The sequence below is a fragment of the Ornithorhynchus anatinus genome, chromosome 14 (assembly GCF_004115215.2).
Source record: "Ornithorhynchus anatinus isolate Pmale09 chromosome 14, mOrnAna1.pri.v4, whole genome shotgun sequence".
Classification (NCBI taxonomy): Eukaryota; Metazoa; Chordata; class Mammalia; order Monotremata; family Ornithorhynchidae; genus Ornithorhynchus; species Ornithorhynchus anatinus.
The window spans coordinates 52,054,524-52,124,011 of record NC_041741.1 but is presented as its reverse complement, the minus strand read 5'-3'; the positions used below and the strand labels follow the sequence as shown (position 1 = coordinate 52,124,011).

The window sequence follows — 69,488 nt, the reverse complement described above, 5'->3', positions numbered from 1 at the left end:
CCAGGCCAGAAGAGGCCTGCCTGAGAGGTCGGTGGCGAGATAGACGAGATGGAGGTACAGTGAGAAGGTTAGCATTAAAGGAGTGAAGCGTGCTGCCTGGGTTGTAGTAGGAGATCAGCGAGGTAAGGTGGGAGTGGGCAAGGAGATTGAGTACTTTAAAGTCGATAGTAAGGAGTTTCTATTTGATGTGGAGGTGGACGGGCACCCACTAGAGGATCTTGAGGAGTGGGGAAACACAGACTGAACAGTTCTGTGCTCGGGGTCGGGGTAGGGGGAGGAGTCAGATAACTAGTTATCTCTGTGCTTAGTGCAGTGTATGGCACGTAGTAATCACTTAACAAATACCACAATTATTATTATTATTGTTGTTGTTATTTTAAATGGTATTTGTTAAGCCCTTACTATATGCCAGGCACTGTTATAAGTGCTGGGGTAGATACAAGATAATCAGATGGGACACCATCCCTGTCCTACATGGGACTCATAATCTTAATCCCCATTTTACAGATGAGGTAATTGAAGCACAGAGAAGCGAAGTGTCTTGCCCAAGGTCACACAATGGACAAGTGGTGGAGCCAAGATTAGGACCCAGGTCCTTCTGACTCCCAGGCCTGTGCTCTATCCAGTAGGCCATGCCACTTCTCTTTATTATTATTATTATTGTTCAATATCAACTCCCGGAGCTCAGTGGAGACAGACAATAACCACTCCCAGAGCACTAAGGCTGTGGGCTTATAGGAGGCTTGGCTTTTGGCGGCTGCAAAACCCAACTGCCCCAGAGCCTCTGGAGGTATTAGTTGGTGAGCCCTTGTTTACAAAGCGCAGGTAATCCGAGGATGGCAGAGGCATTTGGGGGGCTTGGTTTCAGCATGTTTTCGAACCTCCCACGAAAGAGCACGTTAGAAACATTGCCTGGCCCGAAGAGAGCGCAGGCCTGTTCCCATTTGGCAGCTGGAGCGCTCATCCTCATCATTCTACCCACTTCTTCCCATTCCTCAAAAACCTCAAGTGGTTGCCCATTCCTTTGCAACTCAAGCAGAAACTCCTGGACACTCTTTGCTTCTTCTTCGAAGTTAAACTTCCCCATGGCACAGCAGGCAGTGGATGGAGAATAGGCATTTGGACCCCCAAACTTTCCCATTGATCCTAAAGCCTTACTGGGTCCTGTCATGCCTACGCTGAATGGCCCTGTCCAGCTCCAGTGACCAGAACAGCTCTAAGTGGATTGTTGAAGTCTAGCTTTGACATTACTGTGCTCATGTAAGTTCAGCCTTGTTTCAAAACAGCTGTTATGAAGCAGTCTGATTCCTTAAAAAAAAAAACTCTGTTACCCAGAAGGTTTGAGTAATGGCCCCCCTCCCTTTTCCCAACAACGTTGGAGAGCAAAGCTCTTTTTGGTATTTGTTAAGCTCCTTCTATGTGCCAGGCACTGTACTAGGCAATGGGGTAGATACAAGATAATCAGTTTGGACACAGTCCATGTCCCACATGGGACTCACAGTCTTAATCCTCAGTTTACAGCTGAGGTAACTGAGGAACAAAAAGTGAAGTGATTCACCCAAGGTTACAGAACAGATGTGTGGCAAAACTGGGATTAGAACCCAGGTCCCTCTGAATCCCGGGCCTATGCTCTATCCACTAGGCCACGCTGCTTCTCTTAAGGCAGAACCCAACATTTTAGGCTGACAATGACAAAGAAATATATTTCTGACACCTAAAACCTTGGACTTTTTTGGCCTATTCATTTAAAAATGTTAGTCCCAGCATGACCTGCCTCCAGGTGCACAAAACCCCTAAGGAGATGTTAAAAAATATCACCCCACACTGTGATCCCATTAAGGAGACTCCCTCAGAAGTGCACAACTTTCAAATTAGCACACTTCCCATTCCATGGGCCAAGCACAGATACACTTTTACAGTCCTCTAGTCTGTAACTCATCCTAGACTATAAGCTCAATGCTCTAGGTTGTAAACTCATTGTGGGCAGGAAAAGTGTCTTATTTATTGTTATTTTGTACTCTCCCAAGAGCTTAGTACAGTGCTCTGCACACATTAAGTGCTCAATAAATACAATTGAATGAATGAATGAATGAATGAATTATCTTTCCACATCACCTTGGGAGATTCAGGGAAACGGGAAAATGGTCTCTACCGGGTTTAAAATGGGCTCTATGGGTTTTTTTTTTGTTGGTATTTGTGATTTGTCCCTTTATAGACTGTAAACTCACTGTGGGCAGGGAATTAGTCAGATTATTGTTATAATGTAATTTCCCAAGCACTTAGTTCAGTACTATGCCCACAGTAAGCGCTCAATAATAATGGTGGTATTTGTTAAGTGCTTACTATGTGCAAACCACTGTTCTAAGTGCTGGGGTAGACACAGGGGAATCAGGTTGTCCCACATGGGGCTCACAGTCTTAATCCCCATTTTACAGATGAGGTAAATGAGGCACAGAGAAGTTAAGTGACTTGCCCACAGTCACACAGCTGACAAGTGGCAGAGCCGGGATTCGAACTCGTGACCTCTGTCTGACTCCAAAGCCCGTGCTCTTTCCACTGACCCACGCTGCTTCTCTATAGATACAATCGACCGACTGACTGATTGTTAAGCACTTACTATGTGTCAAACTCTGTTCTAAATGCTGGGGTAGATACAAGCAATTAGGTTGGTGACTTGCCAAGAAACTAGAATCCCTTTGGTAGAAAGGAAGAGACTACTTCCTCCATCTGAAAGTTCTTCCTCCCACCCCCCACCCTTCTCAGGGCCCCCCAAAAGCTGAAAATTGCTTTGGAATGATCAGGCCCCATTTCAGGCTCCAGCGGAATTGGCTTCCAACAGCAATCAATCCATTCATCTTTCTATGCAAGTTAAACCATTTTCAAAATGTGTGCAGGCTATCAAAAAAAAAGTCCCATTAACATGCTGGAAGCATTGGATACAAAAATGCTGAATTCCTTGTGGGTCAGAGATGGCTGGGAGGGGAGGGGGGCGGTGATCAGGAAAGGGGGAGGGGGGAAGAAGGGGAGGAGAGAAAAGTGGAAAGGGGAGGAGAGAAGAGTGAGGAAGAGAGAGGAAGCAGAAGCTTCTAGTGGAAACAGCACAGGCCTGGATTCTTATCCCAGCTCTGCCCCTTTGCTGTGTGTGACCATGGACAGTCACTTAACTTCTCTGTGTCTCAGTTATCTCATCTGTAAATGAGGATTAAGACTGTGAACTCCATGTGGGACATGACTGTGTCCAACCAGATTAACAGTTAATCAACGGTATTTATTGAGCACTTACTATGTGCAGAGAACTGTAGCGAGTCCTTAGGAGAGTACACCGTTAACGGAATTAGCTGACCCATTCCCCGCCCATAATGAGTTTTTGTATCTACCTAGATTATTTTGTATTTGTCCCAGGGCTTAGTAAAGTGCCTGGCACATCAATCAATCAATCGCTGCTACTTATTGATCACTTACTGTGTGATGAGCACTGTAATTAGCACTTGGGAAAGTACAAAAACAGAGTTGGTAGACACTTTTCTGCCCACAAGGACATAGTAAGTGCTTAACAAATACCATTTTAAAGAAGGGGTGGGTCTAGGTTTAACACTCCGTTAGAGTCGTCCCCGCCCCCCAAACCAAACACACACACACAAGCTACCAGAAGAGAGGCAGTGAGCGGCCTACTAGCCATTAAGGTGCTGGTTTAACGCTATTCCCGTTTTTCCGCGGACCCGGCCTCGAGGCGAGCCGGATTTAGCCGCGGCGACCGCCACCTACCGGCCCTCGGGAACAGTGCAGGAGGCCGAAACGGGTCTCTCGACACGGCTCCCGGGCCCTTTCGGCCTTAATCATTATTATGGCATTTGTTAATAATGATGGTATTTGTTAAGCGCTTACTATGTGCCAGGCACTGTTCTAAGCGCTGGAGTAGATACAGGGTAATCAGGTTGTCCTATGTGGGGCTCACAGTCTTAATCCTCATTTTACATATGAGATAAATGAGGCACAGAGAAGTGAAGTGACTTGCCCAAAGTCACACAGCTGACACGTGGCGGAGCTGGGATTAGAACCCACGACCTCTGACTCCCAAGCCCGTGCTCTTTCCACTAAGCCACGCTGTTTCTCCAAAAGCGCTTAACTATGTGCCAGGCACTGTACTAAAACGCTGGGGTGGATACAAGTAAATCGGGTTGGACAAAGACCCCGTCCCACTTGGGGCTCATAGTCTCAATCCCCATTTTACAGATGAGGGAACTGAGGCACGGAGAAGTGAAATAACTTGCCCTAGGTCACATAGCAGATAAGTGGCAGAGTTGGGATTAGAACGCATGGCCTTCTGACTCCCAGGCCGGGGCTCTATCCATTACACCGTGTTGCTTAAATGGGCCCAGAGTGGGAAAGACCCGAGGAGCCAAAGTTTCCCCATAACACTGAGCTAAGCTGTTCTCCTTTAAATTGGGTGACCTCCCTCCCCTCCTCCCCACTGCCTCATTCACCTAGGACGTCCCCTTAGGAAGTCACCCCTAGGTAGGGGAGTGTTAGCCCAGCTACCTGGCAGGCTGAATCAGGCAGACATCACCCCACAGAACCATTTACCCCCGAGCCACACCCAACATGGGGGTATTTTCCGCCAGGTCTCCCATGTCCAGGGAGAAGGAGAGGGGTGGGGGGGGGGGGGACGACGGGTGGGAACAGAGACAGGCTCAGGAGATGGACAGAGCAGAGTGTGCCTTGTCACAGCTCTGCAGGATGTTCACTTTTTTTAATGGTATTTGTTTGGTGCTCATTACATGCCAGACACTGTACTAAATGTTGGGTTAGATCAAGCTAATCGGGTTGGACACAGTCTTCCATGACCTCATAGGGCTCACAGTCTTAATCCTCATTTTACAGATGAGGTAACTAACTGAGGCACAAAGAAGTTAAATGACTTGTCCATGGTCACACACAGTGGAGATGTAGAGGAGCTGGGATTAGAACCCAGAACCTCTGACTCCCAAGCCTGGGCTCCTTCCACTAAAACTTTCTCATGCTCAACTTTCCTGTTTTTAAATCGGGTTTTTCTTGGGGGCACATTGAGCACCAGGCACCTGCCTTGCTGCATGTTAGTGGTAATATGGGCAGCAGCAACACCAGAAATTGCATGTCTTCCAGGAAGCCTTCCCTGAATAACCTCTCACTGCCCCACCCCTCGCTACTGTACCACCCTTCCTCCCAAGGGCATCACCAAAGCACATGAGACCATATCCCTAAGCACTCAAGGTAGTCCCCGCAATCCCACCCTCAATCCCAAAGCCTTTATGAACATATCTTTACACTCTTCTCTTTCTCCTACCTTCCCCACTAGACTGTAAGTTCTTTGGGAACAGGAATCATGTCTACTCACTCTACTCTACTCTCTCAAGTACTTAGTATAGTGCTGTGCACATAGTAAGCATTCATTAAGTGCCACTGATTCATTAATTATTGAGCCTTGGTGCACTGCACTGTCCTAGGTGCTTGGGAAGTACAGAAAAATGAAGTGACACTTTCTCTGCCCACAAGTGGCTGACAAATTCTAACAGGGGACGAAAACTTAAAAATATTTACAATTTGAGAGGTCAGAATAAATAAGTCTGTATATGTACTGGAGTGCTCAGGCCAGTCATAAGTGCTGGAGGTAGGAGAATTAAGAGTGAGTGGTTAGAATGATTCTTAAAAGGCTGGGAACAATTTTGTAAAGATAAAACCCTAGGCAAAAGTCTTTATTATTTAGCTGCTTTTTAGAGATTTTATTATGCTTAATTGGTTGCAAATGAAATAATCCTGTTAGCCTTGCTAAAAGGGAGACTGGAGAAGCTAGGAAGCAACGTGGTCTAGTGGAAGGAGCATGGGCCTAGGAGTCAGAGGGCCTGGGTTCTAATCCACGCTCTGACACTTGTCTGATGTGTGACCTTGGGCAAGTCACTTAACTTTTCTATGTCTCAGTTACTTTATCTGTAAAGGGGAGATTAATACTATGAGTCCCAAGTGGGACTTGGGCTGTGTCCATCTTGATTAACTTATATCTACCCCAGTATTTCCCATCTCAAGATGACACCTGGAAAGTTTCCAGTACTCTACCAGTCTCGGCTACTGGAGGGAGAGTCATGCAGAGGCATATCCATTCCATTCCTAGCTTGGACAGTGAGACAATATTACAAGTCAAAACTCACCTGTGCTGGGCAGCAGAGGCATGGGAGAGATCCGGAGCTGGAGACTCAAGTTTACTGCTCAGAAGGCAACTCTAAACCACTTCTGTATTTTCACCAAGAAAGCTCTATGGATACACTATCAGAACCATTTCAGGTGGAGAGTAGAGTGTTTTCTGAGTGATGTGTCCATGGAGTCTCTATGGGTAGGAGACGACTCGACAGTGTAAGACAAGACCCCAGAACTGAGTACCATGCTTGGCAGACAGAACGTGCTCAACAAGTACCATAATAATAATAATACCATAAAATTATACAATATTAGTATAAACAACAGCATTATTATATGCTTATATTAGGTAAAGTGACCACCTAAACACCAAGCCTTCAGAAAAATTGGGGCAACCAGAGGAAGAGACAAGAGGGTCCTGCCGATAGCCATAATTTATTTATTTATATTAATGTCTGTCTCCCCCTCTAGAGGATTAATGTCTCCCCTCTCCTCACTTAACTTCTCTAGAATGTAAGTTCATTGTGGGCAGGGAATGTGTCTACTTATTGTTACATTGTACTCTCCCAAGCGCTTAGTACAGTGCTCTGCACACTTGTAGCACTCAGTAAATACAATTGAATGATTAAACATCTCAGCATCTGTGGCATCACCTTGGAAACCAAAAGGCAGCTGTGCTGGCCGATACGGATCTCAAAGAGGGTGGGCCTTCACCAGGGAAGGCTTCCTGGAGATGGTGGCATTTTAGAAAGGGCTTGGCGAGGTGGGGCGGCCCCTTCCCTGACTCACAGAGTAAAACAACAGCCCCCTTGAATTGAATTTCACTTTCCCCCCAATAAAACCCAGACTGCTCCCAAAACCAAAGAAGTTTGTTCAAACCAGTGAAAGTCAAAATCAGCAAAGTATACACAATTTTTTCCATTAAAAAAATTGAGGGCATTGAACGTCAAATGAGCTGGTCAACAACCAACAGCGCCATAATTAGAATATTCCCTGGCACGGGAACTGCCTTACCAGAAATTAACTGATGTCCAGTTTTTTGCAGCTGCTATTTTTACCAGACTCATAACAAAAGTGTCATCCATCAGCCTTGGCACCCAAAGTAGAGTAAATACAAATCCACACAAGAGGGGAGTACAAGCCGACCTGACAAACAGAAATGGCTCCATAAGCAAAGACGGAGAGAAGAAGAGAAGCAGTGGGGCCTAGAGGAAAAAGCATAGGTCTGGGATTCAGGGGTCATTTATCCTAATTCTGGCTCTGCCACTTGCCCGCTGTGTGACCTTGGGCAAGTCACAACTTCTCTGTGCCTCAGTTCCCTCATCTGTAAAATGGGGATGAAGACTGTGAGCCTCACGTGGGACAACCTCATTCCCCTATATCTACCCCAGGGCTTAGAACAGTGCTCTGCACGTAGTAAGCACTTAACAAATACCAACATTATCATTCTCTGGGCCTCAGCTTCTTCAACTGTAAAAGACAAGCCCAGATGGGACAGAAACTCTGTCCAACCTGATTATTTTGTACCTACCCTTAGGGCTTAGTAAAGTGTCTGGAATATATAAGGACTTACCAAATGCCACAATCATTATCAGTGAGTGGTATTTATTGAGTGCTTACTGGATGAAGAGTACTGTAATAAGCACTTGGGAGAGTACAATAGAAAGAGTAGATGCAATCCCTGCCCTCAAGGAGTCTACACTTACCATCCTTTTTTTTTGGTATTTTTTAAGCACTCACTCTGTGTCGAACACTATTCTAAGTACTAGGGAAGGTACACGTTAATTAGGTCAGACACAGTCCCCGGCCCACATGGGGCTCACAGTCTAAGTAGGAAGGAAAACAAGTAATTAATCCCCATTTTACAGTGGAGGAAAACTAAGGCACAGAAAATTGTCACTTGCCCAAGTTCACACAGCAAGCAATTGTCAGACCCGAGATTAGAACTCAGGTCCTCTGACTCCCGGGCCTGGGCTCTTTCATTCATTCATTCAATAGTATTTATTGAGCGCTTACTATGTGCAGAGCATTGTACTAAGCGCTTGGAACGTACAATTGGGCAACAGATAGAGACAATCCCTCCCCAGTGAAGGGCTTACAGTCTAACTAGGACACACTCCTTCTCCCTTTCACCAAGATCATTCCTTTCTACACTTCTTTCCCACTGCCTCTGGAGCTGTTTTCACTTCACCTTCCCAGTGTCCCACCTCTCCCGAAACCTCTGTGCTAAGAGAGTCGCCCAGTTTCCGTTGGCTCCTTCTCAAGCTGATCTGAATCACGCTGCTGTCTCCCCTGGCTGTCCACAATGTTTGAGGTCCCACTTTACTGGGTCAAGGCATTTCTTCGGTCCCCTTTTAAAGATTCCGGATTTCCCATCCCAGCCTGAGGGCTCAATAAATACCATCAATCGACCGGCTGATAGAGCTCCCTGTCCAGCAGGCTCTGGAGAACGTGCAGCTGGAGGACTGAGCTGAGCGCAAGGCCACCCGGCCACCCCCGGGCCCAGAACCTCTGCTTACCTTGTTCCCTCAATTTGGGGGTTTCAGGGTTTGTAAAGTGCTTATTAGGTGCTAAGCCCTGTATTGTCCTTGTGGGCAAGAAATGTGACCGTAATATTGTCATATTATACTCTCCCAAGTGCTTAGTCCAGCACTCTGAACATAGTAACCACTGGAGGGTAAGTGTGACCCCTAGCGGCCACTGGCGGGACGGCGAGAGGATGGAGGCAGGTTCGATGGCTTGTTTCGTGTCCCCCCCCAAGCGCCTCGAACGGAGCTCTGTACTAGGTAAGCGCTCAGTAAATACCACCGAAGGATTGACTGTTCAATCCTATAGCCACCTGGCTCTGGAGACAGCCAAACCGGTTTCCGCAGGCTCTCGGTCAGTCCACTCTGCTCCCACAGCACTTAAGTCTATCTCTGTAGTTTGATTTATCTGTCTTGATGTCTGTCTTCCCCACCTATAGACTGTGAGCTCGTTGTGGGCAGGGAATGTCACTGTTTATTGTTGAACTGTACTTTCCTAAGCGTTTAGTACAGTGCTCTGTACATAGTAAGCGCTTAATAAATATAATTGAAAGAATGCAGTTAATAATAATGGTGACATTTGTTAAGCGCGTATTATGTGCAAAGCACAGTTCTAAGCGCTGGGGAGGATATAAGGTGGTCAGGTTTTCCCTTGTGGGGCTCGCAGTCTTAATGCCCATTTTACAGATGAGGTAACCGAGGCAGAGAAGTTAAGCGACTTGCCCCAAGTCACACAGCTGACAAGCAGTGAAGGTCACATTTGAACCCATGACCTCTGACTCCCCAGCCTATGCTCTTTCAACTGAGCCACACTGCTTCTCTAACGTGGCTCTAGTAACTGCTTCAGCCAGTTACTGATCTGGCCCAGGCCCCTGCCTTCAGACCATGTGGCCCAGAACCCCTGCTTACCTTGTTCCCTCAATTTTGGGGTTTCAGTGTTTGTAAAATGCTTATTAGGTGTTAAGCCCTGTATTCTCCTTGTGGGCAAGAAATGTGACCGTTATATTGTTAGATTATACTCTCCCAAGTGCTTAGTACAGCACTCTGAACACAGTAAGTGCTCAATAAACACAATTGATTGATTATTAAGCACACGTGGAACAGATAATCCAATCTTATTATCCCATATCTTTCCTAGTGCTCAGCACGGTGATTGGATTTCCATAGAGGATGTCAATTCAAGATGGTTTATTATTAGTATTACTAGTAGCAGTATTATGTTTTATGTTATTTGTAAAGTGCTTACTAAGTTCCAGGCACTGTACTAAGCACTGAGGTAGATACAAGATAATCAGGTTGGACACAGTCCCGGCCCCTTATGGGGCTCACAATCTTAATCCCCATTTTACAGATGTGGTAACTGAGGCACAGAGAAGGGAAAAAACTTGCCCAAGGTCACATAGTAGGCAACTGGAAGAGGTGGGACATCATGATTATTATTATTATTATATGCTTAAATACCATAATCATTATTATTATTATTATTACACCATAGGACACAGGGCATGGAATATGTCTTTATTTGAAGAGCAGCAAACACCAAGGCAGGATGTGTCGTGCTCAGGAGTCTTACAGAACTGGAAATAGAAAAATAGAAATCAAATTTCACGGACGGCGGTCCAGGCAGGCAAGCAAGCAGACACACAGACAGAGCGGGCCACGTCCCCTGGGATTCCCCCAGCATACCTGCCCGACCCCAGGGCCTGGCAGTCTCGAGCCAAGCCACAAAGCTTTCACTCCACGGGTGCATCCACCTAGCTGAGACTTGGCCCTCGGTTCTGAGTTTTACCCCAGCCCCCGAGGCTTCCGCCACTGTGATCAGGGCTGGCAGACCATCTACCCCAGGGCCTCCCTCTGACAATTCCCCGACCCGCGGGTCACCTGGACTTGCACACCACTGATCTGCTTTGGCTATCCTTTCCCAACTCCCCTGTCCAACCTGGGACCCAGAACCCGGGACTGGGACAGGAGGCCTGTAGCTCTCCCCACTTCCAGATGTTGTGGGGTCGGGCTATCGTAAACACACCTGGATTTGGGCCTTTGGGTGGCTGGATGGCTAGTGTAGGTGGGTGGCTGCCATAGGGACAGAAATCAGATCGAGGAAAAACCCCAAGGCCTAACTTTGGTTCTCCCCTCCATTCAGGGCTGACTTTTAATTTCTGTCCAGGCCTTTGTTGACAGGGGAACATCAGACACACTCCCATCTGCTGTACTCAGCGAGGCCAGTGTAGATGGGGGAATACCGGGCACACTCCCATCTGCTGTACTCAGCTGGGCAGCATAGGCAGAGGAATGCCAGACACACTCCCATCCACTGCACTCTGCCGGGCACAGCTGCCAGATCAAACACTTCCACACACCTCTGCCAAGGGACCGTTCTAAACCTTATCGGGTGGGGGCCAGAGGGAGAGAAGCTGGAGATCCCTGCCTCCCCCATCATGACCTCGACACACCACCTTCCCCTAAGGGGGAAAGGGACGATCAGTCACCAAATCAATCAATTGCATCCGTGCTGGTAAAACTACAAAAATAAAATGCGACAGCTGCAGTTCCAAGTCCATTCTAACTCACCCCAGGGGGGGCCTCTCGGCGGCCCATCCCAAATGACCACACATTTGGTCTAACTGAAATGGACTTTGGTTTTTCAGGGAAAAGCTCTATAAAATACAATAAATAGTGGCAAGGGGCCAAGTGGGGGGGGGGGGCTGGCGGTAGGAGGGGGCTGAAAGGTAAGCGTTCCGGTTACGTCTACTTTACATATTTTGTACTGGATAAGACGTTTCATCCAACTGCCTCTACCTGCCCCATTTATGAGCACGACTCCCAGGCAGGGCAGCTGGCAGACGGGGTAGGGGATGGAGGGGAGAGAACCGGACATAACCGACCGCCTGACAGTTAGTAAGTTGTTGATTTTTCTATTGTTTTACACATAGCTACAGAGATTTGTCCAGCACGTACTAAATGACTGCACCAAGCACTCCTAGCGAGATTCTGGTAACGGGCGCATGCACAGGGTTTTATAAATAGAAGTCAAACGTAAGGTCGCCCTTCCCCATCTTCTGTCTGTAGACCAAGTCGAATTTCTCATTCATCGCCACGGTGAAGACATCCTTCCAAAGCCCAACTCTTCCTGCGACGGAAAAAGGGAAGAGCCCGGTTACCCCAGTGGCCTGGGAACAATTCCTAAACACCGGCAAGTTTGGGCCAGGGTCCCTCTTGGACTGTTATAACCCAATAATTGAAGCCCACATCTCGGGGGGCCTAAATGACGGGGAAAACCTTGCAGGTGTAGGCTCAGCCTGATTGTGGGCACAACCTGCCTCAGAGGCACTGGATCTGGATCTGTTCAGTGTTATGCTCCGGATTTGGCAATTGGTCAGAAAATCCTGCTGCCTTAAATCCCCCGCAACATGAGTTCCAGAAACCCAGGCTCCAGGGCGGGGAAGGAGGGGAGGAGGCCACCGGGACATCAGACTGGCCAGAGCCTGCCAGCCTACAGCCTGCCTAGACAACTTGGAGCAAAACCAGGGTTGCCAGGCAGTGCCCAGCAGGGAAGACCATGTCTCGACAGCGGGAAAGCAAGGTCTCCGGGCCCTTCCCAACCATGGCCCCGGAACAAGCTGCCTCCCAGAGTGCTGTGGCTCCGCCCAGGGTTCTTCGGTCACGGGCAGCAAGTCACCCACCTGTCCACCACCTGAACCCTACCCCCGGGCCAGCTAGGCTATGAAATGGCCCAACACAAGTCGCCGCCAATCACACCTCGCTCTCACACCCGCTCAGGGCTACCTCGAGGAACCAATCAGTGAGCTAAAAGAAAAACAAAGTGAAAGAACCAAAATAAAGCCAAATCGAAGGAGAACAATGGAAAAATCAAACCCAAACAAGAGAGCGGTGAGAAGGGAGCCATATGTGGCACATAGCACACACACCAATGGGGTTCTCCAGAATGGTCTGGAGGGGTGGGGGGGAGGGGGCACGTTCACAATCGTCAAACACCACCAAAGGAAAATGGAGCCAAGATGAAGTTAAAATAACAGATGTCCAAAGAAGCAGGCAGAGATCCCAGGGCCCCAGCTCCTCACTCAATACATACCCCTCCCCACCACTCTGCCCAGAATCCGGAGGGTCCCTTGGGAATGGCTCCAGTCCCTAATTCCGGCAGACCCCTATCCCCAACTCAGCCCCGGGGGCGGTGGGAGTTGGGGGGGAAATCCTGGGCCCAGCAGACGGCCCTGCGGAACAGACCAGGCACCTAGGCCTCTGGGACTCCTCCACTGACCAAACCCATGACAGTGATGGGTGGACCAGTTTGGGGCAGCCAGTATCCCTGTGTTTTTGACCACCTCTGGCCACCGCCAAGTGGTGGAAAAAAACTGGTGGCTGGGCTGCAGCTTGCCGGGGAGGTAGCAGGGATGGGAACGGGAGGGTCCCATTCCTCTGCTCTGAGCGCACTTAGCTCATGCAGCCCAAAAATGCAGACTTCTTCCCAGACAGTGCTACTGAGACTACAAGTCCCAGAAACCTCAGAGCACGGTCACTCCTTCCAGCACTCCCCTGGCCCAGGGAATGGCCATCCTCCCCTGGACATCTCCCCCAACAGTGAGGTCATCCAGGGGTCCGGCCAAAGGAGGGGGTACTGCTCATCCTTCTGCGCTGGTGAGACCTCCCCCAACACCAACCTCCAGATGCCAGGCTGAACAGGAAGTTTAGCTCCTGCCCGGCCCCTGCCCGGCCCAGCCCGGCCCTCGGGGGAACCCGGTGTCCGGTGGGCAGACGGGCGGGCGGGCACGTACCCCGGCCCACGGGCAGGGCCTCGGCGTTGCAACACTGGTCGACGAGCTGGTGGCAGTGCTCTGCAGTGGCCTCCAGCTGGGCCTTGTCATAGGGCACCCCCAGGAACCTCGCCAACTGCTCCACCACAGTTGCCAGGTCCTGGGAAGGAAGAGAGAGGCAGGGAGGACCCACGATGTAGCAGGGATCAATCAATCAATCAATCAATTAATCAATAGTATTGAATACCTACTGTGTGAAGAGCACTGTACTAAGTGCTTATAATAATAATAATAATTAATAATAATTCTGGTATTTGTTCAGCACTTACTATGTGCCAGGCACTGTACTAAGCACTGGTGTGGATACAAGCAAATAGGGTTGGACACAGCCCCTGTCCCACATGGGGCTCACCCACTTTACAGATGAGGTAATTGAGGCACAGAGAAGTGAAGTGACTTGCCCAAGGCCACACAGGAGACAAGTTGCAGAGCCGGAAGAGTACACTACAACATAGTTGGTAGACATATTCCCTGCCCACAACCAACTCACATTTTAGAGGGGGAGACAGACTTTAAAATAAATAAATAAATGGCAGATGCGGATAAAAGTGCTGTGGGGTTGAGGGAGGCTGAATAAAAGGAACAATTCAGGGTTATGCAGAAGGGAGTGGAAGAGCAGGAAATGAGGGCTTAGTCAGGGAAGGCCTCTTGGAGGAGATGTGCCTTCAATAAGGCTTTGAGGGTGAGTAGAATCATTGTCTGTCGGACATGAAATGGGAAGGCATTCCAGGCCAGCGATAGGATATGGGCGAGAGGTCAGCAGCGAGACAGACAAGATGGAGGTACTGTGAGTAGGTTGACATTAGAGGAGAGAAGAGTGCAAGCAGGGTTATAGCAGGGTAGCAGCGAGGTGAAGTGGGAGGGCAAGGTGATTGAATGCTTTCAAGACGATGGTCTTGCCCCTGATGCCTTACCCACCTTCTCCCTCTGGCCCAGAATTCCCCCCCTCTTTGTATTCTATAGTTCACCACTCTTCCCACCTTCAAAATCCTCCTAAAATCACATCTCCTCCAAGAGGCCTTCCCTGGCTAAGTCCTCATTTCCCCTACTCCCTCCCCTTTCTTTATCTCCTCTGCATTTGGGCCTAAACCCCTCTAGCATTTGACACTCACCCCACCCCAGCCCCACAGCACTTATGTACATAACCATTATTCATTTTAATGTCTGTCTCCCCTCTAGTCTGCAAGCTTCTTGTGGGCAGAGATGGTGTCTATTTACTCTGTTGTAATGTACTCTCTCAAGTGGTTAGTATGGTGCTCTGCACACAGTAAAACGCTCGATAAATACCATTGATTGATTGCGTGATTGACCATGACCTCCTGCTCCACCCCAAATCACCATTTTGTCCACACACTTGATCTCATCATCTTTCCTGGCTGAACAATCTCAACCTCACCAACTCTGAAATTCCACTCTTGGGACTCAGCCTGCTATTCTCCGTTCTCTCCTATATGCCCCCTCCCCACAAATCTCTCCTGTTCCCCCACCGAGACCTCTGATCTCCTGCTCTCCCACCCCCTTCAATTTTCTAGAAGCATCATGTCCCATCTGATCTCCACACCCAACCTACCATCTTCTGATATACAAATCCACGCTCAACCCCCTTCTCAACTGAACTCAATTCCCTCATTCCCCCGTCCTGCTGATCAGGAGGAGCAGTGTGGGCCAGAGGAAAGAGCACAGGCCTGGGAGTCAGAGGATCTGGGTTCTAAACTTAGCTCCTCCACATGCCTGCTATATGGCCTTGCAAAAGTAACTCAGTTACCTCATCTGTAAAAATGAGAAGAAAGTAACTTCTCTATGCCTCAGTTTCCTCATCTGTAAAAATGGGGAATCAACACCTGTTCTCCCTCCTTAGATGGTGAGCCCTGTGTGGGATAGGGATTGTGACTGGCCCTTATCATCCTGCATCTTCCCCATTGCTTAGAATAGTGCTTGACACTCAGTAAGCGCTTAACAAATACCACAATAATTATTACTATCTTGTACCATGAACCCTCAGCCCTGGATCAGCTCCACAGTATGCTTTCTTTTATCAATATAATTAAAACCATTAGGTGTGGTCTCCCTAAAATCTTCCCTGCTCCTTTACTGTCCCTTCTTCTTCCAGCTCACTCTTCAACTCCCCCATCCTTTGCAGCAGTATCTCAAAAGGTGACCCCTTGCTTCCTTTCAAAGTCTAACCCCACCACCTGTGCTTCTGACCCCATCCCTTCTCACCTATTCAAAGCACTTGTTCCCTCCCTGATCACCATCCTTAACCATTCACTTTCCAACACCTTCTTCCCTACTGGTTTCAAAAATGCTCTTGCCTCCTCTATCCTAAAGAAACCCTCCCTTGACTGCATGGCTCCTTCCAGTTATTATCCCATCTCCCTCCTATCATTCCTCTCCAAACTCCTCAAGCGAGTTGTCTGCACTCACTGCTTCCGTTTCATCTCTTTGACCTCCTACAATCTGGGTTCCACCCCTTCCTCTCTAATTAAACAGCCCTCTTGAAGGTCACAAATGATCTTCTTGCCAAATCCAATAGCCACTACAACTCCATCTTAACCTTCCTCAACATCTCAGCTGCCATCAATCACTGTGGACCACCTCATTCTCCCGGAAACATCATCCATACTTGGCTTCACGGACACTGTCCTCTCTTTGTTCTCCTATCTCTCTAACCGCTGCTTCTCAGTCTCTTTGCATACTCCTCCTCTGTCTCCCACCCTCTAATTGTGGGGGAGCCTCGAGGGTCAGTTCTGGGTCCACTTCTATTCTCCATCTACATTCACTCCCTTGGAGAACTCATTCGTTCCCTCAACTTCAACTACCATCTCAACATGAATGATTCCTAAATCCACCTCACCAGCCCCGACCTCTCTCCCATTCTCTCCAATCTCACATTTCAGGGTATCTCTACTTGGATGTTCCACCGACAACTTGAACTTAACATGTCCATCACACTCCTTATCTTCCAACCTAAACCCTCCCTCCCCGTGACTTTCCCATTGCTTAGATAGCACCACCATCCTTTCTGTCTCACAGGTTTTGGTATTATCCTCAATTCATCTATCACATTCAACCTGCATATTCAATCCATCACCAAATCCTGTCAGTTCTTCCTTCACAACATCTCTAGAATCTGCCCATCCAAACTGCTACCAGGTTAATTCCCCTTTCCCTCTAGGCTCGTTGTGGGCAGGGAATGTGGCTGTTTATTGTTATTTAGTATTCTCCCAAGTGCTTAGTAAGTGCTCTGCACACAGTAAGCACTCAATAAATACAAATGAATTAAATTGAATCGACTAGTCCAAGCACTAATCATTTCCTGCCTTGATGACTGCATCAGCCTCCTCACTGACCTCTTCGCCTCTTGTCTCTCCCCACTTCACTCTCCTGCCCAGGTCATTTTTTGGAAAATCCACTCATTCCAAATGTCTCTACTATTCAAAAATTGCCCATCCACTTCCTCATCCTTACCATTGGCTTTAAGGCACTCAATCAGTTCTCTCCCTCCTACCTAACCTTGCTGATCTTATAGTACAACCCAACCCGCAAGCTCTGTTCTTCTAACGCCAACCTAATCTCTGTACTTCGATCTTGTCTGTCTCACCACCAGCCCCTTGCTCACATTCTTCCGCTGGCCTGGAACTCCCTCCCTCTACATATCTGACAGTCCACCACTGTCCCCATTGTCAAAACCCTCCTAAAAATCACATCTCCTCCAAGAGGCCTTCCCACACTAAGCCCTTTTATTCCCCTAGTAGCCCTCCCCTCTGTGTCTACCGTACACTTGGCTGGGTATCCCTTAAGTGCTTTGATACTCACCCCAGCCTCACAGTACTTCTGTAAATGGAGACCACCACCCCACTGCAGACTGACTCACCCTGTGCATGTCTTCATATTTGAGAAAAAGAATGTTGGAATCCACGTGGTGTTCCCAGAACTCTTGCACATGCTCAAACCACGAGCCATAGCCCACTGTGGAGAGAGTGCACATAAGGCCGGATTAACACAAAAGGTCATCCAACATGGAGAGAGTGAACACATGCCTGGACTGACACAAACCGTAGCCCAACATGGAGAGAGTAGACACACGGCCAGATTAACATGAACCGTATCCTAACGTAGAGAGTGCACACATGGCTGGATTAACACGTGCCATAGCCCACTAAAGGGAGAGCGCACACATGGCTGGGTTAGCCCAAGCGGTGGCGCACCACGGAGTGAGCAAATACGAGTCGAAGCCCGCCGCTCTGGGGGCGCATGGTCGAAGGATACAAGCGGAGAGACGGGACTGAAGGTAGACACACCAATCGTTTACTCATTTCAGGACCATCCATTAGTTTGGAACTAAATCAAGGGCAAGAAACAGTATCCCTTGCTTATGTTGTGCAGTGCTTGGCACATAGTTATTATCCCATTGTACTTTCCCCAAGTGCTTAGTGCTGAGATGCAGCTTAGCCTAGTAAAAAGATCACAGACCTGGGGGTCAGAAGGACCTGGATTCTCAACTCAGCTCTGGCATTTGTCTGCTATGCGACCTCGGGGAAATCGCTTAACTTCTCTGTGCCTCAGTTCCCTCATCTGCAAAATGGGGACTCAATACCTGTTCTCCTTCCTGCTTAGACTGTGAGCCCATCTTGTATCTACCTCAATGCTCAGTATAGTGCTTGACACATAGTAAGCACTTCATACCACAATCATTATTATTATTATTATTATTGTTATTATTACAGTGCAATGCAATTGGTGGATGCTCAGTAACTATCATGACTACTGCAACTGTTGGATTGTGTGCACACATATTTCAGAGTCTTTACAGACTCGGAGGGGTTGGGGTGATGTCTAATCTGCCTCCACCTGCTGTGGGGTTGATGCAGGAGCCCACTGCCTTGCAGGAGCTCAGATGTCCAGGTGGATCTCCCCAAGGCTGGCATTCACCTCCCCCCAACCCGGGTCTGGCCAAGCTGGCATTATGATGCTGAGCTGTGAGTGGCCAGCCACTTCCTGAGAGAGGGCCCAGACCCTGGCCAACAGTGAAGGCTGGGCTCTCCAGAGGACATCAGACTGTGCCAAAGGACTACCCAACCACCCAGACCAAGAGGCAACCAGCCCACCCATTTTCCCAACTGTCTGCTTCCCTGCCCATGTGTCTTTCTGTATCTTCCCATCTATCTGCTTACCCACCTACCTACCAGTGTCTGCACACCCACCTGTTGGTGTCTGCCCACCTTTCCTCCTATCTGCCTGCTTGCCTTTCTGCTGCTTCTGCTCATCTGTCTGTGTCTGTCGGCCCATCCAGCTCCCTTCACTTTGAGGCCCGCAGGTCACAAGGAAGAGAGCAGGCCCACAACACAGATACCAGCACCATCACCCCAGCCTCCAGGTGAACCACCTGGAAGAGAAGATGCCCCCTCTGACAGGCCATGGGCATCAGAAGGCAATGCCCCTGGGGTGTTCAGAAACACCTTGGCCCTCTGCATCCTGACCCCTCCTACGGTGTTTGCTAAGCACTTACTAGTGCTTGTCAAGTACTATTCTAGGCACTGGGATAGATACAAGCTAATCAGGTTGGACACAGTCCGAGTCCCCCTTGGGGCTCACAGTCAACCCCTATTTTACAGATGAGGTGACTGAGGTACGGAAAAGTGAAGCAACTTGCCCAAGATCACACAGCAGACAAGTGATGGAGCTGGAATTAGAACCCAGGTCCTTATGACTCCCATGCTCTGTCCATTAGGCCATGTTGCTATGGGTGCCCCCCTAATTCAGTTTGGGTGTTACCGGTGCCTTCTGCTCCCCATTTCCAGGCCCCTGAGGTATTTGTCCCAGAGCACGCTGGTGAGAGACTGGACACTGTGAGGCTGGGTCAGTCACCATGACCCCAACCCAGATGCCATTGGAAGGTACCACCAAGGCCCAGGCAGTAGGTGGAAGCATAGGGCCTGACTGCCTCACCCATCCCGCCCTTCCCTGTGTGTGCTTCCAGGCCTAGTCACTGTGGGAGGCCTGCAGAGGGATGATGGGGGAGAAGAGGCCAGAAGGGAGATGCTGCCTGGTCAGTCGGAAACCTCGATGGCTCCGGGCTCTCGGGCCAGTCGGGCTGCCCCAACATCCAGCCTGGGGAGGCTCTTCAAGCCCCACAAGTCATGGGCAGCACGCAGGCAGGCACAGAGGCCTGGCACAGGGGCTGGGCTCAGGGAAAGGGCACAGGATGTGGGTGCCACCCTGGGCCACTGTCCTTACATTTGTCATTCATGAACCTCCGGCAGAACTCCTGGAATGTCCCCCGGTAGCTCATGGTGCGCAGCGAGCGGTGGAACTGGTAGTAGGACACCACTAGGTCCTTGGGGTTCCGGGCCATGTAGATGACCTGCAGACACACACACACACACACATGCACGTGCCACATTAGGAACCTTGGGAGTGGGGCCAGGAGTCCGGGGCCAGGAGCCAGGATGGGGTTTAGACAGGATTTGGAGCCAGGTCAGAAGCCAGGATGGGGTGTGGCCAGGAGCCAGGATAGGATGAGGCCAGGGAGGGGCTAATTGTTGTGCACTGTCAAGTGCTTAGGACAGTGGTCTGCACATAGTAAGTGCTCAATAAATCCCACAGATTGATTTATTGACTGATTTAGGGGCGAGGTCAGGAGCCAGGACAGGGCATGGCCAGGATAGTGTGGGGGTGGGGGATCAAAGGGATACCTTGGAATTGCCATTGTGCAGGTCGGAGGGCAGGAAGCGGTAGGGCAGGTGGCTCTTGATGAGGCGAGGAGACGTGAGCTCCTAGCGCAGAGACACAAAAGAAGCTCGCAGTGAAAACACAGTCACAGGCCACCTGTCCATCAGCACAGTCAGCCATCTGTCCTTTCCATCTGTTAATCCAGTAATTTCATCAGGGTCTGTCTCCCCCAATAGAATGCGAGCTCCTTAAGGGCAGGGATCATGTCTACTAACTCTATAGTACTCTCCCAAGAGTCTAGTACCGTGACTAAGTGGAAAAAGCACAGGCTTGGGAGTCAGAGGTCGTGAGTTCTAATTCCGGCTCTGCCACTTGTCAGCTGCGTGACTTTGGGCAAGTCATTTAACATCTCTGTGCCTCAGTTACCTCATCTGTAAAATGGGTATTAAGACTGTGAACCCCAAGTGGTACAACCTGATTACCTTGTATCTACCCCAGCGCTTAGAACGGTGCTTGGCACGTAGTAAGGGCTTAAGAATACCAGCATTATTATTACTGTTACAATGCTCTGCACCTGGTGGGTGCTTAATAAATCCTGTTGACTGATTGAGTCATAGAAAACGTTGTGGTATTGGACAAACACTTTCTGCATGCCAAACACCATACTAAATGCTGTGGTAGACCATTAAAACCCAGGACTTGCGATCTGTGCTTTTTCCACTATACCGTACTTCTACTCATCCTGCAAGTCCTGAATTGGGAAGGGGCTTGGAAAGGGGTCCCCCAAAGCTACTGCTTTTCCCAACCCTGCACCACTGGGGGACCCCTTCGCCCACAGAGGGCAATGGAAAGGGGCAAGGCCGGCAAGGTCTGCATCTTTCTGCGGTTTGTCAGTCATTTCCCATTCAATCAGAAGCCCCTGGAGGGCAGACCCAGACAGTGCCACCTCCATTACCTCTCCCAAGTGCCCAGAAAAGGCCACCCATACGACTGGGGCTAGCGATGGTGGACTGCCCTACCTGACCGACCGACAGACCCCAGCAGCCCACAGTCACCAGGGCAAGTGGCCACAGACTGAACAACCTGAATGACCAACCAACCCCAGCTGCCCACAGTGACCAGGGCTAGGAGTGCTGGACCGACCAGTCGATTGAATGATCGAATGCCACACGGGGAAGATATCCAGGGCCGGAATGGTGTACCTTGATGATGTCAAGCCCCGGCTGGGGGTACTCCAGGACAGGCAGCTGCTCGTCGATGTTCAGCAGGCCGATCTCGTCCGGATCAGCACCCTGGCTTACCAGGTACACCACCTCCTGCAGCAAGCCGGTGCCTGTGACCAGGGGGAGACGCCTGCAGGGAACGGCCACCCACTCTGCAGCCCACCCCCAGGCCCGGCCCCAGCCCCAGACTGGCCCAGTGCCTAATCATCATTTCCCTTGCCTCTGCCGGAGCCTGTCCACCTCTGCTCCCAAGGCCTTCTACTTTTTAGAGCTATCCTCCAGGAAGCCCTCCCAGACTATCCTGCCTGGTTGAGCCAGCTAATGCTGTCGGATGCCCCTGTCCCCACCCTCCTGCCCCAAAACACGATGTGCCTACCCTTGAAAGGCAGAAGATTAGGCTTATGCTGTATGAGCTCTGAGACTTTTGTCATAGAGAAGCAGCATGGCTTAGTGGATAGAGCATGGGCCTGGGAGGCAGAAGAACCTGAGTTCTAATCCTAGCTCCTCCACTTGTCTGTTGTGTGATCTTGGGTAAGTCATTTAACTTCTCTGGGTTTCAGTTACCTCACCTGTAAAATGGGGATTAAGACTGGGAGCCCCATGTGGGAGAGGGACTGTGTCCAAACTGATTAACTTGTATCCACCCCAGTGCTAAGAATAGTGCTTGGCACATGGTAAGCACTTAACAAATATGATAATTATTGTTATTATTATCTTCCAAACTGTCAGCTGTGCAATGCCCAACACGTCTGCCCATCTACTAGCACCCGACTGGGAGGGAAGTTCCAGAAGCCGGGGACCAGGCTCATGATGATGATGATGGAATTTATTAAGCTTTTGCTATGTTCCGAGCACTGTTCTAAACACTGGGGTAGATACAGAATAATCAGGTTGTCCCACGTGGGACTCACAGTTTTAATCCCCATTAACAGATAAGGAAATTGAGGCACAGAGAATTTAAGTGGCTTGCCCAAGGTCACATAGCAGACAAGTGGCAAAGCTGGGATTAGAACATCCTCTGACTCCCAAGCCTGTGCGTTTTCCACTAAAACATGCTGCTTCTGGACATGGTCCCCATCTCATGTGGAGCTCTCAGTCTTAATCCCCATTACACAGATGAGGGAACTGAGGCACAGAGAAGTGAAGTGAGTTGCCCAAGGTCACAGAGCAGACAAGCAGAGGAGCCAGGACTTGAAACCAGAGCCTTCTGACTCCCAGGCCTGTGCTCTATCCACTATGTCATACTGCTTCTCTGTGTTCTGGTCTTCTCTGCCATGCCCCTCAAATACCTTAAAAGGCTCCTGATTTGGCACCAACTAGGTGCCAAGCCCTGTGCTGAGCACTGGGGGACATGGGATAGACAGATCAGACACAGTCGCTAGCCCACAGGGGGCCAACTAAGAGGGAGGGACAGCAGGGACCTTATGCCTATTTTACATGGGAGAAATGAGCAGCAATATGGTCTAGTGGAAAGAGGCTGGGCCTGGGAGTCAGAGGACCCAGATTCCAATTCCAGCTCTGCCACTTGACTGCTGTTTGACCTTGAGCAAGTCATTTAACTTTTTTTACTTAAATTTCCTCATCTGTAAAATGAGGACTCAATACCTGATCTCCCTCCTACTTACACTGTGAGACCCAGGGTGCCTTTTTCTGGGCCTGCCACACTGCTACCCCTGGATCATCCAGAGAGGAAGAAATGGGCCCGATCTCCCAAAGTACCTTTCTTTTTTTTTTTTAAAAAAAAAGGTATTTGTTGAGCACCTGCTATGTGCCTGCACTGTTCCAAGTGCTAGGGTAGATACAAGCTAATCAGGTTGGACACAGTCCGTGTCTACATGGGGCTCACAGTCTTAATCCCCATTTTACAGATGAGGGAACGGAGGCAAAGAGAAGTTAAATGACTTTTTCATAAGATCACACAGCAGACAAGTGACGGTGCCAGGATTAGAACCCAGGTCCTCTGGCTCCCAGGCCCATCAATCAATCAGTGGTAATTATTAAGCACTTACTGTGTGCACAGCACTGTACTAAGTACTTGGGAGAGTACAAAGTAATATTAGTAATAATATTTGTTAAGCACTTACTATGTGCTAAGCACTGGTCTAAGGACTGGGGTAGATACGAGTTAATCAGGTCTGACCATCCCTATCCCACATGGGGCTCACATTCTAAGTAGGAGGGCGAATAGGGATTGAATTCTCATTTTACAGATGAGGAAACTGAGGCACCGAGAAGTGAAGTGACAACTGCCTAGTGGAAGAGGAGGCAAAATCATCATCAATGGTATTTACTAAGTACTAAGCATTGCTGTACTAAGCACCTGGGAGAGTACAGTACAACAGAGCTAGTAGACACGTTCCCTGCCTACAGTGGAAAGCTCCTCATGGATAGCACCACCACCACCACCAATTAGGGTCTGCTGGGGGCCGGGCACTAGGGGTTGAGTGTTCAACCAAGCACTTGGGAGAATTCAGCAGCAAAAACCAAAGAATAACCACACCTTGAGTTTAGTCTGTGCTTTCATTTGCCAAAGAGCTGTCATGTGACATCTCATTCTTGTTCTCATAACAGCCTTGTGAAGGACGGAGAGGCAATGGTTATTATTCTCTTTTTATAGACAAGGAAACTGAGTCTCAGAGCAGGTAAGTGATTTGTTCAAGGGGGCCGGGACAGAGCTGAGACCTAAACCGCAGTCTCCTGACTATCAAGCCCATGCTCTTTCCCCTGGATATCCCGGGCCTTCTGGTGGCATCTCATCCAAAGGCGGGGGGCTAGACAAGATGACCTGTCCAGGATCCTCCCTGTTCTGCTGGTGATGACAGACTGACTCCCATCCTGCCCTGGAAGCCAGATTTCCCTCACCACCTGTCAGCCAATAGGGAAGACAAGAAGGAGTGCCACATGGCAGAAAGAGAAGACAGCAGGAAGGAAACAGTCCACAGTTGACCCACACTTCCCCCAGGAGCTGGGGGGCACAGATCCCACCTCCACTCCTGCTGGGGGCAAAATTCCCAGAAAGCTTGTCCAGAAGGAGAGAGTAACAGGCTCTCCCCAACCCTGAGACCACCTCTGCAGAACATCCCAACCTGGAGGCACAGCTGATCCCTGTTGTCCTGGCCGGGCAGTCATCCAATCGTATTTATTGAGCACTTACTGCACTGTACTAAGCGCTTTGGAGAGTATAATATAACAGTAAACGGACCCATTCCCTGCCCACAACGAGCTTTCAGACTGCAGAGGGACAGAACTTTTGGCTCTAGCACTGACATGTTTCTCCCAGGGTCTGAAGTCCGGCTCTCTCACTGCTCCCCCGGCAGCTCAGAGCTCTCTCTCTCTCGTGTGCACAGCATGGCGGAGTGGATATTCATGGGCCTGGAAGTCAGAAGGTAATGGGTTCTAATCCTGACTCTGCCACTTGTCCGCTCTGTGACCTTGGGCAAGTTGCTTCACTTCTCTGGGCCTCAACTGTAAAATGGGGACTGAGACCGTGAGCCCCTTATGGGACAGGACTGCGTCCAACCCGATTGGCTTGTATCCACCCCAATGTTTAGTATAGTGCCGGGCACACAGTAAGGACTTAAATACCACAATTAATAATATTATGATTATAAACAGTGGTTGGGAGGGGCAGGACAGTCATTATCTCAAAGAATACACTCATTTCATCATCATTTGAAGAAGGGGATCTAATAGGTCTTGGGGTGGGGGGGGGTTAGTTTGATTGGAAAATGCTCTCGCATGTCTCCCTGCCATTCTTGGAAAAATGCAGAAGACTGAAATGACCAATCCATCCATGGTATTTACTGAGCCCCTACTCTGAGCAAAGCACTATGCTGAGCCCTTGGGAGAGTACAAAAGAGTTGGTATCCCTACCCTCAGGGAGATTAGAGTCTGGTACAGAGACTGCGCGTCCTAACTGCACCTCCTAACTGCACCTTGCTCTCCATAACAATAATAAACACTTGATATTCACCTCACCCTCAGGAATTAAGTGCATATCCATAATTGATTTATTTATATTAATGTCTTTCTCCTGCTGTAACTTTAAGCTCCTTGTGGGCAGGGAATGTGTCTACTAACTCTGCTGTACTGTACTCTCCCAAGCACTTACTACAGTACCCAGCACACAGTAAGCACTCAATAAATACTACTGATTGGTTGACTGGGAAGCAGCTTGGCCTAATGGAAAGAGCACGGGCATGGGAGGACCTAGGATCTAATCTCTGCTCTGCCACCTGTCTCTTGTGTGACCTTGGGGAAGTCACTTCACTTCCCTTTGCCTCTTACCTCGTCTGTAAAATGGGGAGTGAGATTGTGAGTCCCATGCGAGATAGGGACTGTGTTCAACCTGATAAGTCTGTATCTAGCCCAGCGCTTAGTTCAGTGCCTGGCACATGGTAAGCACTTAACAAGTACCATTAAAAAAAAAAAAAGATTGCTAGATATGGCTGCCTGCTCTCAAAAGGCCCCAACTGCTTTCCATAACAAGGGCTTTGAGAGAGTGGGTCAGAGCCCAATGCCAACTGTGCCCTCCCAAGGGAACGAGGGGCAGTCTCCCTATATTGTCATATTGTCAGAGTCAGAGGCCCTGGGTTCTAATCCCACCTCCACCACTTGTCTGCTGTGTGACCTTGGGTAAATCACTGCACTTCACTGTGCCTCACTTAACTCATCTGTAAAAAGGGGATTAAGACTGTGAGCCCCATGTGGGGCAGAGACTGTAACCAACTGGATAACCTTGCATCTACCCCAGCGCTTAGAACAGTGCTAAGCGCTTAACAAATACCATTATTATTATTGTACTGTCCCAGGCGCTCAGAGCAGTGCTCTGCACACAGTAAGCGCTCAGTAAATACGACTGGCTGACTGTCCCCGAGCTCCCGAGTGCGATCTTGTCCCCTCTGAACACTGCCCAGGGCCTACAGGGTCCGCGGGTCACGCGGACAGGGAGCGGACAGGGAGTGGACAGGGAGAGGACAGGGGGAGGACAAGGAGAGGAGGCCATGGATGTGCATCCGCGCCTGCACCCGCACCAGCGCACGGCAAGGTGACTGCGGCACCGGCAGCGAGGCCCAGCCAGGACCAGCCAGGACCAGCCGGACCCAGCCAGGCCTAGCCAGACCCAGCCGGACCGGACCGCCCCATTCCGCACCCCCTCCCCGCCCAGTGGCAAGGGTCTTCTCCCCTCTCCCCCGCCCACCGAGCAGGGCCCCTCCCTGCGTTTCCCGCACCCCCGGACCTGTGCCACCGCCGCCCCCGGGAATGGAGGAGCAGGGATGGGGGGATGGAGGGGAGCCAGGGAAGGGGGGAGGGGGCCGGAGGGCCTGGGAAGGAGGGGGGCGCCGCTCACCTGACTTGGGGTAGGTGACGATCCACACGTCGCTGTCCCGCACGGGGAAATTGGCGATCTCTTCCATCTTCCCCCTGCAGAAGGGGGGCAGCCGGACCCCGTTGTATTCAAAGTATTTGCTCTCAAACTCCCCCGGGGTGCTGGGGGTCTCCGCCTCGCTCTCCGCCATCCTCGTTCTCGTCCCGCAGCCTTGGCCGGCCCGGGGCCTGGAGCGGGCTCTGGCGGACACGCAGGTGGGCGGAGGACCGGACGGATGGACGGACGGATGGACGGATGGACGGATGGATGGCTGGATGGCTGGCTGGCTGGCTGGCTGGATGGATGGATGGATGGATGGACGGACGGACGGATGAAGGATGGATGGATGGGTGGGTGGGTGGGTGGGTGGGTGGGGGACACCACCCAGCTCCCAGCAGGCCGGGGAGGGGGCTAGGGGGGTGGGGGGTGTCCCTGGTCCTCGGTGCCCCCACTTTCCCGCACCCACTCCCACGCGCGCACCCTGGCCCGCCCCCGCGCGCGCAGCACGACCCTGCAGCGAATGGGCGCGGGAGTCGGTGATGTAATGCGCTCTGCTCTGCTGTGCTCTGCTCCTCTCGGCTCGGCTCGGCTCGGCCCGGCCCCTCCCTTAGCCCAGACCCCGCACGCCGCCTGCGCAGCCGGGCCCGGCCCGGTTCGACCCCTCCTCAGCTGCAGCGGACCCGCCCGCTGCCCCCGCGTCCAGGCTGGACCACTGCTCGGCCGGGAAGACTGCAAACCCTGCCCTGAGATTCCTCCGGCAGCCCCACCCCGACGTCCCCCGGCCCTCCCCACCCCCCACATCCGACGACCCCTCCCCTCGGTGGAGAGCCCCCGACGGGTTCAACTCTGCGCCCCCCAGCCCGTGCGACCTTTGGGGCCCAGCCGGAGGGGCGCGGGGTCCGGCTGCGGCGCAGGGGTCGCCCTCCCTGAGGGAGACCCGTGCAATCCCCGCCCCCCTCCAGAGATGAACATGGTGGGGGGTGGGAGGGGTAGCATCAGGAGGCAGACCAGCCTGGCGGCAGGGAATGTATCTATTTTTATATTATTCTTAGTCAAGCGCTTAGGACAGCGCTCTGCGCACAGTAAGCGCTCAATAAATACGATTGAATTAATGAATAATGAGGGGCGGGGTGGGGGGGTGTCTCCCTTAGGGCAGAGGTCGGGGACCAAGAGGGGTTAACGAAAACAGCAAGGAGAGAAGCATGTCTCCCACTTCTCTTGGAATCGTGCCTGTCTGCACAGTTGAAATCCCACGGTCAGAACCGAAGGACAGCAACTGAATATACAGTTGGGGGCCGGGGAGGCTGTGGCTGGGAGGCTGTTGGGGGCAGGAGGGTGGAGGGAGCACGGTGGAGGCTGGGAGGGAGAGAAGCTGGGTGGGGGCTGTCCCAAGTACAAGCAGTAATGTCCTGCAGCTTCCACTGCCACTGACCTTTGCTGCATTTACCTTGTGTCCAGATTCCCAAACCAAAGACCTTTATCCATGGTCCGCTTGACTGAGCTCCCTGAGGACAGGGAAGGTGGGTCTTGCTGTTCCTGAACTGTGCCCAGCCCTGAGTACAGGATCTAGTTCTCAGTCTGAGCCTGGTCAGCACCACTGTACTGATTGATTGATGGGCTGATCCACCCTTAGTCGGAGCAGGGATTTGGTCCTCCGGGGTAGCAGGCTGGGAGGAAGGGGCCCACTCGTCCCATCCCTCAGCCGTGCTGATCCAGCACCTCCACCTGGGCACTGGGGGAGCCGCTCCAGGAGACCAACGGGCCAGTCTGCCCTCCAGGAACTTGCAGTCCAAAAGAGGAAGCTATGTGAACTGATGACTCTGTTGGGCTTAGAGCCATCAGTAATAACCCTGAGCCAATCCATAAACTGGTAAAAAAATGAATCTGAAGCAAGAGGTGGAGAGGTCCAGCAACCAGTTCTGAGAACAGTAGTTTTGTTTATTTTGTTGTCCAGCTGCTTAGGGCTTGACCAAGTCTGTGAGATGCTTCTGTCAACACAAACACAGGCACTGGCCTACAAATGGCCATAAAACTGAAGCAAGAAGTTTCCTTCAAGGGTGACACAGAAGGGAGTGGGAGAAGAAGAAATAAGGGTCTAGGTGAGGAAGGCCTCTTGGAGGAGATGTGCCTTCAGTAAGGCTTTGAAGGTGGGGAGAGTGATAGCCTGTCAATTATGAAGAGGAAAGACATTGCAGGCCAGAGGCAGGATGTGGGCGAGAGATTGGTGGCTAGATAGACTAGATGAAGGCAGTGAGTAGGTTGGCATCACTCATTCATCAATTCACCTACTGGAGAGAGCATGGGCCTGGGAGTCAGAGGACCTGGGTTCTAATTCCCACTTCAGCACGTCTGCTGTGTGATGTTGAGCAAGTCACTTAACTCCCCTGTAAAAGAGAGATTAAGACTGTGAGCCCAATGTGGAGCATGGACTGTCACCAACCTGATTAGTTTGTACCTTCTCCGGCCTTTAGAGCAGTGCTTGACAAATAGTAAGTGCTTAACAAATATCATTAAAAAACCCCTCACGCTCATTCATTCATTCAACCACTCATTCATTCATTCAGCCCCTCATTCATTCTTTCATTCATCTTCCCACTTTTTCTACTGAGCACCTACCATATGCAAAGTACTGTACCAAGTGCTGGGGAAGAATACAAATAAGGATAGATAAGACGTGGTCCCTGGCCCTCAGGAGAGAAGCAATTTAGCCAAGTGAAAAGAGCACGGGTCTGGGAATCTGAAAGACCTGGGTTCTAATCCCAGATGAGTCTTTTGTCTGCTGCATAACCTTAGGCAAGTCACTTAGCTTCTCTTTGCCTTATATACCTTGTCTGTAAAACGGGAATTAATATTGTGAGCCCATGTCGGAATGGACTGTGTCCAACCTGATTAGCTTGTATCTACCCCAGTGCTTAGTACATTGTACATAGCCTGGCACATAGTAAGCGCTTAACAAATATCATAAAAAAAGAGATTCCCAAACTAAAGCAAACACTTCTGAATGACTCGTTTCCACCCTCTCCCACCCACTCCCGAATGCTTTGCTCTGCTACAGCTAACCTACTCACTGTCCTAGATCTTGTCTTTCTCAATCAACCAACCCACATCCTCCTTCTGGCCTGGAACTCCCTCCCCATTCATAGCCAACAGACCACCTCTCTCCTCATCTTCAAAGTCCACCTAAAATCTTATTTCCAAGAGGCCTTCCCTGAAAAAACCCTGATTTCCCCTATTTGCCCTCCCTTCTGCATCATGGTTGCACTAGGGTCTATACCCACTTTGATATTCACCTCACCCTCAGTCAGCATTTATGTACATACCTTAGCTGTAACTTACTATAATGTCTGCCTCCCCTTTGTAGACTATAAGTTCCTTGTGGGCAAGAATCCAGTTTACCAACTCTATTGTCTTGTACTCTTCCAAGTGCTTAGTACAGTGCTCTGGACACAGTAACTGCTCAATAAGCACTCTCCCAAACTCTTAGTGCAGTGCTTCGCACATAGTAAGTGCTCATCTCAAGCCCTGATAATAAGAGTAACTGTGGTAACCTGGGAAGCAGCTACAAGGCTATGGAAAATTAATAATAATGATAATGATGGCATTTGTTAAGTGCTTACTATGTGCAAAGCACCGTTCTAAGTGCTGGGGGGGGGGGGTACAAGGTAATCAGGTTGTCCCACATGAGACTCACAGTCTTAATCCCCATTTTACAGATGAGGTAACTGAGGCACAGAGAAGTTAAGTGACTTACCCAAAGCCACACAGCTGACAAGTGGCGGAGCCGGGATTAGAACCCATGACCTCTGACTCTCAAGCCCATGTTCTTTAAGTGCCATGAGAAGGCTCGGGCTGCTGGCAGCCACATCCCAGCATGCAACAGAGGGCAATGCTCAGAGGCTCCTCACTTTTGGGGCCTAAACAGCTCCCGAGACAGCTCATCTAGCTTTTAGAGGTTTCCCCCCAAAGACAAATCTATCTGCTTCATTCACCCATTCTTCATCCATTCACCAGGTACTCACGGTTTATAGAGCACTCTGCCTGGCACTCATTACGTGCAGAGCTCTGTGCCAGGTGCTCACTGTAGGCAGAGCACTTTTATCAGCCACTTACTTTTGCCAGAGCACTGCGCCGGGTGCTTACTGTGGGCACGGCACTATGCCGGGTGCTCGCCATTGGCAGAGCACTGTGCCAGGCACTCACTGTAGGCAGAGCATTGTGCTGGAGTACTGAGGAAGTTAGAGACGTGGGCCCTGCCCTCAAGGAGCTTATTGTCTGTACTGGATTGGTTAATCGTGACGTGTCAGGGTTTGGGATGAAATGACTGCAATGAATCCATCCAGGGTCATGACTAGTTTCTCACAGAAGTAAGATCAAACCCTTGTTTATTTTGATTTGACTTAAAAGAACTCACTAACTTCTAGGGCAGATTTGTAGGAGCCAGTGTTTCATATAAACAAAGACACACATTCAGTCACTGAAAGAGAATGCCCGGAGACTCTCAGAGCTCCACACTAAAATAAAATCCTGGAGCCAGCCTAGAGGAGGCCCAGAGGAGAGCCAGAGTCAAAGTGCAACCAGTCCAGAAGAGATCCAGGGGAGAGTGAGAAGAGGCCCAGTGAAAGTCTGGAAGAGACCAGGAGCCAGTCCAAAGGATGCCCGGAGGAGGCCCTCGCTTCGAAGGTGAAGTTGACAGTGTGAGGCTGCACTGACTAGTGGGAGGGTCCTGGAGAGCAAACCTCTCGCCCCTGGTACCTGAGCCCCAGCCAGCTCCTCGCCCAGCCCAAGCAGCTTCCCAAAGTCCCCAGCTTGAGGCCCCAGAGGCTCCTAGGTACCAAGGCAGGCCATTCCATTGGCGGTCCTTTTGAAGAGAGCAGCGGGGTCATAGTCACAGGTTTTCATTTTGAGGCCGAGTGGCCACAGCACATGGGTGCTGGGTTGGTGGGCATTCTAACACCAGCCACTGGGATGCCCTGTCTCAGCCTTCAGGAGGTGCAAGGAAAGAGATGGAGGACATGAGGGAGAAGGGAGGGGGAGGGCTCGCAAGGGCAGACACGAAGTGCACAAGCTCTTTTGAAACAACGAAAATCCTCCACCAGCAGCAGCTACCATTTGTGCCCCAAAAGCTAAAGTCAGACCAGAAAACCAAACGTTTTTCTGGCTCTCTTTGCCTAGTGGAGGTTCCCCCCATTAACCAAAGGCAAAAGTTGGTGACGCTTGGGAGGGAGCAGGTCATTTACTCCCTGAGAGACACTTGACCTGTGACTGACTCAATCTGCCAGGTGGTAGTGCCAATCAGTGCCTGCCCTGTCCCCTGCTCAGCTAGGACTCTCATCAATCTAATCTTCTCTCCTTCAGTAATCCCAGAATCCCCCTTGGCCCCCCACCTACACTGACCGACATGCTGTGGGCCTCCCAGGGGATAGTAGTGAGAAGGCAGAAGAGATGGAGGAAGTAAGAGCGGCTAAACTGTAAGATCCTCGACGGCAAGGGTCATCATGTCTACTTACTCTACTGGCCTCTTGCAAGCGCTCAGCACAGGGCTTAATAAATTCCACTGATTGACTGACTGACTGAGTCAAAGCCTTTTTCAGCCCTTGCCCTGCAAATGCCTGGTGGGGCCAGGGAATCAACAGTGTTTGAGACTGATTCCTGCGGCTCTGTTCTCGCTGCTGCCCAGGATGGCGCCGTCCCCAGGTCCCCAACAGCATCTCCGGAAGCCTGGAGAGGCGGAGGGTGAAGGCCAGGAGGCTCTGGCACTGGATGGGGGAGGAATCTGAGCTGCTCCTGGGACCTGAAGAGAAGAGGTATTCCTGGTTCAGAGGGCCAAGGACCCATCCATGTACACATCCCAGGTCTTGCCGGTGTAGATGGTGGTTCACGTGGGCTCAGTTTCCCAGGGGTCTGCCCCCCACCCCCATGCTGTTGAAGCAGGTGAGAAAGGGCACAGACACTGCCCTACCTCACTTCTCCCCCCACCCCCATCCTGGGGCCTAAGGACTGACCCAGGGGCTCTGAGGAGCCGTGCTCTGAGGCGAGAGAAGATGAAGCAGCTGAACACCTTCAGTTCCCCCGCCATCCACACCATGTCATCAGGGAGATCCGGCAGCCACTGCACGAACCTGAGACCGGAGGGAGCAAAGAAAACCCGCTCAGGGAAAGGGCGGGGGAAGCAGAGCAGAACACAGACCATACGCTGCAGGGGGAGAGAAGAGCAGCACCTGCGGACCTGGATGGGAACACAGGACAAGGTCTGGGGGCAAACCTTAAAGGATTCAGGGCCACAACCTGGGGTGGAGAGAGGTGAAAGGCTGAGCCCAGCGTTTCTCACAGACCTCTCCCCCACTGCAAAGATCCCAAGCCTGAGAGTCAGAGGACCTGGGTTCTAGGCCCCTTGGCCACTTGCTGGCTGCGAGACCTTGAGCAACTCGCTTAAATTCTCTGTGCCTGTTTTCTCATCTGGAAAATGGAGTTTCAAAGTCTGTTGTCCCTCCCCCTGAGATTGTGAGGCCCAAGTGGGACAAGGACCGTGTCAAATAATAACAATGGTATTTGTTAAGCACTTATTACGAGCCAAGCACTGTGCTAAGCCCTGGGGTAGATACAAGATAATAGGATCTGACACGGTCTCTGTCCCAGAGAGAACTCACAATCTTAGTAGGAGGGAGAACAGGTATGGAATCTTCATTTTACAGAGGAGGAAACTGAGTCACAGAGAAGTTAAGTGACATGCAAACAAGTGGTGGAGCAGGATTAGAACCCAGGTCCTCCTGGCTTTGGGTTCTTTCCATTAGGCCATGCTGCTTCCAATATCATTACATTATTATTATTATTATTACTATTTTTATTATGTTTCTTAAGCACTTACTATGTACCAGACACTGTACTAAGTGCTGGGGTTGATACAACATATTTGAGTTGGACACAGTCTCTTTCCCAAATAGGGCTCTCAGTTTTAATCTCCCTTATATAGATGAGGAAACTGAGGCACAGAGACGCTAAGTGACTTGCCCAAGATCACACATCAGACAACAGGCAGAGGTAGGATTAGAACCCAGATTCTCTGACTCCCAATCCAGTGGTTTTTCCACTAGGCTTCGCTGTTTCTCAGCTCTCAATACGCTGCTTGACACATAGTAACAACTTAGCAAATACCACCCACTCCCTCGGAGAACTCATTTGCTCCCATGGCTTCAACTACCATCTCTAGTCTCCCTCCTTTTCTGCAGTCTCAAATTTCCTAGTCTTCAGGACATCTCTACCTGGATGTTCTGCCGACACCTGAAACTTAACATGTCCAAAAGAGAACTCCTCATGTTCCCATCCAAACCCTGCCCTCCTCCTGACTTTCTCATTACAATAGATAGCACTACCATCCTCCCTGCCGCACGAGCTTGTAACCTTGGCATTATCCTCCACTCATCTCTATCATTCAACCCACATATTCAATCGGTCACCAAATCTTTTACCGGTTTGACTTTCACAACAGTGCTAAAATCTGCCCTTTCCTCTCCACCCAAAATGCTATTGCTCTAGTGTTAATCCAAGGATTTATCCCACCTTGACTACAGCATCAGCCTCCTTGCTGACCTCCCTGCTTCCTGTCTCTCCCCGCTCCGGTCAATACTTCACAGAAATGGTCAGTCCATGTTTCCCCACTTCTCGAGAACCTCTAGTGGTTGCCCATCCACTTCTGCATCAAACAGAAGCTCCTTACTTTAAAACACATAACCAGCTTGCACCGTCCCACCATACCTTTCTGATTTCCTACTAAAACCCAGCCTGCACACTTCACTCCTCCAATGCCAGTCTGCTCACTGTACCTCAGTCTTGTCCATCTCGCTGCCTACCTCTCACTCGTGTCCTGCCTCTGGCCTGGAACTTCCTCCCTCTACATATCTGACAAACTATCACTCTCCCCTCCTTCAAAACCTTATTAAAAACACATCTCCTGAATCAATCGATGGCATTATTTGAGTGCTTACTATGTGCAGAGCACTGTACTAAGTCCTTGGGAGAGTACAACAGAAATAGCAGACATCGTTCCCTACCCTTAACGATCTCAAGGAGCCTTTCCCTATTAAGTCCTCATTTCATCTTCTCTCACTCCCTTCTGCATCATCCTTGCACTTGGACTTTCTCCTTTTATTCATTCCACCCTTAGGTCCACAGCACCTAAGTCTTGTCTTGTTTTGCGCCGAGTCGTCTCCGACCCATAGCGACGCCATGGACACCTCTCTCCCAGAACACCCCACCTCCAGCTACAATCATTCTTGTAATATATCCATAAAGTTTTCTTGGTAAAAATACAGAAGTGGTTTACCACTGCCTCCTTCTGCGCAGTAAACTTGAGTCTCCGCCCTGGACCCTCTCCCATGTCACTGATGTCCAGCACAGGAGAGTTTTGTACCTATCTGTAATTTATTATATTAACTTCTGTACCGCCCTCTAAACTGTAAACTCATTCTGAGCAGAGAACAGGTCTACTGAGTCTGTTACATTGTACTCTCCCAAACGCTTAGTTCAGTGCTCTATCCACAGTAAACACTCGGGAAATATGATTATCAATCAATAACATTTATTGAGCGCTTACTACTTGCAAAGCACTATACTAAGCACTTGGGAGAGTACAATTCAACAAAATTAATAGACATGTTCCCTGCCCACAATGAGCTTACAGCCTAGAGGGGGAGACAGACATTAATATGAATAAATAATTTATAATTTAAGATATGTACATAAGTGCTGCAGCGTTGGGGGTGGGGAGAATATCAAATGTCCACAGATCACAGACTGAGGTGCACAGATGATGCGGAAGGGAGAGCAAGCCAGTAAAAAAGAGGGCTTAATCAGGAAAGGCTTCTTGGAGGAGATATAACCTCAGTAATGTTAGTAATGACTGACTAACTAAAATACCACAGTTATTATTACCCTCAACCATGCTGAAGAAGAGGAGGGAGAAATTGCCAATGTATGGATTCTTTCTCTAATCCCACTCCAGCCTTAGCCTCACCCTGAGAGGACACCCTCCTCTTCTGGTTCCAGACATTGCTCACTCCAGCCACTCCCACATGGCACCACCTATCCCTGGGCACAGCAGAACCCTAGGCACTGACCACCCTGGGCACTGCCCACTTCTGACTTTGCCAAATCCCAGGCACCGCTAAATCCTGGCACTACCAACATCTAGGCACTGCCGAACCCAGGGAACTGCCCACCCCAACAGCTGCCCTTAAGTGGAGGGCAAAAGACAAGCTCTGGGGAGAAAAGAGCAATAGAGGAGTGTTTCACATCAGTTATCCTTCCGTCCTGACCCAAATCCTTACCTTTGGGTGCGAAAATAAACGTATTGCAGTGGCAGGATGCAGGGCAGCGTGAGATAAGTCAGCACGTGGCCAGGGAGGGAGCGGGAAAACCGGGCGAAGAGTCTCTTGTCCTCCTCACATGCTTTCCTTAGGGCTGGAGAAGACAACATTGGCATGACCGTCAGAGACCCACTGCCAGAGGTGGAGATGGGGATGGGGGACCCAGAGTTCCAGACAAAACCTGATGCCTGCAGTCACAAAAATGACTGTTTCCAGGCTTGTCCTGTGGGGTCTGGTGCCCGAGGCCATTTCCCATCCAAGTGCCAGGGGAAATGGGTCCCCACCACCCTCAACTGGCAGTGTCAGAGCCACCTCAAACTCAGTGTGACACGCAAAATCACACCGACTCCAAGGACTGAGCTGGGCAAGTCTGGCACCAGGAGGCGGCTCTGTCCAGCAACCCAGCAGACAGGGTGGGAGCACTCCCTTGGCCCACATGGACACTCCAGTTCCCATTCTGAAGTTCCCTGGGGCTCGCGGGCACCGAAGTCTCCAGAACCACTTTCTTCTAAGAGACGGGGGATGGATGAGGAGTCTGGGAAAATAGAGGGCAATCCAAATGCCAGAATATTCCTAAACCCAGGTAGTCACGTCTCCCCCACACACCAGGGTGTTTCAGAGGTTTCGACTGGTGTCACCGAATTCACCATTTCCCTATTCCCTCTTCCCAGAAGCCCCCGGGACAGACACTCACATCTAAGCCGCTATTGTCACTAGTGTCTCATGGCCGGGGGTGGGGCCGGACCCACTATCCCCCTCCCAGATCCCTTAGGGACACTGAGGGGAGGGAGGGGGAGGAAACAGAGAGAGGATGGGATGTTGGGATGAGTGGGGGAGAAAGCCATACCTTTTTCCAATTCAGGAGACACAAGCCCAAAGTCTGGAATATCTCTGGCCTGCAGGCCCGCTTTCAGCCACACAGCCGGACGTCCATCCCCCTGCCCTGCCATCTCCCCTCCGGCAGCATCACCACCTCCCATTCCGTCACCGCCCCCGGAAGCAGCGGGAGCTGGAGGCTTCATCCCGAGCGTGGATGGGGTGACATAAAGGGCTGACTGTTTCACCAACCCTGCGGTGGAGACAGGAGAAAATGTATTGACCCCTCAGCACTTGGGGATTCCTACCCTAGCAGGGTGGGAGCCATGGCCAAAGCTGGCTTGCCAGGGTGCCGAGAAAACCAGGGCCCGGGACAGTTCCAGCACAGAGCCCGCAGAGAGAAAGAACCCTCCTGGTGACTGTCCACTTCAAAAATCACTCGTACAGGAAGCCCCTCTCGGTTGCCCGGCCCTAGCCGGTAGGCCGCAAGGCCCCAGGGAGACTGGGAATCAGAGACCCGAGTTCTCGTCCCAGCTTTGTCTCCAGCCAGCTGTTAGACCTTGAACAAATCACTTAATCGCTCTAGGCCTCAGTCCCCTCCTTCTCCCCCTCTCTCTCAGACTGGGAGCCCCATGGGGATTGAGGATTGTGTCCAATCTGATTATCCTATAAACTTTCCCAATGTTTAGCACAGGGAGAGTGCCTCATCAATGCTGTAATGAGTAAATTAGGAGGTGAGGAGGTTGGGGGTTTCGAGAGGCTGGGTGGAGCAGTGGAACAGGGAGGTGAGAAACAAGACTTGGATTGACTAAAACAGGGATGCAGATGTGAGAGGGCGAATAATGCCCCGGGGACCCCCTGCCTCTACTTGTGCCCACCCTTCCCGACCTAGTCCCCATGGCTGTGCCCACTACCATCCCCTTCTCCCTCCCTCCCCCCAGCCACGAAGTTGACTAATGGCAGCCCTTTAGCAAAGTCACGGGCTGAATCAGCCTCACACCCCAAACCTACCATGTCTTTGCAGGAAGCAGTAAGCGTCCAGGTAACCCTGTTTGCAAATGCTAGAAATGACCTGGAAGCAGAAGGGTGTTAGTTGGCCTGGAGAAGAAAGATGAATTAAGGGATAGTTCCAGGCTGGCAGGGGAAGGCCTGGGATGGTCCATGGTTTATATGACAAATCTGGCAGCCAATTCCCTCTCCCGACTTTCAAAGGCTTACTTAAGACACATCTCCTCCAAGAGGTCCTCCCTGACTAAGCCCTCATTTCCTCTTTTCCTACTCCCTTTTGTGTCTCCCTGACTTGCTCCCTTTATTCACCACCCTACCGGCACTTATGTACATGTTTATTGTTGTATTGTACTCTCCCAAGCACACAGTATAGTGCTCTGCACACAATGAGCACTCAATGCGATTGAATGAATATCTAATTTATTTATATTAATTTCTGTCTTCCCGGCTAGACTGTAAGATGTGGGCAGGGAATGTGACTACCACCTCTGTTATATTGTTATATTATAGTCTCCCAAGCATTTAGCACAGTGCTCTGCTCAGAGTAAGTGCTCAATAAATACGACCGATGGATCTCTGACAAACGCTAACTTTGCCGAGAGCTCATCGACCTGTGTGAAGTCACTCTCATATGCACAACCTTCCAGACACTTATTGGGGAACTAATGCTTGACTTTCCTTCAGACTTGGTGATGTCCCAGCCAGTCAGTCAGTCTCAGAGAGAGGCCACCTGTCCTCCTTCCCGCCCCCATCCCCCACCTAGCCTTGGAACAGAGGAGCCAGCCACTGCAGGGTCCAATATATGCAGGGGTTTCAGCCACAGGCACACTACAGTGCCAAACGTACTAAGGTACAGTACTCTGCACAAAGTAAGCGCTCAATAAATATGATTGAATGAATGAATGAATGAATGTTATTTATCAGGCATTTACACTATGCAGAGTATTGTATTGGGCACTTGAGAGAACACAATACAATAGAGCAAGTAGTCACAAATCCTGCCCTCAAGAAACTATGGTCCATGGTCCATATTACTACTATTATTAATAATAATTCTATTTGTTAAGCACTTACTATGCGCCAGGCACTGTACAAAGTGCTGGGGTAGATTCAAGGTAATTAGGTTGGATGTAGTCCCTGTCCCACATTGGGCTTACAGTCTTAATCCCTACTTTACAGATGAGGTAACTGTGGCCCAGACAAGTTAAGTGACTTGGCCAAGGCCATACAGCAGGTAGGTGGCAGAGCTGGGATTAGAACCCAGGACCTTCTGATTCCCGGGCCCATGTTCTATCCACTAGGCTGTGCTGTATGCAGAGCACTCTATTGAGCACTTGGGAGAGCAGAACCGTTAGGAGACAAGATCCCTAGCCTCGAAGAACAGACAGACTAGCAGGAGAGATTGACACCATAGTTAATTACAGGATTGGGGTGGGGGCGGGGGTAATAATTGGGGTCTGCCCTATATTACTGTAAACTCACTGTGACTCACTGTGGGCAAGGAACATGTCTACCAACTCTACTATTCTGTACACTCCCAAGCACTTAGTAGAGTGCTCTGCACAGAGTAAGTGCTCAAAACTACAATTGATTAATTGATTGGACTTATCAGACTGTCAGTTTTCATCAGACAAGGACTGCGTCTGCTGTTTCTCCAACTTCCCAACACAGTGCTCTGCAGCCCGGGGGCGCTCAGTTGACAATGCTGACCAGTGGACATTGACCTCCTTCCTTCCTGCTCTGCAGGGGAGGAGCCCCTGGAGCACCTGGGTCCCGCCGGCTCAGGCCCCCAGGGAAGTCATGGCCTGAGCCCTGACTTCGTTAGCCGGGGTAGGACGGGTCACTCAGTGGCCACCTCAGGAGGGTGGCCCCGGCCGGAACCCCGGTTGGTCAGTCACCGGAAGCCCAGGACACTAGCCTGTGATGGCCATTCTCTCAAGCAGACCACCCTTCTCTGGCCCCTAGAGAGGACAGGTCACATGAACTGCAGAGCTGCCCCACTCCAGTCTTCTTGCTCTAATGAGCAGTCAGTGACATTAGGGAACCTCCCCCGACAACTGGCACTGATCAGTAAGGCCAGTCATCCCCACTAGATGTGGCTTAATCGGCTCCCAGCCCAACTCCTAGGGTAGGTCCCAGGCCAAAGGGGAAAACGCCAAGGCCCTGTCCACCCGGAACCCTCTCCCCAACCCCGAGTGCAGCAGAAGCATGGGCCTGGGAGTCAGAAGGTCATAGGTTCTAATCCTAGCTCCGCCACTTGCTGCTGTGTGATATTGGGCAAGTCACTTCACTTCTCTGGGCCTCAGTTCCCCCCTCTGTAAAATGGGGATGAAGACTGTGAACCCCATGTGGGATGGGGACTGTGTCTGACCCGATTTGCTTGTATCCACCCCAGTGCTTAGTACAGTGCCTGCCATATAGTAAGCGCTTAACAAATACCATTATTATTACTATTATTATAAGAGGAGTTGCATACCTTGGGTTCCGGGGGAAAGAAGGATAGCACTGCGTGGTGGAAGTTCTCGGTGGAGATCTGGAAGCTGGAGTAGAAGGCGTTGACCTCATGGAAGCTGGCGGAGCGGCTCTGGGGGCAGATGTCGATGGTCCCCGGGAATGGGGAGACGGTGATGGTCGTCCGGGAATCGCCGAAGGGCATGATGCTGCTAAATGCCCCATCTATGTAGCGCTGGGTGACAGAGGTCCGGCCCACACTCCTCAGCCACTTTCTCGGGGCCGGTCTTTCTACTTCTACCCACTGCTCTGCCCACCTCTCCATCTCTGCTGAGCACTATACGGAGTGCAATACACTCCTGTCTTCTTATACTGTGAGTCTAGAGACTCTGTCAAACCTAATGTCTTGTATATACCCCAGAGCTTAACAAATGCCACCGTTATTATTATTATTATTATTAAGGAGCTTACAGTCTACTGTGTGCAGAGCACTGTGCTGAGTACTGGGGAGAACACGGAGAAGTAGACACAATTCCTACGACACAATTCCTACCTCTAAGAAGTTTACCACCTACTGTGTGCAGAGCAATATACTGAGTACAGTTGAGTGAGTAGGCAAGATCCCTGCCTTCAAGCAGGGGAGACAAACACTAAAATAAATTCCAGGTAGAAGGAAGGAGGAGGAGAGGAGGAGGAACTGTACATGAGTTAGTGTTGAAATGATGGGGTGTGTAAAGTCTTGAGTTCACAAGCGATCAGGTACCACCGAGGAACTGAAGTAGCAATTTGGGGAGATCAAAACTTAACACTTCAGCACACATGCACCCCACCCCATCAATCCCTGTAGAGCTTAGAACAGTGGACTGTCTCTATCTGTTGCGGGCTGTCTCTATCTGTTGCCAATTTGTACATTCTAAGCGCTTAGCACAGTACTCTGCACATAGTAAGTGCTCAATAAATACTACTGAATGAACAGTGCTTGGCACATGGTAAGCACTTAACAAATACCATTATTATTATAGACAGATTGTTATACTTAGTGCTTACTAATGTTATTGTACTCTCTCAAGCACTTAGTGCAGTGCTCTGCACACAGTAAGCGCTCAGTTTATACCTCTGATGATGATGGTGATGCTTCCCCTCCTTGTAATTTATTTAATGTCTGCCTCCTCCCCTAGACTGTGAGCTCCTCAGGGTTTGGGTTTATGTCTACTAACCCTATTGTCCTCTCCCAAGGGTTCAGTACAGTGTTCTGCAAACAGAAGACTATAAGCTTCTTGAAGGCATTGATCATATCTTCATACTTCAGTGTGCTTGCCCAATAGCAAAGCACAGTGCTTTTCACACAATAGATGCTCAGTAGAAATCACTGACATTGAAATATGAGATTATAAATCAATTGGGGATCAGCTGCGCACAGAGAACTAGCATAATAATAATAATAATGTTGGTATTTGTTAAGCGCTTACTATGTGCAGAGCACTGTTCTAAGCACTGGGGTAGACACAGGGGAATCAGGTTGTCCCACGTGGGGCTCACAGTCTTAATCCCCATTTTACAGATGAGGTAACTGAGGCCCAGAGAAGTTAAGTGACTTGCCCACAGTCACACAGCTGACAAGTGGCAGAGCTGGGATTCGAACCCATGACCTCTGACTCCAAAGCCCGTGCTCTTTCCACTGAGCCACGCTGCTTCTCCAAGCATGGCCTAGTGGATAGAGTTGGGGTTTGGAACGCAGAAGGACCTAGGTTCTAATGCAAGTTCCACCACTTTTCTGTTGTGACTTTAGGCATGTCACTTAACTTCTCTGTGTCTCCGTAACCCCACCTCTAAAATGAGGATTAAGACTATAAATCCCATATGGAATGTGGACTGTGTCCAAATGGATTAATTTGTATCTACCCCAGCACTTAGTACAGTGCCTGGTACTTACGAGGTGCTTTTAAAAAAGCACACAGCATGGGCTCAGTAAATATTATTGATTGATCTATCAGTGGAGGTTCAAGTTTGGTAGAGAAGTGGCATGGCCTAGTGGATAGAGCCTGGGCCTGGGAGTCGGAAGGACCTGGGTTCTAATCCCAGCTCTGCCACTTGTCTGCTGTGTGACCTTGGGAAAGTCATTTAACTTCCCTGTACCTCAGTTCCCTCATCTCTAAAATGGAGATTAAGACTCTGAGTCCCATGTGGGACTTGGACTTTGTCCAACCTGATTAGTTTCTATCTATCCTAGTGCTTAGAATAGTGCTTAATAATAGTAAGGACTAAATAATAATAATAATGCTGGTATTTGTTAAGCGCTTACTATGTGCCGAGCACTATTCTAAGCGCTGGGATAGATACAGGGTAATCAGGTTGTCCCACATGAGGCTCACAGTTAATCCCCATTTTACAGATGGGGTAACCGAGGCCCAGAGAAGTTAAGTGACTTGCCCACAGTCACACAGCTGACAAGTGGCAGAGCAGGGATTCGAACTCATGACCTCTGACTCCCAAGCCCGTGCTCTTTCCACTGAGCCACGCTGCTTCTCTTAATAAATACCATCATTTTTATTATTATTATTATTATTATTATTATGTCTTCATCTGCTGCCTCTTGTCCCCTGCCCGGGTTTCACCCCACACTCCTGAGGCCAGCGGGCTTCAACCATTCAATCTCCAGGAACTGTTTGTTTGTTTTGGGCCTTGCCATCACCATACAATGCATTCCTCAAGAGCCTTTGAAGCAATGCTCTGCGCTGGACAGTAAGGCCACCGGCTGGGCACCACCTGGGCAATAGCTCACACTAGGGCAGAGCGGGGATCAGCGGCCATTCCACCCACTTTCCCACCTCCCATCCCCTTCGGCTGGAGGAGAGGCTGGGCCGCCTCACTCACCTGTCCTCGGTACAAAGGAGGGATGATGCCACAGTACAGGGGGACATACATGCTACAAAGCACAGCCTGGGAAGAGACGGGAACCACAGTTATCCGACACGGGATACGATTTCGCCAGAGACGCTCAGGGCCTCTCAGGGGTTGAACCAGCTGCCATCTTGTCCACGGGAAGAGCGGGGAAGGGGCAGGGGGAAGCAATAGTGTCAAAATGAACTGTGAATTAGACTTGCTCCTCGAGGGCAAGGATCAAGTCTACTAAACCTAGTATACTCTCCCATGCACTCAGCACAGTGCTCTGCGCACAGTAGACTGGAAGCCCCTCTTGGGCAGGGTCCATGTCTCCTAACTACTGTATTCCCTCCAGTGCTCAATACAATGTTCTGCACACAGGAGGCACTCAGCAAAATCAATCAATCAAGGGTATTTATTGAGCTCTACCATGTGTAGAGCACTGTACTAAACGTTTGGGAGTGTACGATACAGTCCACCGCTTAAAACAGCGACTGGCACATAGTGAGTGCTTAACAAGTACCATCATTAGAATACAAAAGGGTTGGTAGACATGTTCCCTGACCACAATGAGCTTTTAGTCTAGATGGGGAGACGCATATTAATATAAGTAAATAAATGCTACCAATTGACTGACTGTGGAACACGGAGGGTGCCCAGAGGTTGTGGCAGCTCAAATACAAATGGAAACACGCTGAAACACCTTGACTACTTCCCAACCTGCCCCTCGGGGTCTTCGCCTCCCACCACCTGCAACGGGACTCTCCCCCAGCCCCCGACCCACCAGGCCCGGCCTCTTCCCTGGGCCAGCCCAACCCTCTCTGCCATAAACACACTGACCTGGATGAGCTCATCTCTGGTGGCATACTCGGTGACTACCACATTCTGACCATCTGGCCACCGGGTCAGAGAGATGCCCAGCTTGCCCGAGGCCACCTTGTGAGCATTGTGGGGCAGATGCTCAAGAAGACCTTTCTTCACAATCCGGAATACATCAAATGATGGATGGAACGCCCCGATGCTTCTGCCCCTTACCTCTTTGACCGTGTTCATGAGAATGTTGCAGCAGAACTCTGGGAGGAAATGACACTCCTGGGCCTCCCCGCTGGGACCGTCCAAGGCCCGCCGACCCACCTCGTGACCTCTCCTTCCTTCTCACTAGGACCGAGCGGCAGAAACCAAGAGCCTCCCAAAACAATGACCACGGCCACCGTCCGTGATGGTCAAGCCAACCTCTGCTGGACCTCCACTCCTCCCCCCAACCACACCTGTCCTCGCCTCGATGGGGAGGCCAAGGGCTGAGGGGCTTGGGAAGGGAGAACATAACAGGAACAGGAAGTTTGTTTCAAAGGAGAAATCCATCCTGGCATCGCTCTTTCTTCCTTGGCTCCAAAGCCACCATTCCACTCTGCTCTGAGGTCTTTGAACCCAGAGGGAAGGGCTTCTGGGATCCGAGACTAGCAGTAGCCTTCTCTGCTTCTCAGGCCAGAATACAGGGGGAAGACCTGATTGACCCACAGGGAAAAACAGCAGGCTAGGTTCACTGAAAAAATGGGAAGCACCTGCTTCGGGATTCCCACCCCAAGTCAGTTTGCTCAATGAGGACAGGAGAATCCCAGGCCCCAGAAACCGGGATCCGGGACCCACCCGGCTCTGGCGGGCAGTAGGGAGGTCCGGGGGGTTGGCTGAGCAGGCAGAGGGGGCTGGAGCAGAAGGGAGTTTGGGATGAGCCAGAAGGGGAGCAGATAAATTCTAGGCTTAGCTTCACTGCCCAAGAGGGCTGGCATCTGGGGGTCTCTTCAGTGGCCAGTGAATAGTGAATATCACCATTAGCCCCTCCACCATCTGCCCAACACCATCCACCATGGGTGAGCTCTCGGAAAACTCCTCCAAGCTACTTGGATGAAATCCAGGATTTCCTTCTAAGCGAGACCCAGATTGGAGCTGGGGAGGGGGGCCAGGGATGGGATGAATGGAGAAAGTGGCTCCCCAGAGCACAAGTCCCCAGTAAAAGACACGGAAGGGGGTAGAGTGCTGAAAGGTCAGATGTGGGCCCTGCCCATCCTCCAAGCACTGAAGGCCTTGCCCTTCAGAACTATGAAAGAAGAGCTGCATTCAGGCCTGTCTCTTCCCCAGTGACTATGACTGCTGCTAAGGGGGCAGAGAAGGGCTGGGGGGTGATGCGGGAGGGGGAGAGTAGCTGCCCCTCAAGTGGACCGAAAATACTGTGCCATCCCTAAGGCTGAGAGGGGACATCTGTCAGTATGACTATCCAAGAGCTATGATCCTTCTGTCCTCATCCTTCGGGGCCACGTCATTTCTAACCAAAAATATTCCAAGGAAGCTCCCGGTGGTAGGTATTAGCATCGCTGGGCTCCTTCACCCCAAAGATACGGGTGTCCATCGCTGAGCCACGCACAGCTGTCCACCCAGTCCGGGAGAAATGCTGATGTCAGAATGAAAGGGGGTTTTAACTGCCAGCTGGAGACAGCCCAATGCCGGCCTCAGGGGAGAACTCAGTCCTGGGTGGGGCCTGCAGGACACCGGGGTCCATAAACCCATCAGAAGCTGGTCCGGTTTGAGGGCCACTCCGAGGTCCAGCTCTTTCAAGGACCCCCAAACCCCTGGTGCGAAATGAACGGCCTGACGGGGGAAGAGCCGCTGGGGACGCAGGTCACCCAGTCTGGGCCTTGATCAGGAAGCAGCGTGGCTCAGTGGAAAGAGCCCGAGCTTGGGAGTCCGAGGTCATGGGTTCTAATCCCGGCTCTGACACTTGTCAGCTGTGTGACTTTAGGCAAGTCACTTCACTTCTCTGTGCCTCAGGGACCTCATCTGTAAAATGGGGATTAAGACTGTGAGCATCATATGGGACAACCTGATTACCCTGTATCTATCCCAGCGCTTAGAACAGTGCTCCGCACGTAGTAAGCGCTTAACAAATACCAGCATTACTGTTATTATAATCGGGATGGGAGCCAGGCTACCTCTAAGGTGAAGAATACCCTCCTCCCCGCCCCTCCCAGACACGCACCCGCCGACTTCCCGCAGACCCAGCCCAGGGCGCTCAGGGACCCGGAGGAAGAACCGTAGATCTTGTCGGCGCCGCGGAACAGGTGCGGGGCGCGCTCGTCCAGGCAGGCCGTCACCCCCACGTGGTAGAGCCCCAGGAACCCCGAGCCCGAGAACGAGAAGCTCCAGCCGCCCTCCCGCTCGAACATGCTGCGGGCGTTGGGCGGGCCGGAGCCGGGTGGAGGCGGGGGAGAGAGGGGGAGCGGAGGAAGGGATGGAAGGGGTGGGGGGAGCGGAGGGAGATAAGGGAGGGATGGACTTGGTCGGGGAGAGTGAGAGCGGGGGGACAGTGGGAGCGGAGGGAAGGTAGAGGGGACCGCTTGGCGTGGCCCGGCCCGCCGGCAGAGGGCGCTGGAGTGGCCGCCGCCCGTCGGTGACTGCGCCCGCGCGCGCCCCCTGGGTCCGGCCTGGAGAACTGCCGCCGTCGCTGCCGCTGCCGCCGCCGCCGCCGCGGCCGTGGAGGTGACGGCCCGAGGGCCGACTAAAGATGCCCGCGCCGAGGCCCCCGGGCCCGTGACGTCAGCGCCCGCCGGGCCAATCCCGGCTGGTCCGGCGCTCCGCCTTCCAGTTTTATGCAGATGAGCTCCCGCGGCCCACCAATCACGTCCCGGGGCCGCTTGTCGGCCCGGGGCGGCCCCGCCGGCGGCGCCGAGAGGGCGGAGCTGCCTCTCCTTCGAGCGGTGGGATTCACTCCGCGCTGACTGGGCGCAAAGCGCTCTGCTAAACAGGGAAGCCGCCTGGCTCGGTGGAAGGAGCACGGGTTTAGAACTCAGAGGTCACGGGTCCTAATCCCGACTTTAATAATGTTGGTATTTGTTAAGCGCTTACTCTGTGCCGAGCACTGTTCTCTCAGCACTCAGTCACCTTGCTCCCTACCGCCTTGCTCCTCCTATAACTCAGCCGGCACATTTCACTCATCTATCGCCAACCTACTCACCCATACTTCGATCTCATCTATCTCACTGCCAACCTTTCGCCCACATCCTACCTCTGGCCTGGAATGTCATCCCTCTTCATATCTGACAGACAATGACTCTTCCCACCTTCAAAGCCTTATTGAAGGCACACCTCCAAGAGGCCTTCCTTGATGAAGCCCTCATTTCCTCCTCTTCTATTCTCTTCTGCTTCATCCTTACACTTGGATTCACATCCTATAGTCACTCCTTTCTTAGCCCTACAGGACTTATGTACACATCCTTAATTAATTTTTTTTAATGTCTGCCTCTCCGTCTAGAATATGGGCAAGGAACATGTCTACTAACTCTTTTATGTTGTCCTCTCCCAAGTGCTTATTAAGTGCTCTGCGGACAGTAAGCACTCAAAAAAAAAATGACCAGTTGGAAGAACTCTGTCCAATCTGATTATCCTGATTCTACCCTTGCATTTGGAAATAGTACGACATAGTAATGACCATTACCCTGAGCAGGCTTTGTACATATCCCCCGATTTGCACATCACCCTCCTGCTGGAGCTCTGGAAGGAGAGGCAGGCAAAGAGAGAGAGAGACAGAGACAGAGACAGAGCAAGGCCCTCTGTCCCAGATGGAGGCCTCAGGAAAAGAGAAGCGAGGAGAACTTGCTGCTGATGAAAAAGAAAGCCAATGCTGGTGCCTGAGATTGTCCAGAAGGGGCTACTGGGAGGTGGGAAGCCCAACTAGAGTCCAGAACCGGATGTGAAAATATGGGAGAAAGGGGTTCCATCCAGCCAGGCTCACCAGCAAAAAGATAGGAATAACTGTCTATGGCCTCTTGCCAGGCTAGTCTGAACTCTCGCTGTTAACAACAGTAATAATTGTGCATTTATTAAGTGCTTACTATGTGCCAAGCACTGTACTAAGTGCTGGGGCAGGTACAAGATCATCAGATCTCACAGGGAGTGCACAGTCACAGTAGGAGGGAGAGTAGGTATTGACCCCATTTTGCAGGCGAGGGAATTGAGGCATAAAGAAGTCAGATGACTTGCCCAAGATCACACAGCAGGTGTGTAGAGGAGCCAGATTTAGAACTCTGGGTCAGAGTGCTCTTTCCCCTAGGTCAATGTGGGTGACAGCACCAAGACTAACTCAGGGCACACAAACTGGTAGCTAAATCACCTCCGCCCATGCCAGCTGGCCTTGCCCTGGACTCCGCCCCCTCCTGGCACCCCCCGGGCTTGGGAGTCAGAGGTCATGGGTTCAAAACCCAGATCTGCCACTTGTCAGCTGTGTGACTGTGGGCAAATCACTTCACTTCTCTGTGCCTCAGTTACCTCATCTGTAAAATGGGGATGAAGACTGTGAGCCCCACGTGGGACAACCTGATTCCCCTGTGTCTACCCCAGCGCTTAGAACAGTGCTCTGCACATAGTAAGCGCTTAACAAATACCAACATTATTATCTGGACAGCTCCTCCGACTCTGGCCCCCAGAGGCATTCTTACTTGGCCTTCTCACTGCCAGAGTCAGGTGAACCTGGGCTGGAAGAAGGGAAAAGGGAAGAACAGAAGAATGGAGAGGACACAGAGAATGGAGAGGACACAGAGACATTGGGGAATGGAAAAGAGAGAGAAATAGAATGGGTGGGAGGGGGAAGATCAGAGGGCAGGGGCCATGTATAAGATTTTGGTTGTATGCCCTTGTTACATACCCAACTTTATCATCCTTCTTGCTGACCTCTCTGCCTCCAGCCTCTCCCTGGTTCAATCCATACTTCCCTCTACTGCCCAAGTAATTTTTACAATTTTTTTCTGCACACATTTCCCCCAGTCCTCAAAAGCTCCCAATGTTTGCCCATCCATAAGTATTGTGGTAGTTATTAAATGCTTACTATGTGCCAGGCACTATACTAAGCACTAGGGTAGATGCAAGATCATTCAGTCAGACATTCTCTGCCCTACATGGGGCTCAGATTCTAAAGGGAAAGGAGAATAGGTAATTAACCCTCATTTTAAAGATAAGGAAACAAACACCCATGCATTGAGTGATTTGTCCAAGGTCACACAGCAGACAAGTGGCAAAGTTGGGATTAGAACCCAAGTCCACTAGACGATGCCACTTCTCTTCACTTTCATTGCCACAAACAGAAACTCTTCACCATTTGCTATAAATCACTCCATCAGCTCTCTCCCTCCTACTTTACCTCGCTGATTTCATATTATAACCCAGCCCACACCCTCTGTTCCTCTAACGGCAACCTACATCTCCTCTCTCTCATCCTCCGCCCATTGCTCACATTCTCCCTCTGGCCTGGGACTCCTTCCCCCTTCATATCTGACAGATCACCACTCTCCTCAACTTCAAAACGCTCCTAAAATCATATCTCCTCCAAGCTACCTTTTCTGACTAACCTCTCTTTTCCCCACCCTTATTTGCTCTCCCTCCCTTGCTCTCCCTTCCCTCCCTTTGCTAGAGAAGCAGCGTGGCTCAGTGGAAAGAGCACGGGTTTAAGAGTCAGAGGTCATGGGTTCTAATCTTCTCTGTGCCTCAGTTCCCTCAACTGTAAAATGGGGATTAATAAGAATGTTGGTATTTGTTAAGCACTTACTATGTGCAGAGCACTGTTCTAAGCACTGGGGTAGGTACAGGGTCATCAGGTTTTCCCACGCGAGGCTCACATTCTTAATCCCCATTTTACAGATGAGGGAACTGAGGCAGGGAGAAGAAGTGACTTGCCCACAGTCACACAACTGACAAGTGTCAGAGGCGGGATTCGAACCCATGACCTCTGACTCCCAAGCCCGGACTCTTTCCACTGAGCCACGCTGCTTGTGAGGCTCAGGGGGGACAACCTGATTACCCTGTATCTACTCCAGCGCTTAAAACAGTGCTCTGCACATAGTAAGCACTTAAATACCAACATTATTCTATGTTGCCTTTGCATTTGATCTATATCCCTTAAGCACTTTGATACTTACCCCATTCCCAGACCCACGGCATTTATGAACATATTTTTACGCTCTGCTGCTTCCCCTAGTTCAACGTCCATCTCTTCCTCTAGATCGTAAGATTCTTGGGGACAAAGATGATGTCTACCAACTGTATGGTACTCTCCCAAGCGCTTAGTGCAATGCTCTGCACACAGTAAGCACTTAAATACCATTGATTGATCTTCCCATTGAACACACAAACGTTACTGAATAGATGAATAAAATATTTAATTTTGGCTCCTTGGGGGGGATAAAAAGATAGTTGATTAACAATTGTCCAATCGAAGAAGAGCAGGAGGGAGGCTGTCCCAGTCAGGTACCACAGCTAGGCCAGAGCTGGAGATTGAGCTGTTTCTACCCTGGCGTGGCATTCCCGAGCCCCCGACAGTGTCTCCGGGAGGCCGGAGAGGTTCGGGGGTGCAGGCCGGGGTGTTCCCAGGGCCTAGGAGAGAAGAGAAAAGGTATTCCGGGGTCAGAGAGCCTGGGTCCCGCCCGTGTAGCCGGCGGGTGGAGCTGGCACGGTTTCCCCGGGCTCCGCCCTCCCTCCTTCCCCCCACCCGGTTAAAGCAGGTGAGGAAGGGCATGGATACTTCCCCGCCCCTCCACATCCCCATTCCGGGCCCAAGGACCGACCCCGGGGCTCTGAGGAGCCGCGCTCTGAGGCGAGAGAGGACGAAGCAGCCGAATATCTTCAGTTCCCCCCGCATCCACGCCACGTCGTCAGGGAGATCCGGTAGCCACTCCACGAACCTGAGACCCGAGGGAGCGGAGAAAACCCACTCAGGGGGGAAGGGCGGGGGCGAGGGACAGAGCGTGGCACATCCCCCACGCTGCAGGACGAGAGAGGAGCCGCCCCCGGCCACCTCCTTCCCACACCACAACCCCTGCCCCTGACTGAGAAAGACCACAGAACTAGAAGCCAGGAGACCTGGGTTCTATCCCGACTCCACCTCTTACTTAAATGCTTACTCTGTGCCAGGCATTGTACTCAGCGCTGGGGTAAGTACAAGATAATTAGTTCTCACATGGTCCTCACGGTCTAGGTAGGAGGAGAAGAGGTATTGAACCCTCATTTTACAGATGAGGAAACTGAAGTTTAGAGAAAGAAGTTGTGACTTAATCAAGGTCACAGGATGCAGGTGGCAAAATCTGGAATTAAACCTTAATCCTCTGTCTTCCAGGCCTATGCTCATTGTACGAGGCCATACTGATTTCCTAATAATAATAATAATAATCTTTCATAATAATATCAATGATATTAAGCATGCTCACTGTGTACCAAGCACTGAGATAGATAATAATAATGATATTTCTTAAGCGCTTACTATGTGCCAGGCTAAATACTGGGGTGGATACAAGCAAATCTGGTTGGACACAGTTCCTGTCCCACATAGGCTCACAGTCTCAAACCCCGTTTTACAGGTGAAGTAACTGAGGCACAGAGAAATGGAGCGACTCGCCCAAGGTCACACAGCAGACAAGTAGAGGAGCCAGGATTAGAACCCATGTCCTCCTGATTCCCAGGCCCGCTGTCTATCCATTATGCCATGCTGCTTCCCCACACTACCAACGGATCAGCCTAGTCTCTGTCTCAGGGACTAGTTTATAGTCTAAATGGGAGGGTCAACGGAGATAGGGAGAGGAAGCAGGGGCGGTGAGAACAAAGAAAGGAGAAGCTATGTGAAAGAAGACAGGTGAGGGTTTCTACAGGATGTTCCCCGCTCAAACGAAACCTCACCTTTGGGTGCAAAAATAGACGTACTCCAATGGCAAGATACAGGGCAGCGTGAAGTAGGTCAACATACGGCCGGGAAAGGAGCGGGAAAACCGGGCGAAGAGGCCCCTGTCCTCCTCACACGCTTTCCTTAAAGCTGGAGAAGAGAGTGTTGGCGCGGCCGTCAGAGACTCACCGCCACGGGCCCGAGAAGGGAACGATTCTACAGGGCTGATCGATGCTATAGCGGGGGCTCAGGCCGGCTCCCTCATGGCTGGCGGGGAGCGGGGACCCTGAATTTCGTGGAGGTGGTGGTGGAGGGAGGGGGACAGGGACTGTAGCCTTGTGCAAAAGAGGAACGATTCCAAGCCATGCCCGTGCCTGTTCCGGGAAGTAAGACGGGTGGGGTCTGCACGCTCCTTCTAGATTCTTCTTCCTTCACCCCCGAGATGAGGGGCAGAGGAAGAAACTCCCAGGGTTTACCTGGCGGCCAGAATCCTACGTTTTCCCCCTGGGTCTGGAAGCCGCGGCCTAAGGGACTGGGCCGGGCGGGGCTGACTGGCCGCCTGCTCTCCCCTTCCTCCCTGGGACCACTCCAGCTCCTACTCTGAAGACCCCCTGGGCTCTCAGGAACCAAAGCCTCCAGGATCTCCTTCCTCCAAAGAAAAAAAAAACAGTCATAGGACAAGAGTCGAGTTAGGAACGGAGACAGAAGTCCAAATGTCAGACTCCCGGAACCCCAGAGCATTTCAGGAGCTTCGAATGGCTTCACCGAATGTGTCCATTCACTATTCCCTCTTCCCAGAAGCCGCTGGGACAGACGCGATGGACAGGACCGGCTAGGGGGAGGGGAGGTGGAGGGGACCCACTTTCCCCAACCGGGAGACCCCAAGGACACCTTACCTTTTTTCAGTTCAGGAGACAGGATCTTGAGGTCTTGAATCTCCTTTGCAGAGCCGGGGGTCCCCAGCCCTTCAGCGTGACATCCGGCCACCTGCTCTATGGCCTCCCCTTTGCCAGCGCCGCCACAACCCCTGAGAGCAGCAGTGCCTGCGCCCGCCGAAGACTCTCGCTGGGATACGTGGGTGGACAGGGCTGATGGTGACCCAATTCCTAAGGTCGAAGACGGAAGGGAGACATAGCGGGCAGTTCCATCAGGAGCACTGACAAGGCCCAGAGCAATGCTCTGCTAGCACGGTGAACTGTACACTCTCTGAGAGCAAGATGGTGTACACTATTGTACTCTCCCAAACGCTCAGCACAAGGCTCTGGACACTTCCCGAGGGCAGGGATCATGCAAGCTAACACTATTATACTCTCCCAAGCGCTCAGTACAGTGTTCTGCTACCGCAGTGAACTAGACACTCTCTGTGGGTGGAAACCGTGTGCATTAACACTAGCGTGCTCTCCCAAGCGACTAGAACACTTCTCTAGACTGTAAACCTCGTTGTGGGCAGGGAATGTGTCTGTTTACTCTCCCAAGCGCTTAATACAGCGTTCTACTCAATAAATATGATTGAATGAATGAGTAGTAGGAGTTCAACAGATATAATGGATTGATTGACTGGCACGAGGAGACTGGTCTGCAGAGTCCTCGATCCGTGAGATGACATCAGGAAGCAGGTAAGAGTCAGCACGGGGTAGGACTGTCGGACACAGCGTCCCGTGCTGGGAGACTTGACACATGTATCAGACCCAGTTCCAGTCTTCGAGGGTCCCCGAGCCTCCCGCAAGCCTGCAGACTGGGCAAGAGTAGGCAAAAGGGGAGGGGCCACTTGGGTTCCTTGTTCCGACCACCCAAGCCTCCATTCCCCCCTTCCACCCCACACACATCCCTCCTCCTCTGGAAATGGGGATTAAAACTATGAATTCCACATGATACATGGACTGAGTTCATCCCGATTATCATGTATCTACCCCAGCACTTAGAACAATGCCCGACACAGAGCAGGCACTTAAGCACCACAAACAACATCATACCCAATCTTCCAACACCTACCGTGCTGCTCCAAGAATCTCAGCGCATCAAAGTAACCTTGCTTGCAGAGCCTGGAAAATATCTGCAATGGGACAGCGGGGGTAACCCCTCACCCTAACCGCCCCCCCTCACACCCCCTCTCTTTACTGGGTACAGTGAGGAGGAGGAGGATGGGGTACAGATTAAATTGGGGGTTCCGATTAATTACGGGACCCCCACCCTCTGTCTATTCCCCCCTGCTTAGGTCTAAGGGGCTCTACACCCCCTTTCTCCACTGGGTACACAAGCCTCTAGAACAGCGTTCTGCACACAGTATGCACCTAATAAACACCACTCAATAAATACTATTGAATGAATGAATGACCTGAGCCCTGACCTTTCATTCATTCAATAGTATTTATTGAGTGCTTACTATGTGCAGAGCATTGTACTAAGCGCTTGGAATGTACAATTCGGCAATAATTAACTAGGGAAAGGCTGGTCTCACAATGACCACCTCCACCAGATCAGGCCGTACCAGAGTCCCAGTCGGACAACAGGAACCGCTCTCCCAAGCAAACCACTCAGCACAGCCCGGTCCTGCCGCTTAGAGCGGATGGGTCACGAGACTTCAGAGCCATTCCACTTCGCTTGGTTCACTGAGCAGTCAATTACATCTCAGAACCTCTCACCCTACTCCACTTCCCCGCAAGCGGTCCTGGAGCTCATCAACCCTCACCACAAACAGCTGGGGCCTAACTGGCTTCCAGCCCAGCTCCGCTGGCTTGGTCCCTGGGCAGGAGCAGGGATCCATCACAGGGGAGAAGGGGAAGAAAGAAAGGAAAAAATGGCTGGAGGGCGGGAGGGGAGAGAGGCAAGAGCAGGGGCTTGGGAGTCAGAGGACGTGGGTTCTAATTCCAGATCCGCCACTTGTCTGCTGTGTGATCTTGGGCAAGCCACTTAACTTCTCTGTGCCTCAGTTACCTCATCTATAAAATGGGGATTAAGACTGTGAGCCCCACATGGGATAACCTGACTACCTTATTTCTACCCCAGTGCTTAGAACAGTGCACATAATAAGCACGTAACAAATACCATAACTAATATTATTATTAGTAGTAGTAGTATTAAAAGGCGTTGGGGGAGAGAGGCTGTGAGCAACCTCCCCCGTTCTGGCCCTGCTCGGAGGGTGCTGTACCCGGAGGTCCGGGGGAAGGAGCTCCAGCACGAGACGGTGGAGGTTCTCGGTGAGGGTCTGGAAGCAGACGTTGCAGGTGGTGAGCTCGTGGAAGCAGGCGGAGCGGCTCCGAGGGCAGATGTCCAGGGTCCCGGTGTAGGAGGAGACGGTGATCGTGGAGCTGCGCTCGCTCAGAGGCACGCTGTTGCTCAGGGATCCGTCCACGTAGCGCTGCGACACAGGGCCGCGGCAGGGGCTTCTATTGCTCCTCGCCCCGGGCCCGTCCTCCAAACCCCCCTTCTCCCCTCCAGTTTTCCCCCTTCTTGCGTCTCCCCTCCTCCTTTCCTTCTTCTCCTTCTGCCTGGAAAGAGCAGGCGGCATCCTCTCTCACAGAATCCTGTGTCTCTTCGAGAGCCACTTTGAATTTCCGCTCAGCCCCGGCCTGGTTGACATAATTCTCTCCAAGGTTTTTAATCCACTTTGTGGCTCTCTCCCGGCGGAAGAGGACTGGGTACAGATTAATTAGGGTAGGGGTTCAGATTAATTAGGGAACCCCCATCCTCTATCCATTCTCCTCTGCTTAGGTCTAAGGGGCCTACTCCAGCCTTCCTATCCAGCCGAAGAAATTAGTACAATAAAATTAGTTTCTAAAGAGGTGGAAACTAATTCATTCCCACTGCAGGCTCCTAACCGTGGCCACACCCAGACACTCACCACTCCTCTGAACATCGGAGGAACCAGACCACAGTAGAAGGGATTGAACATGCTGCAGACCATTGCCTGGGGGAAAGAAGACCAAAGACACTCCGCAATAACACCCTGCAATGGCACTCTGCGACAGTACCCATTAGCGGCACAATGGAATCCAGTAATGGTACCAAACGATGGCACCCAGGAAAGGTATTTAGCAGTGGGACCCAGAAAAGGTACCCAGCAATGATACCCAAGAAAGCCACCCAGCAAAGGTAAGCACTAAAAGTATTCGACAACAGTACCCAGCAAGAGTACCCAAAAATGTACTGGCTAAATTCTGATGAAGTACCCAGGCCTCTCAGAGGAGAATAACTGAACCCTAACACAATGTTTCCACCATCCCTGGGTGGGTCTGGGTCCAGGGACTGAGAAGAGGAGCCCCCCGTGGCTGTCCAGGGGAGATAACGTGAGGTGAACTGCAATGGGCCCAGAGGGCTCTGGGTCAAGTGGAAAGACCTGGATTCTGAAGGAAGCTCAATTTCATTGATTTGGTCAAGGATTTCATCTTAGACACAAATCTTCTTAGCCTCTATTCAGAAATTTTCCTGGGAACCAAATAAAGTTTCAATCATCAGCATCGTCATGATCAGTGGTATTTATTGAGGGCTTACTGTGTACAGAGCACTGCACTTTACGTTTGGGAGAGGACAATTCAAAAGAGTTGCATTAGTGTCTAATTCCCTGAGCCAGACTGGGGGGGTGGGTGTCAAAGCCGGGGGCTTCGGGGGGGCCAGGAACAGAGCCTTGATATAAACAGATACCAATTTCCCCTTTCCTCGGAAAAAGATGTCCAGATGGAAGAATGCAGTTCTCACACAATCCTCCCCTTTGCTTTCCCTCTCCCACCGGGCCCCTCCAACTCCTCCCTTCCTCTCCCCTTCCCCTCCACCGCCCTTCCCTCCCGGGCAGAAAGAGCAACGCTCCCCCTCCGCCCATAAACACACTGACCTGGATGAGCTCATCCCTGGTGGCGAACTCTGTGACCACCACGTTCTGACCGTCGGGCCACCGGGTCAGGGAGATGCCCAGCTTGCCCGAGGCCACCTCGTGGGCGTTGTCCGGCAGGTGCTCACAGAGACCTTTCTTCAGAAGTCCGATGACGTCAAACGAGGGAAGACTTCTCCTCCTGACCTCCTTGACGGTGTCCAAGATAATCGAGCAGCAGAAATCTGAAAGGAGACAAGACCCACACAGATATTTAATGAGCGCTTAATGTGTGCAGAACCCTGTACTAAACGCATGGGGTAGTACAGTATAAAAAGACTTGGTAGAAACTGCACCTGCTCACAACAAGCTTACCACATAATCGGGGAGACGTACAATAAGGCAAATAAATTACGGATGTGGACGTAAAGTAGCATGGCCTAGTGGCAAGAACATGGGCGTGGGAGTCTAATCCTGGCTCCGCCAGTTGTCTGCTGTGATCTTGGGCAAGTCACTTCACTTCTCTGGGCCTCAATTACCTCTTCTGTAAAATAGGGATTAAGCCTGTGAGGCCCTCGTGGGACAACCCGATTATCTTGTATCTACCCCAGTGCTTAGAACAGTGTTTTAGCACATAGTAAGCCCTTAACAAATACTATTATTCTTATCATTATTAAATGCTGTGGGTTGTCTTTAAGGCTGCCCTGACTCCCTGAAGAGGGGCGGAAAGACAGCCTTTAAAGCCATCAGCAGCTCCTCCTACCATCACCGGCACAAAGGGGAGCCCCCCACCCCCATCCCCCATTCCATATCCCTCCAGGATAATTATAATATTTTTAAGTGCTAGCACAAAGCGCTTAACACTGTTCTAAGCCCTGGGATAGATACAAACTGTGCCTCCGTTTCCTCATCTGCAAAATGGGGATTCAATACCCCTTCTCCCTTCTACATAGACTGTGAGCCCAATGAGGGAAAGGGATTACTTCCAGTCCGATTACTTTGTATCTTCCCCACCGCCTAAAACCCTAGAAACACGGAACAGATATCAAAATGATTAAAGTAGTCAGGTTGGAAGCAGTCCTTCTCCCACATGGGGTTCATGGGGTCTAAGCCTTTGCCCTCGAATATGCCCATCTCATATTCCACCCCCGGCCCCAGCCTCCCTCCTAGCCCTTCTTTCCCTCCTGTTTTAGTCCAAGGGATGGCTCCCCAAGTGATCTCCCTTGTCGACCCCTTGCTCTCGCTGAACTTCTCCAATCAGTGGGGTTTCACTCACCCATCCACTCACCCCCGTTTTAGGAAACCCTTCCGCTCCTCAACCCTTCGCTGAGACATTTCGCCTGTGGGGGAGCTTGGTGCCCTGGATCAAATCTGGTAATCTCGTTATCTGCCACAGCACTTAGTTCAGAATCAGCTCTCAGTTGATGCCGTTGTTATTATTATTATCTGAGAATCTGAAGGTTTGGCTGTGCGGTCTCTCTCTTTCAGATCGTTTATGGAAATAGTAAGTAAAACCGGGCAAGTTCCTTTAACTAGTCACACCTCTCCATCTTGGAAGGCAGTGGCTTCGGCCTGCTTGTCCTTTGGTCTACGGCCTGTTAGCCAGTTTTTTTCTGAGAGCTCCCTCTGCCCCCCACACTCCGATTCCATGAGTCCCTGAGGTTCCGTGCCTCCATCCCCCTCAGCTGCTGGCAGGCCCACTTCCAGATGATCCTCCCAATCCTCCCTAGTTGGCTCTCATCTGACCATTGGCCACAGTCCCCTTGCAGTGGTCCATCCCGACGGGATCATCGCCGGAAGGCAGGACCACTGGGCCTGTTCTCTACCGGCCTCAGGGACTCCATCTCTGCCAGTATCACTAATCAATCACTCCAGCTCAGCCGTTTTACGGGTTGGGCTTCTAAATTTCAAGAAGAGACACTTGCCTCTAGGGGACGAATTAGGAAGGGCCAGAGTTTCCCTTTCTCCCTAGTTTCCTCTCCCTACCCCCAAGGACTGTCCACGTGAATGCCCAGTCTGGATAGATGATGATGGTATTTGTTAAGCGCTTACTATGTGCCCAGCATTGTTCTAAGCACTGGGGTAGATACGAGGCCATCAGGTTGTCCCTCGTGGGGCTCACAGTCTTAATCCCCATTTTACAGTTGAGGTAGCTGAGGCACCGAGAAGTGAAGTGACTTGCCCAAAGTCACCCAGCTGACAAGTGGCGGTGCTGGGATTAGAACCCACGACCTCTGACTCCCAAGCCCGGGCTCTTTCCACTGAGCCACGAGAGGGACAGGTTTAGCCAGCCCCAGGATTCACCCCAAATTCCCGCGTCCCTGCTCATCCAATTTCCAGGCTCCCCACCCTTCTCCAGCCCTGGAATCAATAATTCGCTGTCCGCTCCGTGGGCACCGTGACATCGCCCCACCCCCAGAGTTTTTTCCAAGTCCTCTAGATCCAAAGCCGGCCCGCTGGAAGACTAGCCACATGGCAATTCTCTGGCTTTTGGGCCCTTTCGAAAGAGGCCCTGGGTCCTGGACTGGATCAGTAGTTTTTTCGCGGGTCTGGACACATTTGGGCCGACGCCTGTCCTGATGCGGGAACCAACTGAGGCTTTGGAGAAGCAGCTTGGCTCAGTGGAAAGAGCCCGGGTTTAGGAGTCAGAGATCGTGGGTTCTAATCTCGACTCCGCCACCTGTCAGCTGGGTGACTTTGCGCAAATCACTTGGCTTCTCGGTGCCTCAGTGACCTCATCTGTAAAATGGGGATTAAGACTGGGAGCGTCAAGTAGGACATCCTGATTACCCAGTATCAACCCCAGCGCTTAGAACAGTGCTCGGCACATAGTAAGCGCTTAAGAAATAACAGCATCGTTATTATTATTTGGGGCGGAAAGGAGGAGGAGCGGGAGAGGGAGGTCTCGGCAGGACTCCCAGACCGGTCCAGGAGTGTTTCCCTCCCTCCCCCCTCGGGGTCCAGCCGCGATGGGGACCCCGGAGCCCTCCACCCTGGGTACCGGTCTTGCTTGCCCCCGACCAGGGGGTGGCAAAGGGGCGACCCCGGCACAGACACGCACCCGCCGACTTCCCGCAGACCCAGCTCAGGGCGCTCAGCGCCCCGGCGGAGATGCCGTAGATCTTGTCGGCGCCCTGGAGCAGGTGCGGGGCGCGCTCGTCCAGGCAGGCCGTCACCCCCACGTGGTAGAGCCCCAGGAACCCCGAGCCCGAGAACGAGAAGCTCCAGCCGCCCTCCCGCTCGAACATGCTGCGGGCGCTGGGCGGGCCGGAGCCGGGTGGAGGCGGGGGAGAGAGGGAGAGCAGAGGAAGGGATGGAGAGAGAGGGGAAACGGAGGAAGTGGCGGGCAGGGACATAAGGAAGGGATGGAGCTGATGGGGAAGCGGAGGGGGGGGAGCGGAAGGATGCAGGGAGCAGGGGGAGAGTGGGAGCGGGGGTACGGTGGGAGCGCAGGGCGGATCGGGAGGTGGCCGCAGGCGCCGCCTATCGGTGAGTGGCCGCCGCCGCAGCCGCGCGCGCGCGCTCCCCGGGCAGCTACTGCGAAGACCGCAAAGGGACCGATTGACGGGCCCCGCGCCGCAGCCCGCCGGCCCGTGACGTCACATCGGCCGGAGCCAATCCCCCCTCGCCTCGGGGCCCCGCCTTCGCTCCTCATGCAAATGAGTGCTCCCGGACCGACCAATCAGGTCCCAGAGCGGCGCACCCAGGGACTTTGGGTAATTCTAACCTGAATCTAACCTGTGTGACCTCGGGCGAGTCACTCGACTTGTCTGTGCGTCGATTACCTCATTCAATAGTATTTATAATGCCCGGGTTTGTTAAGCGCTTACTATGTGCGGGGCACTGTTCTAAGAGCTGAGGTAGATACAGGGTAATCAAGTTGTCCCACGTGAGGCTCACAGTTAATTCCCATTTTACAGATGAAGGAACTGAGGCCCAGAGAAGTGAAGTGACTTGCCCACGGTCACACAGCTGACAAGTGCCGCAGCCGGGATTCGAACCCGTGACTTCTGACTCCCAAGTCCGGGCTCTTGCCACTGAGCCATGCTGCTTCCCGATAATTACGGTATTTGTTAAGCACTTACTATGTGCAGAGCACTGTACTAAGCGCTTGGAATGTACATATCAACAACAGATAGAGAGAGTCCCTCATCCGTAAAATGGGGATTAATATCATGAGCCCCAAGCGGGACAGGAACTCTATCTACTCCAGTGCTTAGAGCATGCCTGGTATATAGTAAGTGCTTCACAGATACCACAAGAAACGTCATGGGTTTGAATTCCAGCTCTGCCATTTGTCAGCTGTGTGACTGTGGGCAAGTCACTTAACTTCTCTGTGCCTCAGTTCCCTCATCTGTAAAATGGGGATTAAGACCATGAGCCCCACGTGGGACAACCTGATTCCCCTGTGTCTATCCCAGTACTTAGAACAGTGCTCGGCACATAGTAAGTGCTTAACAAATACCAAAATATATAAATATATATATGTGCTGTGGGGCTGAGGGTAGGGGGAATATCAAGTGCTTAAAGAGTACAGATCCAAGTGCCTAAGTGGCCCAGAAAGAGTTCATCCTATTGGTCACTGGCTGGTCTGGTTGAGTGATGTACTGAGTTTCCTGGCATCCATGGGCATCTCAAAAAGCTCCAATATTGCCCCACTCCTTTCCACATCAAGCAGAAACTCTTCATCACCGGTTTTCAGCTACTCAATCAGTTCTCTTTCCCCCACTTATCCACTCTCTTCTCCCACTACAACCCAGCTCACACTCCCAAGACAATCTATTCATTGTGCCTTGTTCCCATCTTTCCCAATGCTGACTTCTTGATCACCCTCTCCGTCCTACCTGGAGCTCCCTCCCCTTCGCATCAGTCAATCAATTGAATTTACTGAGTCCTTACAGTTTACAGAGCACTGGACCAGACGTTTGGGAAAGTATGACATAACAGAGTTGGTAGACAAGAGAAGCAGCGTGGCTCAGTGGCAAGAGCCCAGGCTTGGGAGTAAGAGGTTAAGGGTTCGAATCCCGGCTCTGCCTGAATCAGTGGAAAGAGCACGGGCTTGGGAGTCAGAGGTCATGGGTTTGAATCCCAGATCTGCCACTTGTCAGCTGTGTGACTGCGGGCAAGTCACTTAACTTCTCTGTGCCCCAGTTACCTTATCTGTAAAATGGGGATGAAGACTGTGAGCCCCATGTGGGACAACCTGATTACCCTGTATCTACCCCAGCGCTTAGAACTAAGCCCTCATTTCCTCGTTTTCCACTCCCTCCTGCATCTGGATCTGCACACCTTATTTACCCCTCCCTCGGCCCCAAAGCACTTACGTACATATCCATAATTTACTTATAATAATGTCTGTCCCCCCTCTCTAGACTATAAGGTCACTGTGGACAGGGAACATAATAATGTTAGTATTAGTTAAGCGCTTACTATGTGCCATGCACTCTGCTAGGAGCTGGTAGAGTACAATACAACAGAATTAGCAGGCACATTCCCTGCCCACAGTGAGCTTACAGTTTAGTCCCCCATTGCACTCATGAACATATTTTTATACTCTACTGTTCCCCTTATCTGTAAGTGTCCCTTTCCTTCCTTGCCCCCCACTCCCCGCCCCCACCCCTACTAGATGGCAAATCTCGGGAGGGCAGAGATCATGGATACAAATCCCACTGCTCTCTCCCTGGTTTCCCAGCAACAACCTCAGAGACCTCAGCTGGGGATGTGAAGAGGGGGCCTTTCTGTGGCTTCTGCTGTATTCATTCATTAATTCAATCGCATTTATTGAGTGCTTACTGTGTGCACAGCACTGTATTAAGTGCTTGGGAGAGTACACTGCAAAGTAGACAGACACATTCTCTGCCCACAGTAAGCTTACAATCTAGAAAAACACCTATGGTAACCCCTCGGCCTAGGACAGAAAGCAAGCAGTGATCTCAAAACTCTTAGGGAAATTCTCACAAATGGACACATGCTTTCTGCAGGAATAGACTGGGGAAAAGTTGCCATGGGCCCGGGGAACCGATGAGATTACCAGAAGGAGGTCCTTTAGCAGCGAAGGTATTAACTGAGCGCCCACGAGTGGCAGGACATTCATTCATTCAATCGTATTTACTGAGTGCTTACTGTGTGCAGAGCACTGTACTAAGAGCTTGGAAAGTACAATTTGGCAAAAGGATAAAGACAATCCCTACCCAACAACGGACTCACAGTCTAGAAGGGGGAGCCGGACAACAAAACAAAACAAGTAGACAGACCTCGATAACTTCAAAGGACACTGTACTGAAAGCTGGGGAAAATACAGCAGAAGCCCCAGATATATTCCCTGGCCTGAAGGAGCTTCCACTCTAGGCGGGGAACCACAAGCAAAGATGCCGTCCCCTCTCCCTACTGTGGCTCTCAGTCAGAAACCCCTTCCGTTTCCCTCCTCAGGATGTTCATTCTTTGTTATAGTATTTGCTAAACACTTACTATGTGCAAGGCACTGTACTAAGCTCTGAGGGAGGTACAGTCTAATCAGCTTGGACACAGTCCGTGTCCCACATGGGACTCACAGTATTAATCCCCATTTTTAAGCATTATTAAGAGCACATCTCCAAGAGGCCTTCCCCAGTTAAGCCTTCTTTTTCCCGGCCTTCTCTCACTTCTGCATCATCTATGCTCTTGGTTCTGTGACCTTTGGACATTTGATATTCACCCCACCCCCAATCTTATAGCCCGTATGAACTATGTTTATTATTCTTAGATATTTCTTCACATTAATTAATGTCCGCCTCTCCCTCTAGACTGTAAGCTCATTGTGGGCTGGGAATGTGTCTGCTAATTCTGTTGTCTTGTACTCTCCCAAGCTCTTAGTACAGTGCCCTGCACATAGTAAGTGCTCAATAAATACCATTGATTGATTGATCAGAAGAGTGAACTGAGGAACAGAGAAATGAAGTGATTGCCCAAAGTCACTCAGCAGACAAGTGGCAGAGCCGGGCTAAGAACCCACTAGGCAATGCTACTTCTCGCCCCCTTCCACGTGCCCTAGATGGATGTTGTTTTCACCCACAGGGTGGGAGGGGAGCAGTGGGGCGTGGTAAGGCTCAGCTCTGCAGCTGTTGCCTGGAGGCTAGTCTCTCTCCCCACCACCCTTCCCAGTCTTCTTCCCCAGCTCCTCACTACCTCTTCCTATACTCCAGCCCCAGCCCCCTTCCCAGCATCCCCTAGTCCCTCTCTCCAGTCCCATTCCCAGCCTCCTTCCCCAGGCCCCTTCTCTATTCCCTCTCTTTGGCCTCTCTCTTCTCCACCTTTCTCAGTCCCACTCTTCAAGTCCTCTCCTCAATCTCTTTCCTCAGGCCCTAACTCCCTACCTCCCTTCCCCAGTTTATCTCTCAGGGCCCTTCCCCAAGCCCTCTCCTCAGTATCTCCTCCCCAGCCCCTCTCCCTTGTCCCTCTGACCCAACCCCCTCTGTCCTCAGTGACTCTTGCCCTGCTCCCCATGCCTACTAGACAGTACCATGTCCGACCTCACTCATCTGCTGCCTTTTCCTAGGAATGAGGGGAGAGAGGCCCTGCTGAGGCAGATGCTGAGCTCTTTCCCAAGCCTTGTTTTTGGGTCAACACCATTCCAGCTGCTTATCCTACTCACCTATCTTGATTGGTAACACAATCTAGGACTTGGGTAACATCATGATTCATCCGCACGAAAAAATTATCATTATCATCATCATCATATCAGTGTGCTTGGGCATTAAAGTAGCCTTGTCAATAAGTAGGTCCATTTTACCAGCTTGGCCCATTCCCTCAAAATCTTCTTTTACGAGTCCACCTTCCCTTTGAAGATACTCAGGTAATAAATGAAAAGAGCTTCGGTTCCCCCCACCGGTATAAACCGTACTTCCTACTGGTTATTTTCAAGTGGTCTGGGTTGATGCATTCGCCCCTGGAGGTGAGGTGCCCAGGGCTCAGAGTAAACATTGACGTTGTGACAGACACTATGACAGTGTTGCAGGGGCCTCCCCAGAGAACCAGAGCAGCAGGTGGGGGTCGGTAGATGGCAAAGAAATGTGATTCCCAATTGTCATTCCAATGGCCCAAATGATAAGCACTTAGTACAGTGCTCTGCATACAGTAAGCGCGCAATTAATACAACTGACTGTCACTGGCGATTGGAGAGTCCATAGAGATTGGCCACTCAGAAGAATTGCTCCCAGAAAGAACTCCGAGGTTCTGGTTGTTGGACTGATTGATAGTAAACACTCAATAAGTACCACTGATTGATTGATTGATTGATAGTAAATGCTCAGAAAGTACTGTTGATCGATTGATAGATGATGAGAGCAGATGTGTAGGAGGTTGATAGAGTGGGGAAGTATAAAAGGGAGAGGTGTTGTGTAAAGGGCAGGGGTTTACCCCTGATTTTCAGATTGAGAAGAGGAGGAACTTCACTCCTCCAGGAATCTGAGCTAAGGGAAATCTTTCTGGTTTCTTGCCCACAGGTTGCCCTGGTTTGTCAAGTTTGCCACCCATGGAAGATGTAGTCCTTAGTCTCAGAGCCTCAGGCCTCAAGAAGGGACTTAAGAAAGTAAAAATCTAATATAAATTTAGAAGGAGCAAGTCTGAAATGGCAAATTTCTCTCTTTACCTCCAGGAGAAGAGGGAATGGGGTAAAGTCAGTAACTGCAATTCTGCTCCTCATCGCCAGGGGAAGAGATAGGCAGTCTAGTTAACTGCCAACTCTGATACCCAATGATGTTTTGATTTCAAATTCTCCGGGGGAAAAAAGTCATATATTATTTTGGGGAAAAGTTAGATGATCTTTGTAAGATGATCTGTTTTTACATATAGGGCTCTGCACACAGCAAGTGCTTAATCAGTGGCATTTATTGAGGGCATACTGTGTGCAGAGCACTGTACTAAGCATTTGGGAGATTACAATATAACCTAGAAGACACATTCCCTGCTCACAAGAAGCTAGATTAGAGAGGGAGAAAGACATTAAAATAAATTATGGATGTGGATGTAAGTGCTAAGGGGCTGAGGGTGGGGTGAATAAAGTGCTAAGGCAATGCAGAATGGAGAGGGAGTAGAGGAAATGAGGGATTATCAGGGGGAGGCCTTTCGGAGGAGATGTGATTTTAAGAAAGCCTGGCAGGAAGGAAGAATGGTGGTCTGTCAGGTATGAAGAGAAAGGAAATTTCAGGTCAAGGACAGGATGAGGCAAGGGGTCAGCGGAGAAAAAGATGAGAGGTGAAGTGAGTGGGGTGGGTTGTAGAAGGAAATCAGAGAAGTAAGGTAGGAGGGAGTGAGGTGATTGAAGCACTTTAAAGCTGTTGGTAAGGAGTTTCTGTTGGATGCAGAGGTGGATGGGCAAACACTTAGGGTTCTTGGGGAGTAGGGGGAACATGGAATGAACGTTTTGGTAGAAAAATGATCTGGGCAGCAGAGTGAAGTATGGACTGGAGTGAGGGGAGTCAGGAGACAGGGAGGTCTGGGAGGAGGCTGATGCGGTAATCAAGGTAGGATAGGATAAGTGCTTTTATCAGCATAGTAGCAGTTTGGATGGAGAGGAAAGGGTGAATTCTAGAACTGTTGAGAAGGTTGAATCAACAGGGTTTGGTGACAGATTGAATATGTGGGTTGAAGGAGAGAGACGAGATGAGTATAATCCCAAGGTTACAGACTCGTGAGGCTGAGAAGAAAGTGGTGCTGCCTAAAGTGATAGGAAAGTCGGGGTTAAGATAGAGTTTGGGTGGGAAGATGAAGAGTTCTGTTACTGATACATTAAGTTTGAATTGGTAGCAGGAAATTCAAGAAGAGATGCCCTGAAGGCAGGAGGAAATGCAAGATTGCAGAGAAGAAGAAAGATCAGGGCTGGAGATGTACTTTGGGAAATTGTCCACATAGAGATGGTCGTTGAAGCCATGGGAGTGAATGAGTTCTCCAAGGGAATGGGTGTAGATGGAGGATAGAAAGGGACTCAGAAGTGAACCTCGAGGGGCACTGTCCCAAGGTGAACCGGGTTACCCAACATCTCAAGGTCAAATGCTATCTCAAGACTGCCCGAGGCAGCAAGGCAGAACTCGGAGGTGAGGGCAGGATGCCGCCCCTGCAAACAAGACCGCTAGGTTGACAGCCCAAGTTGGGTATACAGAAAGTGTCCCTCGCCCCCGTGCCAATCAAATTAGGTAAGGAGGAAGGTGGAGGGTGGAGATTGAATAAATTGAGGCCGGAAGCTGGAATGGCACAAGTATTAAATACCTGTGGCCTCTGACCTGCTGCTGGTTAGCGGGTGGAGACTTGCAACAGGCGACTGCGGGTCTCCTCTGCCCAGAGCATGGGATGTCCTCTCTGCCTGTACCAAGTGAGGAGCCGTGGGATGGGTCAGTATCCCTCTGAACCCTTGTGGGGATTGAAAAAGATGCTTCGCCATGGGTGTGTAGCGCATAAATGGATTCCTCCCAGGTGGGAAGCGTTCGTGGGTGGTAGCTGCCTCGCCACGTGCGAATAAGGCATAAGTGAATTCCTCTCGGATGGGAAGAGTTCGTGGGTGGCACCTAGGTGTTTCGCCACATGCGAGTAATGCATAAGAATATTCCTCCGACTAAGGAAGCTCTAATATCATTAAATAATTGTATTCCTCCCAGAAGGGAGGTTCAATTCGCCGCATTCAAAATAATCGAATAGTTCAATTCTCCTCTCGGAATAAATTTTGTATAAAACCCAGCCTTTCTGTGCCCGGTCTCTCTCTCTCGCCGCACCGATTCCCGAACGAACCCGTTTCCTGTAGACGGGTGACAGGCACCCGCAGCTAGCGGGAGGGAGGCAGAGGAGAAATCTATTAAAGAGGCTGAGAAGGAGCGGCCACAGAGATAGGAGAACCAGGAGAGGACCGTGTTGTTAAAAACCAGGGTTGGATAATGTTTCCAGGAGAAGCAGGTGATTTGGTGGCAAAGGATTAGGATTGAGTGGAGGCTGTTGGTTTTGACAAGAAGGAGATCATGGGTGATGTTGAGAGGACAGTTTCCATGAAGTGAAAGGCAGAAGCTAAATTGGAGGGGGTCAGGGAGAGAATTGGAGGACAGAAAGAGGAAGCCGTGGGGGTAGACAACTGGCTCAAAACGTTTGGAGAAGAATGATAGGAGGGAGATGGGGCAATAAGTGGAAGGGATTTTTAAAAATAGAATGGGGTGACATGAGCGTGTTTGAAAGCAGTGCGGAAGAAGCCACTGGAGAGTGAAAAGATGAAGATGGTGGTCTGGAAGGGAAGAAGGGCAAGGGCAAGTGTTTTGATCAATTGTGTGGAGACACAGGTGGAGGGGGTAGATTTTAAGAGGAGGTGGGAGATCTTGAGATACTGCTGGGAAAGATGGGAAAGTCGAACAAGGTGCAGTAGGAGGGAGAGACCTACACTAATGAATTTACAATCCCAAGCAGCACTTCTGAGAAGTGGTGGAGCCAGGAACCCTGGTTTCTAATCCTGCCTCTGCCTCTTGCCTGCTTTGTGATATAGGGCAAGTCACTTACCTCCTCTGTGCTTAAATTTCCTCATCTGTTGCATAGAGATTCAATACCTGTTCTGCCTCCCTTTATGGCTGGGAGCTAGTCAGATTATCCTGTACCTTAGTGCTTAGCACACTGCTTGACTCAGAGTGAATGCTTAACAAATACCATAATTACTATTATTACCTGCCTTGTCAGGAAGCTTCTTGTGGCAAGGGACTGTGTCCAATCTGATTATTTTGTATCTACCCCAGTGTTTTGTACAGTGCTTGGCACAGAGAAACTGCTGTCATTCTTATTACTACTACTATTACTAAGATCATTATTATTATTATTATTTTAATAGTATTTAAGCACTTACTATGTGCCAACCACTATACTAAGCCCTGGGGCAGATTCAATATAATCAGGTTGGACGAGGTCTGTGTTCTGCATGGGGCTCACAGGCTTAATCCCTATTCTATAGGTGAGGTAACAGGCACAAAGAAATTAAGCGACTTGCTCAAGGTCACACAGCAGACAAGTGCGGAGCCAGGATTAGAACCCAGGTCCTCTGACTCCCAGGCCCACGCTCCCAGGTTTCTACTGGAAGGATGTGGTGGCAATGTGGTTAGCAGCGGAGAGGGTCGGTGGACTCTAGTGTGACCGGTGGTCAGGAAGGATGACTAGAAGTGGTTATGGAAGCTTGAGTGGCCAGTCTGAGTCCCAGGCCAATGGTGCTCAGTTTCTCCAGCTGGCAGTTGGCAAATGAGACCAGTGGGTCTTGCTCAGTCCTGTAGACCTATAAAATTGCAGCAGGGGAGTTGGCATTTGGGGAGAGGTGGAAGTTGCCTTGGCAGCTCCAAGGTTTGGGAGAGAAATTCTGGAGTCTGAACCGGCTGGGGGTGGGACGGGGGACGGGACTTGGAGTGGAGAGAAAGAGGCAGAACACGGATCCTGGCAGGGCTGAGGTGTGCACATGTAATCCCCCCTTCTATGCCAAGGACCTCACGACCCGATCCCTGCTGGCTGACAGTGTGAGGGAGCCCCTCGCCCACTCAACATCCACTTACAAGCCAGTAGAGGTGCTCCCCCATTGCCCACTCACTGCCCACTCAGTGCCCATTCAACACCCACTCATAATCCAGTAATGGCGATCTCCCTGCACCCACTGACAACCCACTGGCTGTTTACCCCATCCCTACTTAATGCTTATTCAGT

At 50.9% G+C, this 69,488-nt stretch overlaps 3 protein-coding genes across 3 annotated transcripts; all 3 read right to left on the bottom strand.

The window, feature by feature from the left end:
* Positions 1-10,190: 10,190 nt before the first annotated feature.
* Positions 10,191-27,027, bottom strand: SULT4A1 (sulfotransferase family 4A member 1). Its single transcript, XM_029078518.1, has 7 exons — positions 26,771-27,027; positions 21,400-21,530; positions 20,221-20,301; positions 19,763-19,889; positions 17,400-17,494; positions 13,487-13,625; positions 10,191-11,823 (listed from the first exon to the last, which is right to left on the bottom strand). The coding sequence occupies exons 1-7, from the start codon at positions 26,937-26,939 to the stop codon at positions 11,711-11,713; spliced, it is 855 nt and encodes a 284-aa protein (XP_028934351.1). The 5' UTR covers positions 26,940-27,027; the 3' UTR covers positions 10,191-11,710.
* A 5,275-nt stretch (positions 27,028-32,302) lies between these two features.
* LOC100091630 (patatin-like phospholipase domain-containing protein 5) lies at positions 32,303-46,601 on the bottom strand. The gene is made up of 9 exons (XM_029078590.2): positions 46,340-46,601; positions 44,149-44,381; positions 43,300-43,365; positions 40,451-40,660; positions 37,978-38,038; positions 36,998-37,219; positions 36,112-36,244; positions 32,791-32,907; positions 32,303-32,579 (listed from the first exon to the last, which is right to left on the bottom strand). The coding sequence occupies exons 1-9, from the start codon at positions 46,524-46,526 to the stop codon at positions 32,330-32,332; spliced, it is 1,479 nt and encodes a 492-aa protein (XP_028934423.1). The 5' UTR covers positions 46,527-46,601; the 3' UTR covers positions 32,303-32,329.
* A 3,885-nt stretch (positions 46,602-50,486) lies between these two features.
* On the bottom strand, positions 50,487-60,292 carry LOC103166164 (patatin-like phospholipase domain-containing protein 5). Its single transcript, XM_029078609.2, has 9 exons — positions 59,866-60,292; positions 56,829-57,049; positions 55,842-55,907; positions 55,149-55,358; positions 53,993-54,053; positions 52,897-53,106; positions 52,018-52,150; positions 50,913-51,029; positions 50,487-50,721 (listed from the first exon to the last, which is right to left on the bottom strand). Exons 1-9 carry the CDS (start codon positions 60,158-60,160, stop codon positions 50,634-50,636), a joined length of 1,401 nt encoding a protein of 466 aa, XP_028934442.1. The 5' UTR covers positions 60,161-60,292; the 3' UTR covers positions 50,487-50,633.
* Between the last annotated feature and the right edge of the window lie 9,196 nt (positions 60,293-69,488).

Excerpts from the sequence above, each read along its gene's own strand:
- SULT4A1 (XM_029078518.1), bottom strand. The coding sequence starts at position 26,939 with ATGGCGGAGAGCGAGGCGGAGACCCCCAGCACCCCGGGGGAGTTTGAG. Across the intron at positions 21,531-26,770 it reads CGTCACCTACCCCAAGTCAG|GCACCGGCTTGCTGCAGGAG; the intron begins GTGAGCGGCGCC and ends CCCTGGTCACAG. Across the intron at positions 11,824-13,486 it reads GGCCCTGCCCGTGGGCCGGG|GAAGAGTTGGGCTTTGGAAG; the intron begins GTACGTGCCCGC and ends TTTCCGTCGCAG.
- LOC100091630 (XM_029078590.2), bottom strand. The coding sequence starts at position 46,526 with ATGTTCGAGCGGGAGGGCGGCTGGAGCTTCTCGTTCTCGGGCTCGGGG. Across the intron at positions 38,039-40,450 it reads TCTTTCCCCCGGAACCCAAG|GTCATTTCTAGCATTTGCAA; the intron begins GTATGCAACTCC and ends TTCTGCTTCCAG. Across the intron at positions 32,580-32,790 it reads CGGCTCCTCAGAGCCCCTGG|GTCCCAGGAGCAGCTCAGAT; the intron begins GTCAGTCCTTAG and ends TCTTCTCTTCAG.
- LOC103166164 (XM_029078609.2), bottom strand. The coding sequence starts at position 60,160 with ATGTCCCTGCCCGCCACTTCCTCCGTTTCCCCTCTCTCTCCATCCCTT. Across the intron at positions 55,359-55,841 it reads CTCCGATGTTCAGAGGAGTG|CGCTACGTGGACGGATCCCT; the intron begins GTGAGTGTCTGG and ends CCTGTGTCGCAG. Across the intron at positions 51,030-52,017 it reads GTCTATTTTTGCACCCAAAG|GTTCGTGGAGTGGCTACCGG; the intron begins GTGAGGTTTCGT and ends CTCGGGTCTCAG.